Source organism: Carassius carassius, chromosome 4 (genome assembly GCF_963082965.1).
Source record: "Carassius carassius chromosome 4, fCarCar2.1, whole genome shotgun sequence".
NCBI lineage: Eukaryota > Metazoa > Chordata > Actinopteri > Cypriniformes > Cyprinidae > Carassius > Carassius carassius.
Window position 1 is genome coordinate 15,182,328 of NC_081758.1, and position 72,089 is coordinate 15,254,416.

The following is a 72,089-nucleotide window of genomic DNA, read 5'->3' on the forward strand; positions in this document are numbered from 1 at the left end:
AATTTGGATACATCAGGAAGATAACTTAAAAAGCAGTCTTTTGTGGTAGAAGTGATGGTTCTTCCATACTTGTAACAAGAAGTAGAATTTACAATTTTGGCTATATGAAGTTTGCACAAAACTAAATAATGATCTGATATATCATCACTTGGCTGAATAATTTCAACACTATCAACATCAATTCCATGTGACAGTATTAAATCGAGAGTATGATTTCGACAATGAGTAGGTCCTGAAACGTGTTGTCTAACACCAATAGAGTTCAGAATGTCTATAAATGCTGATCCCAATGCATCTTTTTCATTATCAACATGGATATTAAAATCACCAACTATTAAAACTTTATCTGCAGCCAGAACTAACTCAGATGTAAAATCACCGAACTCTTTAATAAAGTCTGTATGGTGCCCTGGTGGCCTGTATACAGTAGCCAGTACAAACATAACAGGGGATTTATCATTAACATTTGTTTCTCTGGATAATGTTAAATGAAGCACCATTACTTCAAATGAGTTATACTTAAAGCCTGCCCTCTGAGAAATCCTGTAAACGTTGTTATAAATTGAAGCAACACCTCCACCTTTGCCTTTTAGACGCGGCTCATGTTTATAACAGTGATCTTGGGGGGTGGACTTATTTAAAATAATGTAATCATCAGGTTTTAGCCAGGTTTCTGTCAAACAGAGTACATCTATATTATGATCAGTGATCATATTATTTACAAAAAGTGTTTTCGTAGAAAGGGATCTGATATTCAATAAGCCAAGCTTTATCATTTGTTTATCCATATTGCTTCTGTTTTTTATTTGTTGAACCTCAATTAAATTGTTAATCTTAACTTGGTTTGGACATTTTTTGTATTTTCTAGTTCGGGGAACAGACACAGTCTCTATAGTGTGATATCTAGGTGAAAAAGTCTCTATGTGCTGAGAATTAACTGACCTCTGTGACGGGAGGCAGCTAGCAGACGGTCGGTTTAGCCAGTCTGTCTGCTTCCTGACCTGGGCCCCAGTTAGTCAAGTATAAACACTAAGACTATTTGCCATATTTCTAGAGAGAAGAGTGGCGCCACCCCAGGAGGGATGAAGACCATCTCTTTTAAACAGGTCAGGTCTGCCCCAAAAGCTTGTCCAATTGTCTATGAAACCTATGTTATTCTGTGGGCATCACTTAGACATCCAGCCATTGAGTGATGACAATCTGCTATGCATCTCGTCACCACGGTAAGCAGGGAGGGGACCAGAGCATATTACAGTGTCTGACATCGTGCTTGCAAGTTCACACACCTCTTTAATGTTATTTTTAGTGATCTCTGACTGGCGAAGTCGAACATCATTAGCGCTGGCATGAATAACAATCTTACTGTATTTGCGTTTAGCATTAGCCAGCACTTTTAAATTTGCCAAGATGTCAGGCGCTCTGGCTCCCAGTAAACATTTGACTATGGTGGCTGGTGTCTCTATATTCACGTTCCGTACAATAGAATCACCAATAACTAGAGCACGGTCATCAGGTTTCTCAGTGGGTGCATCACTGACTGGGGAGAACCTGTTTAATGTTTTGATCGGAACAGAAGCGCGGTGTTTTGACCCACGACTACGCTGCCTCACCGTCACCCAGTTGCTGCAGGGGCTCTGTTGCCGGAACCGAACAATGTACAGGAATCCCTGAGCTAGATGCATCCAAAACCATATCTAGAGCCCTAACATTCTTACTGTCCTCAATTAAAGTTTGGATGCGTGTCTCTAATTCCGAAATCTTCTCTGTCAGCCTAACTATTTCCCTGCATTTATCACATGTGAATCCCTCATCAGCGACAGAGATAGATAAACAAATTAATTAGGTAAATAACTAGGTAAATAAATTAGTTGGGGAAAGTGCTTACATCTCTATAAAATCACAATTACATGTTGCCAAGAAAATAAATGTGAGTTTCTATGCACCACTTGTTCTCAAGGGTGATTAGCAGAGATGAATATTGCTGATTTGCATATAATGGATCTTCATAAGTTAGGTTGTTCTCATCCTGAAGAATCCCGCTCATTCATAACTCAGCAGCTACATCTAAGATGACTTGTTTCTTTGATGGATACTATTTCAGAATCAGGAAGGAAGAAATTATTTAAGAGCTTACATCACAAGGGGAAGAGATTCAGAGATTTCAAAGACATTCAAACACAGGGAAGCATGTGGAACAGTGTGCGTTCTGTCGAAGAGAGAAAGGTCATGAGAAATGAATCGTTCGGCTTATGCAGAACCTCTTTAATGGGAGATTTTGGACAGTAATGATGCCTTTTGAAATGCACTTTTCCAGGCACAATGATGACAAGATGAAAGTCTGAAAATGTTTATTACGGTCGAGTCTGTTGCAGAACAAAATGCATTTGTTTTAACTATAGATTACAGCAGTGGTCCCCAACCTTTTTCAACTCGAGACCCACACAACCAAACACATATGTTTGTGCGGCCCACTGCAAAAAAATTTACTGACCCCACTATTATTAAGTTAATAATTTAGTACTCAGAAGATAGATTGTTAACTGTTTTGGCACACACATATATGCTAAATGCATTCAGGATGAATTTGAAACAGGTATATTGTGGTAAATGCATGTGGTTGATCATGCAGAGACAACTAATGTATCTTTAATTTCACCAAACTGATTACTAAAAAACTCCCACATCATGTTTTCAAGCCTTTTCATGTTAGATTTTGATGTGACATAAAAGCAGTGATATCTAAGACTGTGAGTTACACACTTACTTTTTAATAAGTCTTCCAATTAACACCATTATTTATTAATTTAGACTGATTTGCAAATGCAGAATGTGCACAAAATCAGGCAGGATTTATGAACACTGTAATAGGCCAGTCATAGAGCAACAGAGCCATGGCCTCCACTGATATGACTTTTCCCCATTCATTTTCAATTACCCCCAACCAAAACCACTGGTCACTTTATAGGGTCTATTAAAACTCTGTGGCCTCAGGATAGGCAAGAGAGATGCTGCATTCCACTGTATCTTTAACCACTGATGTTGGACAGCCTCACTTTAAAAAAACAAGTGATTTATATCATATTTCAAAGCATTTGCATTGTTCACTTAAATATTTTGGTCCTCCTTGAGAAAACCCTCCTGATACACATGGATGAATCATTCATAATAAGACCTATAACATGCATTTAAGAGGAAGGTATGGTGAAGTTTCATTTTAACTTTAAGACATTGCATTTTTATTTGATTTTATTTGATTTTCTGCTACATTTCTCATCTCTTGCATGCAGTACCTGTTTTCCTGCACTGCCCTGAAAAAAAGCATTTTTAATCTATATTTTTTGCTTGTTTTCCAATAAAAGTTCCTAAACATCCTCAAAGCAAGATATATTTGCTTAAGAAGCAAACTTGTGAAAGATATTAAGATTTCAAAGGATAATTTTTCATTTTCTTACCCAACTGGACTTTTTTAAGCATCAACCACACAAATTATGTTAGATTTATGCTGAACGAGAAAGAAAAACAACATGGTGATATTTTTAGCAGAAAACCAAAGATGATTTTGTAGGTTATTGTGGACCATATAACAGTGATGCACCACTGAGCATTTAGCAACATTTTTCACCTGAGGGATCTTTTGTTCTGTTTTCTTCCCTCACCAATCAATACTGCACTTTCTCCTCAGGATAAAGATAGTTCAGGAGACTGAAATACATGTGATGTGTAATCAAATCGAGAGCTGATTCCGACTGCTATTTCTAGATGTGCAGTTTGAAAGAATATATGATATTTCAAACAGTATATGGTATTTCTGAGGGGCCTACGGAAAGGATGACGTCATAAATAAACTCTTTACTTGTTTTGCTATTTAAATCTTATTTTCTCTTCCATTTGTTTTTTGAAACCCAATTTTATCAAACTGCTGTTTAATAACCTTCCTAGAGCTCTCATGATCCCACCGCTAATCTATCTGACCTACAGCTGGCTTTGTGTTTTCCTCTTTTGAAAAAAAGAAAACTATTTGGAGATGAGGCATTTTGTCATTGGTGCAACCTCTCTGTGACATATACTTTGAGCTTGTTCTCTTGCTGAGAGAAGGGAGAAAATGTGAAAAGAAAGAATGACGAGAAATGAGGAGACATAGAAATAGTGTCAGAGAAGGAAAGAGAAAGCTGAACTGTCCAAAGGAATAATTCCTCTGTTATCCTTCAGCGTTCCGGTTAAGCTCTGAGTCTGATAGAGTATGTGGTTATGTCTCAGGACATCGCATCTGAACCAGTCCGACATGTCAGAAAGCCCCAAACAAATGTATTTATTCGGTTTTAAAACACCTTTTCTATTTAAAACGAAATTCAACAATGAACTTTGGCTTCTGATCAGGTTTGGTTTAATATTAATAACAGTCTTATATGTTAAACATTTTTGCAGATTTAGTCATTTGCAATTATCCATAGCAAATTGACTACTGAATTGGTCTCAGGGCATATAAATGTTTAATTATTTAGAGACTAGGAGGAATGAGAACTGTAGAAGCTAACTAATTAGTGCCTAATCAAACTGATTCTCTCTGTTTTTTGTAATGAAGCAATCTTGTTTCAACGACAATCAATTGAAAATACATAGTAATTAGAAATATTTCTGTGTAAACAACATATCTTGAGTCTTTTTTTATGTGTATTGCACATTTTCGTGGTTGTCTTGCCATGCTTGACAGACAGGGAACAGTGTGAGTAAATCTCATGCTGAGTTTCTATTTACGTGCTGAGTTTCTATCTACGTTTCTTCAGTTGGTTTGTCTGGGTGTTAGATGGAGTGCAGCATTTGTGCACACTGCTGCAATAAAGCAAGTGTCTGCATGAGGCTTCAGGGGCTCAACTGTGCATAGAGGACAAGCTGACAGTTCCATCTGCCTCACAATTTCTCCACAGATGTCCACACACACTCGTACACACACACACAGGCACGGCAGAGCTGTTTCGTTCAACCCATCACTCATTACAGTGCTGTCTTTGGCATCAATTTCTGGCAGTGTCATACAGGGCAGAAGCAAAAAGATAGACGGGTTTGAGAGAAAACTAAAGCCGCCCACCCGGTTGTTCTTCCCCATTAGTTTAACAAACTATTGAATGTGTGTAAAGGCTATGAGGATTGCAGCAGTTTTGTCATCATTTACTCACCCACATGTCATTCCAAAGTATGCTGTAATTAAGAGTTCATAGTGACCACTAGTGAAGATCAAAAAATGACAACTTCTATTTGCAGTGTGATGTTCCAAGAGGACAGTCCATCAACACTGGGGCTTACCATTGTTTATATCATTCCACCAGTCTGTGTTTGAGTGTTCTAGATAAACTGTGCATTGGTGGTGGGGACTTTTCAGTGACTCTTTCTGCAGACTACCGTTACATTCATATGGTAGTGACATGAGACTGTCTTTATTTATGAGCTATTGAATCATTCATTTACATTACATTTATTCATTTAGCTGACGCTTTTATCCAAAGCGACTTACAATTAATTGCTATATATGTCAGAGGTTGCATGCCTCTGGAGCAACTAGGGGTTACGTGTCTTGCTCATTGACACATTGGTGTCACACAGTGGATTTGAACCCGGGTCTCTCACGCCAAAGGCATGTGTCTTATCCACTGCGCCAACACCACCCCATTTAACCAATTAGGTCAAAGCATTAAATCCATTCAGAAACAAAATGTCATGGACATGTGTCATTGCATTATTCACTCAACTGATCGATTCAAAAGCATTTTTTTCAGTGACTGAGTCTGTAGGGAACCATTGAACCATTTTGAATCACTGAATCATTTACTCACCTGATTCACTGAAGCTCAAAGATCTATTACTCTGATTTCTGCTGCTGCTTTGTTTGGAACTATTTTATTGGCAAATCAAAAACAGACAAAGAAATTGGCAATATTGTGTCTAAATTATTAATTTTAATTATTAATAACACAGTATTCAACTGGGGGTTGTGGGATGATGTGATGTTTAATTAAATAAAACTTCTGATTAAAATCTAATTCTGCTTTTGTTTTGTTGACATACATATGTCTATTTTCTTCAGTCACATTGCGTCTTGGTATACATACATTGAGACAAGACGTGCTTAAAGAGATAGTTCACCCAAAAAAATAGCATTCTGTCATCATTTACTTACCCTCAAGTTGTTACCAAAATGCATGAATTTATTTTTTATGAACACAAATATTTAGACATAAGTGAACAATATTACATTTCTGGTCACCATTTGAACTGACAAGCATGAACTAAAGAGACCGGGTTTATAAAGACAAGGGAAGTAATCAGAAGAACAGAAACGGGTGGGGAGTAATCAATTAACAAAATAAAAAAAGTAAAATGACCAAATAAGGAAAACTCAAAAGGAACAGGAGAACGGAAGTCCATTACTGTGACACCATTGACTTCCACAGCATGGAAAAAAAATATGTGATCATCGACTTTTATTCTCTAGCTGTTTCTCGTGCAAAGCTCCATGTCTTTGGAAATAGTTCACACAATGTAGAGTCCCTTTATGGTGTGTTTTTGTCTAGAAACTAGAAATAAAACAACAAGTTAAAAAAATAAAGGTGAGAAAATAATGGCTACTTTCATTTTTGGATGCACTATGCTTTTAACAACATCCTACGAAGGACTGAGTTGCTGTCAGTTTAATGAGGACATTAGAATGAGGAAAAAGTCGAGGGAAGGGTGAAATGTCCTTCACTGGGTGAAGAGTATGAGAGTGGGTGTGTTGGGAGAGATGTCAAAGGAAACAAGGGCCACATGGCGCTCACGCTGCTTCACTATGCTACTGCACAGACCCCTTGACAGGTATTTCTATGCAAGGTTAACAAGATGCAAAATTATAAACATACAGAATGAGTCACTCTTGTCTTTCTGCATATCATGGGACCGAAGCAGAGCTCTCCTGAGATTTCAGACACCACAGCACTGCAGGCTTTGCAGAAACAGCATTCACACCGGCATCAAACATGAGTGGATGGCAGCGTCAGTTGGAGATTGCACTTGCAGAGGGATTTGTGTGAAAATGGAAAGGTGTGCTCGCAACTGAGAGGAGACAAATAGCAGAGCATTTCTCACTTGTTGTCTTTCACTTTCCATCATCACAGTAGCTGCTTCTCCCACTTGAAGGACAGAGCAAAGACAAATGAAGCATCTCCCCTGCCATCCAAGCCTAAAGTGATTTTAATACCATTGAAAAGCACAGAGTTATTACTTTAGGTTAAAATGTAAATGTCTTTTATTTCAATTTTCCATAATGTTCTCATAAAGTTAATAATCTGGGCCCGAGAAACACAGTTTCCGGTGCCATTTAAAATCTTTATCACGATATGCCATCAAAATGGATTTGATTTGTGTGTTCCTCCATCCATCTGGTTATTAATTTAATATTGAAACAGGAAATATGATTTTTGTCCCCTTTGGTCAGCTTCAAACAGCTATTGTATGCAATAACTCTAATGCTCTCGATCTCATTGTCATTTCCTATCAGCCCAAAGACCGGAATGTTGTAATTTACATCTCATTGTCCTGAGAAGGAAAAGAAAGGAAAAAGTCACGCTTTTCAATTTGAAAGCAAGCGTTTTTTTTTGCTCTGTAAATTAAAGAAAGGCGGCTCTACCAATGGCTTCAGCCCTTCAGGTGCCTGACAATCAATGATTCGGGAAAATTGCTCTGCCTCCCAAGAGTACCATGTACTCTCTAAAACAGCCAGAGACGTCATTATCCCACTCCTTTTCCCATCTGTAGGTTGACTAGATACATCACACCACAAAGAGCGAAAAAAGAAAAAAATAAACTGCAAATTGGCGAGAGTGGATGTGTGAAAGCAATGCATTACAGAGAAGCTCTCTTGTTGTGTGATTAGATAATTTATGCAAAATCATGCATAATGAAAATGATTCAGGGTGAATAATAACGAGGCCTTTGCGGAATAGGATCTAAAGATCAGCAGATGATTTAAAAATAAATCAATAAATATGTGAAAACACCTCTACTCCAGTGAGGTGCCTTTGTCAGTATGGCAAAGGGGAGAAAAAAAAAAAAAAACCTTAAAGCCCAGTTCAAGTAGAAGAAAATTAGAAAGGGGCAATTTAGCATCTTATATAACATTATCAATTCCCACTATGAGGACACATACCCATCATCGCTGTAGCTCAAGATTTCTTGATTTAGGTTCAATAGTATCCTAGCAACCACTATGATGAAAAAAATTATAAAGTTGAGCAAAACAAGATCTATTATGGCCTAGTTTTGTGCACTGTAAAAAATGCTTTTGTCATTGTGTCATATTTGTATCCATAAAATTTGTTTGTCATTTCTGTTATTTTACTTAAACTAACTTTATTTTCAGCATCAGTAATTCAATTGAAAGTTGTCAAAAGCAGTCCAATGAACTTATCACTACAAAACTTTTTTTATCATTTAAAAATTTAGTGGAGTTAGTTTTTTAAGAGACATTATTTCAAGAAGATGTGGTGGAATGGTTTCTTCCACTTATGATCCTTGATGAGATTAGTTGTTATAGCCAAATGTAAATGAGAAAAGCTAGGCCTGCTTTTCCTCATCCATTTTGTTGATTATACATCGAAATATTACGTAAAAAAAAAACCTTCACATTTAATAAACACCTAACAAAAGCTGCACAATAAACAATGACAAATCATGTTATACATTCTAGTCAACACAGGAAGCCATTTTTATGGACATTAGTCAGGGTTACCATTTTAATCAAACCATTGCAAACAGGTCCTACATTTATTCACAATTACTTCTACAAAGGAATGATTTTAATTAGCAGATGTTCAGTAGAAGCTTATTAGGCGTGTGTATTTGTATGGAATAAAAAATGAGCTAATCACATTTCTATTCAAGAACGACATTGAAAAATGAATGACAGTGCTGTTAGCGCTCCGTTCTGTTAAATTAGGACAGACACTTCATTACAAAAGTACAGAAACAGCATCCTCTACTGGCAGACTAGCAGAAGATCAAAACAACCACAAATAAAAAACCGTACTCGTGCACCAGCATGCACCAGCATGTTTGTAAAAATTTGATATACAACACATCTTTATTACAATTTTTATGTGTTAAAATGCACAGGAAATTAAGAATATGTGCTACATTATAGTTTCTTTGGAGAACCCAAAGTTGTTCTTCTATAGCTTCGCTGTGAACATCACATTTTGGAACCTGTGTTTTTAAAGCGTATGAAAGAAGAATGAAAAAGCTTTATTGATACCACATTATATATATATATATATATATATATATATATATATATATATATATATATATATATATATATATATATATAAACATAAAATAACATAAAAAGAACAGTATGTACAGTATATACATTTTGTCTCACAGAGCTCACTCCATTGATTCTCTATCACTCTCCTGAGAGTGACACTGACAGTGCTCTGAAGTATTAGTCATACTCTCCTCCAGACAGTGTCCCTCCTGGGCATAGTACTCAAACTCAGTCTCTTCCCTCCAGGACATCTCCTCACTCTGGTAGCCCTCCAGATTCTCAGCATTAGCGTGACTGAGAGCTAAGCTCAGGATTTCTTTCTTCTCCTTATAGAAACGGAGCTCCCTGCCGATTCTCCGGGCCTCCCCCAGCTCCTTCATGGCCAGCTGCAGCTCTTGGGAGAGCAGGCCGGGTGATTGCTGCTCCTTCTGTAACCAGTCCAGAGCCATGTGACTGCGCGTACGCTCATCCAGACGCTGCTGGGAGTAGTACAGGATCACCTCCTGTAAAAGATGCATTTGAACAAATTTGAAAAGGTGTGACATAAAATTGACAGAACTGGATCTATGGACAGTAGGGACTTGCTGATAGTCTCACAACTCTAACCTCAAACCAACATACTAATAAGTACTCAAAAAACTTTAACAAGTGCATAGCAACACTCAGGCAATCACCTACAACACCATGACAGTAAACACTGCACATAAACAATCACATTTGTTTTTTTCAGAAAAAAAATTTGAAATAAAATAGTTAATTCTTACCTGGCGGCTACATCTCATCTGCCGAAAAGCCTTCAGAGTGCCATTCCAGTGCAGAAGTTGAAAAACAGTCATAATTTCCTTTAAAAAAAAAAATAACAGACAAAAAGTTGTTATAATAACTAATATTATAACTAAAACACCTGTTTTTGTTGATACTGTATGTATAGTCAAAGTTCATTTAAAATAAAGACCATTTAAAAGTAAAAAAAAGTACTTTTAAATGGATTATATTTTTCAAAAAGGATAGTGCATTTACTTATTTATTTAGTTAAATATATCATTTTCGTATTCACCTATCAAAGTACGAGGACAAAACATTTTGGTACAATTACCAGAAACTAAGAGACCTGCACCATAATCGAATTCCTGAAGACATCATCACATGGTGTTATTTTTGAAGTATGCTGATCATATTTAACACTTTAGTGTCTAAACAGTTGGCGTATTGCTTTAGCATGTCTTCTTCACTTCAGACTGATAGCATACTGAGAACTACTGTAGACTTATGTGTGAAACAAAGCCTCATTCAGCGTACAGGATGTATATATGTATGTATGTATGTATGTATGTATGTATGTATGTATGTATGTATATGTATATATATATATATGTATATGTGTATATGTATATATCTATATGTGTATATGTATATATGTATATGTGTATATGTATATATGTATGTATATATATATATATATATATGTATATGTGTATATGTATATATCTATATGTGTATATGTATATATGTATATGTGTATATGTATATATGTATGTATATGATGTACTGATGCTCATCTATAGGAAAATCCATAAATAGAATTTGGTGCTGTGTTTGTAAGAGAAAATGGTATCCTGCCACACAAGTAGCCTTTTTTGCTATTAATTTGTCCTGTTTTCACACTTTTGACAGAATGTGTAGCATGAGTAAAGTTCTGACAGCTTAAACATTTTAAACATTTCCTTGCAGCTTTTTTTGAAAAATATGCATGTGAAACATCAGCCTAATTATTGAGTTTTTAATACTATTAAACCCATAATATATATGTACCAATTTATCACAGTGTAGCTGAAGCTTTCAAGCTTCAAAGAGGACACAAACCCCATAACCATAACATTAAAGTGTTTCAAGTGACCTGTGCACTGATAATTTTGAGTGAAAAACAGACTAGTATTTCCAACTTTACCTGCAATATATTATATAGCAAATCTGCACTCCATTTTATCATTGCAAAATGTAAACTACATTGGACTACTTTTATGATGCTTTTTTATGTTGCTTTTGTATCCATAGCTTGAATGGTCCAGTGCTGATTCACTGTCATTTCAATGAAAAGAGTAACCGAAACATCATCATGGATATCTTCTTTTATATTCTAGTAAACAGAAAGTCGCACAGATTTGAATGACATACATAATGACAGATTTATGGATGAGCTAATATTTCAATAACCAGCAAGATATCTTTTGGTCAACCTGCTTCAGCAAACGTTCCCGCTAGACCAGCACCCAACCAGCAAAAACCAGTCTGGACCAGCTGGAGTTTTCAGCAAGGTTACATAAAGGCTGTTTTTTTTTCCTAACCTGAAATTCCAGCATGGTTTTCCCAGTGTTCAGCTCCAGCATGAGACAGTACGCTCCTATGCTGGTACCGGGGTCAGATGCATCTGCAATGTTACCCTGTGAACAGTGGGACACAATGACTTACAGACGTCTCATCACTCAACCCGAGCAGACACAAATACAGAGGGAGGTCTGGGTTTCATTAGACACCCCTTTGCTTTGTTATTCAGCTGGAGCAACTTGTCTTTATTGTGGGAGAAAAAAAAGGCCAAGACTGCAGAGGATAAATGACATGAGAGTGAAGGGAGACCACACACACACACACAGTCCTACAGAATGTGAAAATCTTGGCAGCTACATTCAGGTTTGGGGTGAGGGAGGGTGACATGACTTTTTCTTTGTAGGAGGTTTTAAAAAAAAAAATTTTCTGGTACAAAGCCATTTTATCATTTGAATTGCATCTTGGCTCTTCATTATACGGCACAAGGTGGACACAGATCTATAACTATAGTGTGGGTGGCCTTCTGTACTTCCAAATTATACTGTTTCTACAGACTGGAAAGCTTTTAGAGCTGTATACACCAAACGTAATCTACATCTGAGCAGGAATGTACAGATGAGATTTCTTGCTACTGTTAATAATGTACTCGTCTGCCACAAAGGCCTAAACATCATGTAAATCTCATGATTTGTTGATAAGCAGCTTAATATTAATGAGACTCACGCTGGTGGTGCTGATGGCTTCCTTCACGCTGCGTGATATGAACTCGGAAGTGATGCGGCGACAGGGCAACTCGTTAAATGTGGAGTTCATCAGAGCAATGCGAGCTGCATCACGTCTGGCCTCTGCTTTACTGTAGCAATACTGTCAGAGAGAGAAAGGATTTCAATTCATCATCATCCTGAAATGCTGAAATATGATAATCTACACTGATTGGGCATTTTTTGAATGTCTTTTGTTCTTGATAACATAAACACTCTGATTGTGCTTCAAAGGAATAGTTCACCACACAATGTTCAGTGGTTAACAGGTGAAGGGGAAGGTTATCAGTGAATAATGACAAGTTTCACTATATTTCACTGCAAAATAAAAAGCTACCGTATTTCACAGTTACAAAGAAACAGCAATTAACAAATTTTAAAGTAGAAAACTTAAATGGATTTTTTTGCAATTTAAGTCATCTTTGGTTTAATTACAACTTTTTTTTACAGTGTATATTTCAACAACAACAGAAGTAACTGTGAAATAACATATAAAGATATACTTAAGTGGGTCAAATTCCATTCATTCTCATTTCTTTGTCTTCCTCACAATTATGAAATTCATACTGAGCTGGAACATGAGGGTGAGTAAATGACAGAATTTTCATTTTAGGGTGGACTAATCATTTAAGATAAACTAGTCCTAGCCTGTCTTGAACACAAAGCCACAGAATTCCTACTAACCACATCAAAAGATGTTTTAGATGATGTCTGTGGACCACAAAAACGATTAAAGACAGGTTTGAGGCTAGCACCGCTGAGATTAGTTTCTGGATTTGTTTTATAGCTGAAAACCCTTACATTGCAAAAAAAAATAAAAAATAATCAGGCCATTACATTTACAAGCAGTGCTGAAATAAAGATGAATATGTCTGGAGTTTTGAGAATAAAAAAGGAGAAAAGAAGAGCAAAATTATATGAGAGCAGTGTTTTGAGCATAGAAGATGTTGCAAAAACATTCTGGGCTGCATTTCCCAAAAGCATTTTATTGTAGAAACCCCTGGCACCAATGGTCTCTATCTACTTAGACTTAAAAAGCCTTTGGTAAATACAGCCTTGGTCTTTGATCTAAAAGGAAACTCCTCTATAGAATTGGGCTGCTCTTTGAATTAAATAATCAGTACAAAATGTAAGAGTATTTTCAATGTGCTCAATCACTGATCGAAGATTACAGTCCATTCAGACAGCAGTGTCACTGGAGTGGACATTCTCTGGTGTGCCGTGTGCTTCAGTCTTTTCAAACAGCAGCAGCTAGTCCTGAATTTTCCTCAAAAGTCATTTCAAATAGAAACCATATATATGTATATATATATATATATATATATATATATATATATATTAAATTAAAATTAAATTAAATTTATGCATTTAGCAGACGCTTTTATCCAAAGCGACTTACAGTGCATTCAGGCTATCAATTTTTACCTGTCATGTGTTCTCGGGGAATCGAACCACCAACCTTGCACTTGATAAGTGCTCTACCAATTGAGCTTAGCTACAGGAACACTATATATATATATATATATATATATATATAAATTCTAGTTCCTAGTTATTTTTTATTTTTATTTTTTATAAAAAATGACAAGATCTGTTTGTGGTCATGTTATGTGTTTCAGAAATGAATAAACAGACTCATTATTTTTTTGGAGATGAATTTCATAGAACATTCCATTTGAACTGAAGGAAAATGGCACATACTGATTTGCGGCTGGCAGGAGTAATTTAGCAAATAAGAACCACCTGTTGGCCCTCCTCATTTTCACACAAGAGCCTTTTTTATGGCTGAACTGAATAGTACTGATGAGATGCTGTTCATAAAGACACTAGATCTGATTTAGTAATGGAATAAGGCCAGAATTGCACCAAAATGAAGGGATTAAAGTACATTTTAAACAAAACCGTTGCTCATAAATAATAATAAATAAATATCATATTATAGTGGCAAGTATTGTCTTCATGAATGCATCCCTTATAGTACATGCAGACAGTGCCGATCCTGACCTCCCTGGGGCCCTAAGCAAAATTCTGCTAAGGGGCCCTCTAACTGACCCGTGACGCCGTGAGCTATGTAAACCATTTGCCATTGCCACACAGTCACACCTGACACTTCAGTGATCCCAATACAATCCTCCCTCCTTTAAACAAAACAGTCGACAATATAGAACAACAATATAGAACAGAATGAGGTTCAAACAAACAATATTTATTGAATAGAGTATTTCCTATAGAATATTAAGATAACAAGTGAATATTATTAAGTAAGTGAATATTAACGTAAACATAAATAAGAAAACTAAATTGGAAAAATCATATCTATATATATATCTATATATCTATATATATATCTATATATATCTATCTATCTATCTATCTATCTATCTATCTATAATTAATATTACTATTGTTGTGGTTGTTGATGATAATAATAACTATATAATAATAAAATACTCAAAATATATAAAGTCATTTATTATAAATTACATAATCTTACAGAAACAGGAGAGATAAAACTCAGTCCTCATAAAGTCTGTTAAGACGGGGGGCCAATCTGCTGGGTCATTTGGTGGAGCGGCAACTGTTCTATTTGGGTCTGAGCTGCTTGTATCTGCTGCTGGCTGTACACCTCTGGTTGTGCTAGTACTGACTGAGGCTGCCTGTACTTCACCTGGGTCTGTCACTGTGTTCGTACTTTCTGAAGACGGCTGTACTGTATTTGCTGAAGCTGGCTGTTCTGGGTCTGTGCTAGTACTGGCTGAGGCTGGATGTGTATCAACTGAGTCTGTGCTTGTACTGGCTGATGGTCCAGCATCTCCTCTACTGACAAACTTAAGCATAGCACCTGCAAATTATAGATAACTCGTTTTATAAGCTGCATCAGACCCATTCAAACTGGCTCCCAATTTTCTTTTATACATTTTCAAATATAAAATACTATTTATACTATGGCTTGGCTCTTGTAATATTTAACTAGTGAACTAGTTATGCAGATATCAATAATCCCTGTGAGTGATGACATCATTGATATCAAGAATGAACTTTTGTACAAGTTAACATGTAATTCCTGATATCAAAAATAGACATTGGTAGATAAAAATGTAACTAAGTATTACTATTAGCTATTAGTATTAATATTATTAGTATTAGCTATTATTGACTAACTATTAGTAAAAATAATCAAGAATTCACATTGCAAATAGTAAAAAAAATGTAATGCTTGATATCAAAAATGCATAAGCTGTGAATGAATAAAAGCTAAAATGGCTTGCCATAGCATGTTAAAGGTTTTTTTTATTTTTGTAATATGGTGAAGCAATTCTTGATTTATGGTTATTATTAACTGAGGGATGTGCATTCACACATTGACCAGTATGTCCAGCTAATCAACATTTTAAATTCAATATAGCCTATAAATCAAGTCAATCACTGTCAAATTATCAATACATTGCTTTCCATCTTGCATAATTAGTGCAGTGCAGTTGTATAGAGTTTTTAACTACACATTGACTGAGACTAGATAATCAGTGTCTTGTTTTAAAAGTATGTATGTATAATGTGCACTTTTGATGAGGAGTGAAATCATTCTCGCCCATATATTGTACAGTCTGTCTGGTCTCCACATATATTTCTGCTTGAAAAATGCGCATTTCATTTCGTGCATGCGCATATGAACGCATGATAACACGCGACGCGGTTATCTTTTCCGAGCTGCAGTAAACAAACACCGTTGCACTTTGTCGTTTATCAAAAACAAACGTAATAAATAATTGTATTTTACTCTCACTTTTGTCAGGCACAAAGTGATGCAAGAGATGCACTGCCTGCCTGCCCAGCTAGGTTAGGAAGACCGAAAAAACACAACAGAAATGCACATAAACCCAAGTATAAACTTTACTTTGCTGACCTCAAACTTAGAGAGGAGAGAAGACAAGTTTACCTGATTGTTGTTCCCGCAGTTAACTTTCATGGGTTTTTTTCCCCTCTTTTCGTGACCAGAGGATAGTTTCGCTTCATTTCGTCATGGATGTTGTAAACATTAATTGACGGTAACGTGACGCGCTATGACACGAGGAGGAGGCGGGGCCTTGAGTAATTTGCGGGGCCCTACGCAGCTTGCGTAGTGAGCGTATAGGGCTGATCGGCTCTGCATGCAGAGTTCACTTACCTTCAAATTTCCGAAGCAGCTGCCACCTGGTAAGCTGACATAGCATATGTACGGAGGGCCAGGTGAGGGAATGGACTCATAGACCACCAGATTCTCAGTCTCCATCATCATGCCTTTCATTTGCTTCTGCTCCCAAAACTGGTGAAGCATTCCCACAACATTCACTAGAAGCAGGAAAAGAAGGAGAATATTTTGAACCGTGATCACATTAAATATATTTATTTAATATTGATGTGCAAACTATGTATCACTACAGGTGAGGAACTATGATTTCTCTTACATACACATTTCCTAAGTCACCTTTTGTTTTTACTGAAAAAGAGTTTTAAGTTTCGAAGGGATAGTTCACCTAAAAATGGAAATGCTGTCATCATTTACTCACCCCGTGTTGTTCCAAACCAGAATTAATATATATATATATAATGACAGTCAGGGGGATCCAGTGCTCTTTGGACTAACCTTCTACAAAATATCTTGCAGAATAAATAATGTCATTGTGTCATTTGTCAGGTTTGGAACAACATGAGGGTGAGTAGATTTGAGTGAACTATCCCTTTAAGATGCTTTGTGATGATATTGTGTATTTTATTAAAATCTAGTCTGTTAGTATTCAATCTTTTACCCCACAGATCACTAATTTGCTACAGAGGCTCAGCTGTTTATAATGTCAAAGTGGTTACAGAAGAGGTTTTTCACTGCTGTGTTTATTAAAATTGTGCCTGTTTATCAAACAAAACCAGACAGTGTCACTGCCAAACCTTTGAGATGTAAGTTACCATTTTACACTGATCTATGTCTGTGATACACAGAGTCACCCGATGCATTAGTTATAATCATTGCAACAGGCAAATGAAAACGCATGTTAAAGTGCATGCTTCATCATTCTGCATTCACATTAAAATACTTTTCTATCTTCCCTGTATCATCAAAAAGCAAAATGGTAATTGGCTTGTCAGAGTAAAATTCAAACAAGGTTATATTTTGCAGCATTTAAAAGAAAATTATTCAATAATTCAATCATGATTATGCATTTCTAAACCTTGTAGTTCTGTCTTCTGTGGAGCACAAAAGAAGATATTTTAAAGAATGTTTGAAAAACATTTTGTCCATATAGTTAAAGTAAATGGGTCCAAAACATTTTGTTTCACAGAGGAAAGAGAGTCATACAGGTTTGGAACAGCATGACAGTGAATAAATGATGACATAACTTTTATTTTAATGTGAACTATGCCTTTAAGTGTATTTTTATGAGACGTGACAGTGTATTTTCCAATACAACATTTACATTCACACATTTGGAAGACACTTTTATCCAAAATTGATTTGCATTGCATTCAAGGTATATGTAGTTCTTCAGTTCATTTATTCAGCATTCTTGGGAATCAAACTCACAACTGTCTGAGCTACGGGAATGGTATTATTACACATTTTGTTCGCTCATTGTAATTTTACTAATTTACTAATTTAAGTCATTATAGCTAATTTATTAATTATGTTCTCATTTTTTAACACAATTGTAACTGTTTTCATCCACGTCTAACTTTCCACTTATACCAACATTCACTGTAACATCAGTGTGACGGCTGTCCGGCGTCAACACATGGAAACATTTTCCCAGCAAAACAAACAGGTGCCCATGAGCTCTGTGAGGTGGACAAGCATCACACATCAGGGAGTTTTGGTGTGATTTCAGAGTTTCACACCCACAGTAAGTGCAATATTTGTGCAGTCTTGCTTTAATCAGCTCAGGCATGGCATGTAAAACACACCCCCTCTAAAGGGGTCAGCAATAATATTGAGAAGGGGAACCAAAGGTATATTTTTGTAAAAAGCCCATGTATATGGGAACACAGGCTTGTTTTTACAGCATGAAAATTTCCAACTTTTTGTTTGTTTGAAAGAGTCAGCTGCTGCGAGCACCACCCAGTCTGTGTCTGTATGCTTCAAAACACACTTACGTGAGTGTTTCATTTCAGTCTGCTGGTATATGAGCTGCCATGTTTGTGTTTGTGAATGGACTTTGGTTCAATCAAAAGGCTGTCGTTCAAAAAAGCCCCTAAAACTTCTGAGGTTATTTCACTGACTAGCTTATAAAAATTATTATTAAATGTCATTCTTTCCCCTAGTGAATGGCAGCCAGTCATAGATTGTTCATCACAGAGTGTCTTGTCAACACACACATATTTCTCATCTGAATACTATTCATTCCAATAAAATCACACACACATACACACTTGTATATTTACAGGAACTCTCTGTTGCTGTAATGGTTTTTATATTGCACAAACCATATGTTTTATCCCCTTACCCTCACAAAAAAACTACTGGCATTTTTACTTTACCATTCAAAAGTTTGGAGTTGGTAACATAATGTTTTTGAAAAAAGTCTCTTAGTGTCACTTAGTCAAAAAATACAACAAAGACAGTAATATTGTGAAATTTTTCTACTTTAATATATTTTATAAACAGCAATTATTCCAGTCTTCAGTGTCACATGATCCTTCAGAAATCATGAAAACAGTTGAATACATTTGTGCTGCTTAATATTTTTGTGGAGATCATGATACACATTTTTTCAGGATTCTTTGATGAATGGAATGAAAATTGAACAAAGAACAGCATTTATTTTAAATATAACTATTTTGCGACATTATGACATTACTGCATTAAAAAACAAAAAAACATTTGAATGAGTCCTTGTTGAAACAAATAATTACTTTCTTAAAAAAAAAAAAAAATCAGAGGCAATTCTTAATTAGTTTTTTTTTAAAGTTGTCAATAGAGCAAGACTAAAACACATAACCTTCCACAATTAATGAATAAATACTCATCATCTCTTTACATTCATTTAATGGGCTGAACCACCCCTACTGAAATCTCACAATTTTAATCCAGAGCTATGCATATTATTTATTAAAAAAATACTAAAATTAGTCTTAGTCTTGTCAGTTTGTTCGTCAACAGGACACATAACTTCCCCCTATATAATTCGCATCCGGGATGCTGCATTTTTTCTTCAGACATTAAAGAATATGAAAAATTTCTAATATATTTGCTACGTCTTACTCACAGTCTTTGAAGGTTCTGTCATCATCTGAATCTGGTCCAGACATGATCTCCAACTGCTAGTCCCACACGTCCCGCAGCAATCCTCCTTCTTCGTCTCCAGCTCTCACATGCTCCGGAGAAGTTCGAAACATCAGTTAAGCTCCATCCCTATTAGCCTTCTCCTCTCTAGCCTCCAGAGCAGTCTGTGGAGCCCCCAGGGGTTCTCTTCACTGGCTGGCCCAACTTTTGTCAAGGGTTGAACTAATTAGCTATGAGGTTGGTTGTTGCACTGCACTCCCTTATATTCCCGCACACTCTCATCACATACACACTCTCTCAGCCTGTTGCACACTCCCACTCGACTGAGTCGACTAAGCCCCGGCCCAGGAATGCAGCCCCCTTTTCCATTCATTCACAGCATGCCCCTGCCTTCCCTCACAACTCGCTTTACATATGCAGTGCCCAACTCACTGAACAAACATCCAAGATGGACAGCAGACAACTTCTGACTGTTTTATTGACCACTTAAATAGCTATTTAACTTAACAAGACTGAAATTTGGTGAAAAAGAAATTGGTAAAAAAAAAAGACATTAAAACAGTAAATTGTTATTTTTTGGTGAACTATTCCCTTTAATATAAAAAGTAAATTGCAAAAATGTCTCAGAAAAGAGAAGTTAAAGCTTGTGGAGAACAGCTCTGGCATCATTTGTTTGTAAATGCTACTTGGTGTGGTGTTTTATATGTCTAATGTAATGACATGCAGAAATCCAAAAACCTTTTGTTTTTTATGCATTCCTTGTTCAACCCAATGTTAAGTTTTGTTTTGTTGTTTTTTTTAGACCATGATGTAATTTAAGTGATGATCCTGCTCAGAATGCACTGTGTAGTAATACTCTATGAGAAAACATTTCAATTTAGCAGCTCTGAATGCTTGAATGGCTATTGTTCTGAGAACAAATCCAAGCAGCGGAGGGCATTCTTCTGAATGGCTCACTCAGTCTGGTGAACTAAAAGCGCACTTTATTCCCTTTTCTCCACTTAGCATCCATGAGCCTACTTCCTCAATGTTTGAAGCTCAATTCACTTTACATCACTGCCTAAACCACATTTTTCACGAGTCCGATGCCCCTTTTTCAACTTTCTTGTGTTTTTCGTCTGGGGAATAAGGGCTCCATTCAGAGTCAGGCTCTATTATGAGACGCCTTGGGAAGAGAGAGAGGTGTTTAGCATAAATGACAATCACAGAATCACAGAAAGGGGGCTTCAACACTGAGACAAACACAGCTTTGAAGCTGAAATGACAAAAACAACAGGAGGATATATATCTTTTTGCAAGAATTCACAGAACTGATTAATTGGCTGGATGTTATTTTATGAAAAACCAACAACTGTATTAAAAGTTTTTTCTTTAACTATTCTCTGTCACTTTTGGTGATAAACAGCTGAAAGGAATTCAAGACCACCTGGTGTGGGGGACCACTGAGGTCACTGAAAGCTTCAAGTCTGCAGCTGTCAGATCAAAACCAACCGGGAACCTGAATGCCAATCAAAAAAAAAAAAAAATCCTGGGTGGGTTGTCAGGGTTGAGTGGCCTTTCAAAGTGTGAGTGTTCATTCTTTTATTTATGTAACTCCATTCCTCTTTGAAGGTCATGCTCTGTACAGAAAAAAAACAAATAAAACAAAAGCCCGTCACAATAAATGTTTAGTTCTATTCACTTTCATTCATACACATCTTGCTACATTCTAAAGTTCAAGTTTTGTGAACTCTGACTTGCAAAATCTGTAGATAATATAACATTTATACTTCACAGCATGACCTCTAAGCTGAACTAGAAGAACAAACTTTAAAGCTGCAACATTTCAAACTTCTAAAGTTTGCAGCATTGCAGCATTGCAGAAAAGTGGAGCAGATTATGTGTTATATTTTTCTTGTTGCTATTGGGTCTTGTGGCCTTGGCACAATACGTTAAACATCGCCTTTGTTTTTAATTCTCAAAGCAACTTTTTTTTTTTTACCATTTAATACTGTTTATTAATTATGATCATATAGTCTGTTGTTGATTAGTGCCCTTATAATGGCAAATGACAAAATAATAATAATAATGTTTCCATGTGTATACTGTTAAATTGTGAACAAAATCAATAATTAGACATAGCAAAAATCACACACACATACAATCCCAAAAAGACCATCTTCCTGTCCATATGCAGCTTTACTGCACTGTGATTCAAAAATGGACCCTGCACTGGTAGTTAGTGCAATGGATTACTGAAAAGCAAAATAATAAATACATACATACATAAATCTATTTTCTTTATGGAATACAACCATGTATTTGGTATATTTAAACATATGTAAGTAAGCAAGTAGGCCTATTTATTTACGTATTAGAAGGTAAATTAGTAAACTAATAATAATAATAATATGTATGTTTTCATTGTCATTTTTACTGAATAAAGCTGTCTGAGGTCAACATTGTATGCTTAAGCATGTTCCGGTTTAGAATTGGTTTCGAAGGCATGTTGCCTTATGAATGAATATTTGCTCACATCATACAAATAAATACTAAAACAATGTGTGATTCTTTATCATGGAAAAGAACCATAATACAAAATATTAATATGATAGGAATATGACAGATAAGCATACTTAGTGGCATTATTAATGTAAGGAAACAATACAGGTGAGGAATTGTTTTATCCACCTTCAGACAAAAGACTTATACAGTATAACTGATATTGCAGAGCTATGCACACCTAAATCATAATACATATGATAAATGAACCATTAAAGCATGAAATGGGTTTGTTGGGGTAACACGAGTGTTTAGATACGATTTAAAGTCCTTAGAAAAACAGTGTGTCCCGCTCCAGTCCAGTGTGTGGCGATAATGAGACGTAAAATGAAGCTGATGGCAAAATCTAAAACTCATTTCGCAGTGCCCTCTAGTGTAATGAACTGATTATGAAATACATCTGATCCCTGCAGCTGAGCTCGCACTTTGCGCTGTCCGTCTCGGTTCGGCCACTTTCCTTTCTGGCAATCCGAGCTCATCAATCAGTCCGGCGACAAGCTCATGCAGCAGAGGTGGCAGCACACAGCTGGGTGAGTCAGTTACATGATTACAGATTTCCTCGACGAGTAAAACAAAGACACTCTGCCCTTGTATACAAAGACAAGCAGCGTATTAATAATAACACATGCAGTCATTCATGTGCTGAGCGGCGGGTCTCCTTATAATTACACAGAACAGTACGGTGCCTGTTTGTTTGTTATTGTTTCCAATGCATAAACAATATTTTGACGATAACCTGTGGGAGACTCGCCATATCAAGCTGAGAGGATTCAGATATGAACTGGTTTAATCTAGTTGTCTAGCCTCTTAGTAGTCGGTCAGCATCTTTATTATTATCTTAATCATCTTCTTCATCTTCTTTGAAATTTAATATCCATCATCATAATATTGTCTTTCCAACCTTTGTCATTATGTGTCCGCTTAAGTCTGCGTCTTAAATAAGCACAAGTCAATTATATAATTTAACCTAAATGGTTAAATGTAAATAGAGAGGAAATAAGTTTTCAACCTGTCCTCCCCTCAAGGGAAAAATACGATTGAAACCGCGTAAGAAAATGCAGAGTGCACATATTAGACATTGTATTGTATGCTGTTTTATCACGACAGGATATCTGTGTCCCATCCTAACAAAAAGGACTGTGATGAGTGCCAGTTCCTGACTGGACATGTGGAGTATTAGGTAAGATCCAACTGAGGAGACACTGCTTCAGACACTGCCCTGCCTTAGACAAACAGGATTTGAACCCTGGGGTCACGGACTCTCCATACCCAGAGGAGACAATTCTTCAGTGTTATTATCGGAAATGGCTAATAATAGATGACAAGAAAACCAGAGCGTTCTTTTGGCGGAGTCTTCTTGTGGGTGCAGCCACAGCCGGAGAAGACAGACGTCCTCGACTTCGGTAAAATATGTTTCAGTGTTTGTGTTGGGAGATGATATAGAGTTAGTTTGCAACAGTTTTAAATATCTCCTTTTGTATTGTATTGACATTCAAGGCATGAACAGTATCGATGTTTTAAAGCCATGCCAATAATTTTGTTTCAGGTGAATTATGATTCCAATAACTGAGCTGCGCTACTTTGTGGATACGCAACCAACGTATCGCATCCTAAAGCCATGGTGGGACGTGTTCACAGACTATTTATCCGTTGTAATGCTGATGATCGCAGTATTTGGGGGAACGCTTCAGGTCACGCAGGACAAGATGATCTGCCTACCCTGCAAGTGGGTAGTTAACAAGACCTGTAGAAAGTATTTCAATGCAACTTTTTCTGTGCCCTTGACCCATGAGCAACAAGGAATCCAGTATGACCTTGATCGCCACCAGTACAACTATGTTGATGCTGTGTGCTATGAAAACAAGCTACACTGGTTTGCTAAGTATTTCCCATATTTGGTGCTGCTGCATACGCTCATCTTTCTGGCTTGCAGCAACTTCTGGTTCAAGTTCCCTTGGACGAGCTCTAAACTGGAACATTTTGTGTCTATCCTACTGAAGTGTTTTGACTCGCCTTGGACCACGAGAGCTCTGTCCGAAACCGTCGTGGAGGAAAGCGACCCCAAAGCTCTGGTGAAAATGAACGGTTCCTTCGATAAGAAGGCTTCGTATGTGAGCGAAGACGTCGAGGCGAGTGTTCCAATGCTGTCGACGACCAGATCTCGTTTTGAACAAGGAATCGTGGACCACTCTGAGACTGGTGTCCTGGACAAAAAGGAAGGTGAACAAGCGAAGGCATTGTTTGAGAAGGTGAAGAAGTTTCGAACTCATGTGGAAGAAGGCGATATAGTCTACCGACTCTACATCCGACAGACTATCATCAAAGTTGTTAAGTTTATTCTTATTATTTGCTATACCGGATACTATGTCCACAATATTCAGTTCAGTGTCGACTGCAATGTGGACATCGAGAGTCTCACCGGTTATCGCATGTACAACTGTGCCCATCCCCTGGCAACTCTCTTTAAGATCTTAGCCTGCTTCTACATTAGTCTAGTTATCGTGTACGGGATGATCTGCGTGTACACCCTCAGCTGGATGCTACGGCGCTCTCTCAAGAAGTACTCGTTTGAGTCAATCCGAGAGGAGAGCAGCTACAGCGACATCCCAGATGTGAAAAACGACTTTGCCTTCATGCTGCATATGATTGACCAGTACGACCCCCTCTACTCCAAACGGTTTGCGGTCTTCCTCTCGGAGGTGAGCGAAAACAAACTGCGCCAGCTGAACCTGAACAATGAATGGACTTTGGAAAAGCTTCGGCAGAGGATCACGAAAAACTCCCAAGAGAAGCTGGAGCTCCATCTGTTCATGCTCAGTGGGATTCCAGACACAGTCTTTGACTTGTTGGAGTTGGAGGTTCTGAAGCTTGAGCTCATCCCTGATGTCACCATCCCACCGATCATTGCCCAGCTCACGAACCTCCGAGAGATGTGGCTGTACCACACACCAGCCAAAATAGAGGCTCCAGCTCTTGCGTTTCTGAGAGAGCACCTGAAATCGTTGCACATCAAGTTCACTGACATAAAAGAGATTCCTCTGTGGATCTACAGCTTGAAGAACCTAAGCGAGTTGCACCTTACTGGGAACCTCAGTGCTGACAACAATCGCTACATCGTCATCGACGGTTTACGAGAGCTGAAGCGTCTGAAGGTTCTGAGACTGAAAAGTAACCTTACAAAGCTGCCTCAGGTGGTCACGGATGTTGGAATGCATCTCCAAAAGCTGTCCATCAACAACGAAGGCACCAAGTTGATGGTGCTCAACAGCTTAAAGAAGATGGTGAACCTGTCCGAGCTGGAGCTTGTCCGCTGTGATCTGGAGCGCATACCTCATTCCATCTTCAGCCTGCACAATGTACAGGAGATCGATCTTAAGGATAACAACCTGAAAACCATTGAGGAGATCATTAGTTTTCAGCATCTTCATCGACTTGTTTGTCTAAAGATGTGGTATAATCAGATTGCATACATACCTATACAGATAGGTACCTTGGTCAACCTGGAGCGCCTCTATTTAAACCGCAACAAGATCGAGAAGATCCCATACCAGCTCTTCTTCTGCCGGAAGCTGAGGTTTCTTGATCTGAGCCATAACAATCTGACTGACATCCCGTCAGAAATAGGAACTCTACAGAACCTTCAGTACCTTGCTGTAACTGCCAATAGGGTAAGTTGGGTTCAGGCTGTGAATATAGTTTTGAGATTTAATTTTGTTTTATTTCTTTGTTGCATTTTTCTTTCTATTTGTTTTTAATCTGTTATTGGTACTTTAATATTATTGCTTTTTTATCATTATTTGTTTATTAAATTTTTAGGGCTGCCAAAGTTAATGCTCTACCTGGTACAATTTAAACATGTTTAACAGCAGTGAATTTGTATCTAGTGTTTTTATGTTTGACAATATATTGTGCATCAAAAATATTTATTTTACTTTTGTTTTAGTTTTTATGAATGATAATACCACTGCTTAAAGCTTTTTATTTATTATATAGCTTGTGTAATTGCCACTGATGCAGATTTTGTTTAATCTTTCTTGCACGATGATCAAAATTTACTTTTTATTTAAACACAGTTTATTCCAAAAAATATCTACTAGATGGCAATTATACAACAGGTTCAAAGATGAAGAAAAAGTGCTACTGCTCTTATGATGAGATGCAAGTAGTACATTCTTTGCAAATCCCATTAAATTAATGAGATGTTGATTGTACTTTCACTCAGCTTAGGTTTTTTTTTTTTTTTTTCTGCTGTCATTTTTCCCCATAGATTGAGGTTCTCCCCCCTGAATTGTTTCAGTGTAAGAAATTGAGAACACTGAACCTCGGAAACAACTGCCTGCAGTCCCTACCCTCGCGGTTCGGGGAGCTCACCAGTCTGACACAGCTGGAGCTGAGGGGCAACAGGCTGGAGTGCCTTCCTGTAGAACTTGGGGAGTGCAGACTGCTGAAGAAGAGTGGCCTAATTGTGGAGGACAGTATTTTCAACACTTTACCTTCAGAGGTCAAGGCGCAGCTGTGGAGAACTGACAAAGAGGCTTCTTGAAGCAGATGCTTGAACCTGGGAGTATTTGCCTTTGATGTGAGGAGAGGAATTCAATTCAAATTTCGATGTATGTTAAATATTTCAGGGTTCATTCGAATGTTTCCTGAAAGACATAAGGGGTATTTCACATTACGGCATGTGATGTTTTATTATAACCGAAAGCCATGGCATTTCTTTTGACAGACACTGAGGAGTGAGCAGACCAAATATTACATCAGGATTAAGGTGCTGTTCATTTTTGCCTTAATTTACACTATTCAGATATTGTATTATAAACATTTTGACTCAATTTTATACCAGTGTTACTGTGTAAGTGTAAGTGTGTGTAAAATCACTCTTCTATTGCCTGTTCTCAAATCCATGTCTCTGTGCGGTTGAAGACTACAAACTTTATGGTTTACTGCTAAAATACTACTTGTTTATTTGAAATTGTTCAAATTGCTCCTCATTTATATGTGATTAACTGATTAATGTATTTTAAAACTTTGAGAGCACTGGATAACTGTTGAACATTTGTTTATACAAGCTCTACACGTTACCTGCTGTACAGTCTTTTTCACATACTGATAATGCAAGTCATCTCTGTTGCATGAATCATTTTACTTTTAAGAGTTTATGAACATGCATAATTCAATATTCATTAACTTTCACCCAATAGTAAGTTGCTATTATCTACAGTCAGTCCTTTGAGAGTTTAATAACCTGTGTTAACTGAGTATTTAAAATTGTACAAATAATTGTTGATGTGTGCATGCTTGCAGTATTTATTTAGTTGTTGCAAAACAAAAGGTAAGTACATTTATTAAATTAAGAAAGTGAGATGTGACTATCATTATCTCCATGCATTTTAATTTGTATAAATACATAATAGTATTGTAACTGTAGTAATATTATTAGTAACATTTTTCTAAGATTTGTATTATAACTTGCAAACATTGTACTGTACAAATACAGCACCTTATTTTTACCCGTTTGCTCACTTTGAAATGCCATGAGAACTATCTTTGAACATTAATTTCCAATGAACAGTTAATTCTTTGTAAAGGTAGATTATCTAATGTATTCAGCTAACAGACGTGAACATTCACGATGAAGCAGACTAGTACCCTCAACTTTGAACTAAATGTTTTTGGCTCCCTTTACACTCTTAAGAAGACAATCAGAAGTATTTAGTGAAGTGTCCGTTATGTGTGCAATGCAGTTTTGATGCAGGTTAATACTTTTGTTACTTATTTGCTTCCTGTAGGATTTACAGCTGTTTTGTCTCGCCATTGTAATAGCCATAGATGTTAACAAGTTTTGTTACTGTTGATCGATTATTGAACATAGATTGTTTCATGTTTACTATTTTACCTCATTTATGAAAAAGTGTAGGATTTTAGAAGAAAGCTTGTTTGTTTCTAGATATATATGGAAACTAAGCTAACAGAATTCCAGAAGTTGCTCAGGTAAATGCCAATCAACTTTCTAAAGCTTGTCACAGTTATTATTATTATTTTATTTTTTTGATTTCAGTGTTATTTTAAATAAAACCAGTTTTTCTATGGCTCCAGTGCTCACGTTTTTGTAACTATGATGTATATTGATATGTTTATGGTTGACGACTTTATTGGGGAGGACTTCATTGTATTCAATAAATCCAGTGTTTAATTTTTTCTTTATTTTTTTTTCTTTTTTTTCATTTAGTTTGTTTTGCAAAGTAAATGTACATTTTAATAGAAATTAAGTAAATCCCATAAAATATTTCAAGCGAACACTCGATTTTCTTTATATGTCAATAAAAACCCCTTTTTTATTTTATATATACTCATTATATATACATTATAAATATATATATAAATAAATATATATATATATATAAATAAATATATATATATATATATACATTATAAGTTATTATTCATTCAACTTTATTATAATTATTATTACTGTTGTTAAAACTATTCTTATTTATGTATAGAGTGCGATGGGATCGTTTTTTTTAAATTATAACGGTGATAAATGGGAACCAATGTTTTCAACGTCATTGAGTTGCGTCGGACGTTGTTCAGTGAAACGCTTACTGAAGGCGGCCTGTTTACAATGCTGGACTGTGTCTGTAAAGTGTCTATGCTCTAAACCCTTATCATTTCTGCCTTGCGTTTAAGAAGATGGTAAGATTGCGCTTTACTATGAATGCTGAACTTCACGACAAACAGTTTTTAATCCTTATATTTAAGCTTGTATAGAATACATTAGTTTAACGTTATCTGTTTTATGTTAGCATTGTGGTGGAGTATCTTACTCTGGCCAAATTACAGTTAACGTTAGTGAAATATTTCATATTCTGTGGTATGCTTACCTTTAAGCAGGGTGAATTAATTATTTGCATTCTAAATGAGTAATTAACTTTATATTAAGAATGTATCTACTGACTTATGTTGTAGTTGTAGTATATTAATGAGCTGAACTCGTTCATCTTCTCGCAGGCTGTTACTCTGCACACAGAGCTCGGGGATTTCAAAATAGAACTGTTTTGTGAGAAGGCCCCGAAAACCTGTGAAGTAAGACTCTTGTTTCCATCACACAGACACACATCTTGAGGCAATATAATTGTGTTGATGCGTTAATTTTCATTTTAATTTTCTCATAGAATTTTATTGCCCTGTGCGCTAGTGGGTTTTACAATGGATGCATTTTTCATCGAAACATCAAGGGCTTCATGGTCCAGACTGGAGACCCAACAGGTAACTGATCCTGGATTTCATTTCTTACCTCACAGCTTTAGTTTATAGCTTGTAAAGTTGTAAATTTAGTTAATGCTAGGTTCATGTTTTGAATAAAAAAAATGATTTTAATCATTTCATGTCGAGGTTTATTTGGTTGATTTATAAAAATGATGTTTTTCCCTCAGGTACAGGCAAAGGAGGGACCAGTATTTGGGGAAGAAAGTTTGAAGATGAATTCAGTGAACATCTGAAAGTATGCATTGACATTGAAGTATTATAATGTTATGTACATTATTATACTTAAAAAAAATTAACTCGAAAAATTGTATTTAAGTTAGACACGAGTTAGAATTTTAAGGCATGAATATTAATATCAAAGTTGCAAGAGTGAGGACTTGAGGATCAACTTTCACAGTTGCTTATGACTTGAATTGATGATTTAACTTGCTGCTTCTTTTTGATGCAGTGTTTTGTGCCTATGTTGCAAGAAAAATTCTTATAAAAAAATCTAGTTTGTGCAAAAATAATATTTAAAGGTCCCATGACATGACATTTTCACTTTCTAAGGTTTTTTAACATTAATATGAGTTCCCCTAGCCTGTATAATTATGGTCCCCAAGTTTCTAGAAATTTTAATTGGTGTAAATTGAGATTTTGCTATCTTTCTCTGCCTTTGAGAAAACGGAAGCTCAAACGGGCAGATCTGGAATCTCCTCCTTGTGACGTTATAAGGAGAAATGTTACCTCCCCTTTCTCTGGTTTGCCCACCCAAATATTTACACATAATTCAGTCGCAATGTCAGGACAGGCGTTACAAACAGACTTTTATGATATGGATTCGACAGCACTGCCACAAACAGTGAGTAACAGTGTTCATTAATGTCTGATCTGTGATCAGTGATTTCTGATGTGAAGCTAATTATTCAAGTTCACACAGACTTTCTTTCTAAATAGTTTAATACTGCTTATGCATGAGTGAATCAAGCCAGTGACTAAATGATCAACTTCACGTTGTTTCTCTTAGTAGCATGAAACAAATCTGTTATTTAAATTGTGATTTAACTACAGAGAGCGATCAAAGAACGCTCCCTTTATTTTTTCGGAGCTGTCACACATCGCGAGTATATCTACACTCTTGCCCAAACTGCCGTTACAATGAATGACGCTGTTATGCTGCACAACAAAGCTCTTACTGTATTCATGTGGTGTATTCATGTGTTTGCTGTTAGTTGTGGTGAAAGCATTTTGTGAGAGAAAACGTGTTGCAATAATGACGAGATCACTGCATTCACGCGATAAACAGACTCTACTCAATGCTCATCACTGCAGCCTTTCATGTGATAGGAAAAGATCGAAAAAATAATTATATCAACACTTCCATGATTCGATAATCTCGACAGCTGTAATATTAAAAAAAAAAAATATATATATATATATATATGTATTTGAGAGGGGTTCCACATGTAATATGCATTTCGTATGCAAAGATGTCAGCCAATCACAACAGTTGTCGTTTACTCGGAGTCTCACAGCAGACACGCCCCTTCAAACAGAGCATTCAAGCCAGAGGGCTATTATCAGGATATAAAAATGCTTTTTATTTCTAAATTTTAAATGTAAAAATCTTACTAACAATATAAGTACACCTAAGGAAACATTAAAAAAGCATTTAAACAAAGAAAATCATCCATGTCGTGGGACCTTTAACACCCAGTATCCAGCATTCAAGTTAATCATGTCTGGACCAAACTGACTTGCACAACAATTTAAAAATCTTTTTTATGAAAGTAGTTTAATGCCTAAAAGATTTGCATATGCAGGGCAAGAGTTGTGGAAACGTACATAAGACTGTAAGTGTAAATTAATTTTGCATGCGCACAAGAGGCTTTGTAAAGGTGTACATGGTGTTTCATTCTTAGGCATTAAATTACCTTCATACTTTTTAGTCCTATCTAACTTGATCTTTCTTTTAATGTCTGTGTAATGTAGCACAATGTCCGGGGCGTGGTGGCAATGGCAAATAATGGACCAAACACAAATGCATCACAGTTCTACTTTACATATGCAAAACAGCCTCACTTGGACATGAAGTACACAGTTTTTGGAAAGTATGTTTATTTATGTTTATTTATTGTTTTTTTTTTTTTTTTTTGCTAGTGTTTTATTTTCTGTTTTTTTTGTTTTGTTTTTTTTTTCTATTTTTATTTTATGGTATTGATGGTAATAAATTGTAACACAAGCTTATTCTTTGTTACAGAATTATAGATGGACTTGAAACTCTGGATGAACTAGAGAAACTCCCTGTGAATGAAAAGACTTTTCGTCCTCTTAATGATGTCCATATTAAAGATGTTACTATCCATGCCAACTCATTTGCTGGTTGATTGATTTAATTGTGAAATATTCATAATGCATAATGCCTTGTGTTGTAAATAAAAAAAAAAGTTTTTTTAAAAACATGCTGTTTCATGAATTTGTATGCACTGACTTGACTCGGTTTTCCCTGTAATCTCTTACATTGTGTTTTAAAGGTATGGTAATTTTTTTATTAAAATGATAATAGATAAACTATTGTACTTTGACAAATGAGTATTTTCAATAAATTGATAGATTTTCTCATTGTTTTCTGAAGTGGTTTCACTATAATTTGCATTTATTCTGCACGTTTTATATATGAACTACTATTTTGAAACGACAAAAAAATTAGGCTACAATTTTGAAATCATGAAGCTAGTGACCCGGAAATATAGGTAAACACATGTATTTTAAATAAAATAAATGAAATCTGCAACATTTAGTTAGAAAGAAATCTATACTCTGTCAGGAGAAAACTAAACAATGCAGTATAGAGACAACAGATATGGCCCAGTATGACAAGATCATGTCTGTTAATGTCAGGTAAAATATAATTTAAGTTAGGAAACGTGCACCGGATTCAACAGATCAGGGTTTTTTTTTTTTTTTTTTTTTTTTTTTATAAATCCAAATATGATCATCCTCATATTAGAGACTCCCATCCCACAACATAAAATGTAAAATTATATGTAGTTTCTTGTATGAAGACACAACTTACAGGCTACTGTAAAATAAATTTTATCTATAAATATTAAATATAATAAATACTGTTAATATTATACATGTCTAAACAAAAAAATATTATATATTTCCATAATTATAGTACCAAACTGGTAAAGGTATTATTTATCCATTCATTTATTTACTTATTTTAATCAAATTTTCATTTCTAAAATGTTGGTGGATATTTGTTTTTATAAGAACAGGAAAACAAGATTTGAAAGCGTTTCTCTTTAAATGAAGATCTCTCTTTTCTTTCAGAGCAGTACAGTATATCATCTCACCCATCTCTGTGTGCCACATCTCATCAAAACGAAAGGATCGCTTGTGAATGTGTCAGGGATCAGTGAGCTTGATGAGTTTCTACATCAGTAGCAAATGAGCCATGAAACAAATACTAAATAATTGTTCGTTGTTTTATTTTTGTAGATCCTGGTTGATCTTATACACATTTTTGTTGTTGTTGTTTTTTGTTCTGTTACAGTTTCCTGGTGTACTTACCTACTGTATGTCCAAATCAGCCATCAACCAGTTCACACGCTGGTGTTGCTCTTGGAGCCTCTCTTGTTATTTAGAGGAGACCAGAGCTATTTGTCACACAGGGAAGTTGTCTTGAATCGAAAGTCCAGTAGTTTTAGTCTATCGAATGAAGTTAGATTTTAACTATAATGCTGAACTGTATACCCAAGAAAAGGGTATTTGCATTATACATTTCCTTTTGGGCAAAGACTATAGATTTAAAAGGACTTTGCTGTTGGGCAAGATGTCACGTGTTTCACATTCAGTATTATGTCTCATAAAAGCAAATAAATAAACATAGTTGTAATCAGTCTGAATGTTGAAATCCTTAATGTATTAACATGTTGGTTTGATGTAGCATTTTGATGAACATTAACAAAAAGAAGTGCACATTTCATGCAGTATCTGCAGTTATTTATTAGTGAGCCAGCAATTTTCTCCAGATTCTGGCATATTTACACAGATGGAAGCATGGAAACATTTATTACAGACAAAGAGTTGCATAATAGTGTTCAAATACAGCTTTCTGCAACTGAGGAAGTTATACATTAGCATTCAAAACTGAAATATGGTCTGACCAGATATACTTAAATATATTTCAATCTTTACAAAAGATAAAACACAGCCAAATGATGCCACAGCAGCATTCAAAATCAACTCAATACATTTCCCTTGATCTGCAATATGCAAAAAGAAAATGATATTAAACCTGTCTTTGATTTTACATGTATCTACCAATCAGCGGACACTTCATTATTGTAATTTAGTGTATTCATTTACAGCAGTGGTTCACAATCTTTGTGTCTTATTTTATGTACCTGTGTTAATGATGTACCTCTGATCCTTTCTTAAAAATTAATATATAAAAAAATGCAACAAGTTAATCTTTGTTTTTGTTGGTTTTTAGAATTTTAACTAATATTATCTGTGATGTGTGCAATGCAGTCCTGCCTTTGGCTGCTTTAAATGTGTGCTTTTTTTAAAACTGAATTGATTCTGATTGGCTGTCAATGTTTTAATCGTATATCATTGGAAAAATTTTGTGAAAAAAAAAAATAGTGAAAGTGATTCCAACAATATTGTTCCAATGAGTCATCATTGTTATAGTACTGGTGTGCACTCAGTTATTATTATCGTCCTTACTGAGAACGGATCTCCTAGTTGAGAACCACTGTTATACAGAATTATGTCTGCATCATGTATATTAATATGATTTATTTAGACAATAATATGAATTTATATTCCTTCCAGCAAGCTGCCTTCATTGGCATTATCAAAACTGTTTTTTCCATGGATCTGCTTCAGGTGTTTACGGAGAACTGGTTTATGTGCAAACACCATGTCGCAGTAATTACAACGGTGTGGTTTGTCCCCACTGTGAAGGTTCAGGTGGTCTAGCAGCGAGCACTTCTGAGTAAAAGTCTTTCCACATATCTTACATTGGAAGGGTTTGATGCCGGCGTGGACACGCATGTGCCGGTGCAGGTTTCCTTTCTGGGTAAATGTTTTTCCACACAGGAGGCACATGAACAACTTGTGCATCTTCAGATGGTTGGCGTAGTTCTCCAGCTGACGGAACACGCGAGCACATTTCGGGCACTGGTGGCACCACTGCATACTCTTATCGACATTCCTTAAGCATCCCCAAAGATTCGCTTTCCCCGAGCCACTGGGTCCAGGTGGGGACAGCGAATATTCAGCTGTGGGCTTGACAGAGATTTCGGCGGGCCGGGTTTCCACTGTGGAGTTTATTAGGGAGTGTTGTGGCTCAGGTGAGCGCAGTGTTGGCGAGTGACTTGCGCGACTCTGAAAGTTATCAGGCATTCGCTCATCTATTGACTCCACCTTAACGATGCTAATGGGACTCTCCTCTCCTCTGCTGTTGCTTTCAGAGTTTCTAAATACAGCTGGAGACTTGGGCTGTATTATCACATCATCATCATCATCATCATCATCATCAAAGTCATCTTCTCCATCATTGTCCGCCTCATCCTCTTCATCACATGCTGTCTCCACAGCTGGTCGGCCACGCTGTGAGCTGAAGTTCGATGGCTGTCGAGATGATGCACGCTCGTCTTTGACCTCGTGTGGTTTTATGAATTTATTGAGAGCTTCGGTGCACTGCTCTACAATATGACCCATCTGTAGGAAACTAGCAACTGTTAAATAGTGTACTAATTCAAGCTCCGGGAACTCCAGTGTCCCTGTGTAGCAGGACAGGAGAAGCCTCTGTCCAACCTCTGCGTCCTGTTGTGTAGATATTTGCACTTCACGAGAGTCCTGAAGGACAAACTGGTCTCTAAGGAAAGGGGAGCCAGCGGCAAAGACCACTTTGTGTCCAGGCACTTCCAAGTCATTGATGCGGACAACAACATCGCAGAAGCGTTTGTCTCGACGAAGAGCATCCATCTTTTGAAGCATAGAGTCCCCGAATGTGGGAAAGTTGAATTGCAGTATCACCCCATCCTGGGCCATGGTGCGCTATTAAATATACACAAAATATATTGCTAAAACATTTAAAATGCACATAAATGTCATGATAGCACAATGTTTAAAGTGTACACGATGATGTTAGTGTGGTTAGTACAGGCCTGGAAACTGTAACGTTACAGAGCTAAACCAGAAACATTGGATGGACGTCTGCAAAGAATGGAGGAAAACTGACGACGAAGACACATCGTCACGGGAATGAGGTGAATATAAGTGTTTATTTAAAATATGAATACCTGCAGCAATTTGTTTTTGGTTATTTTTGTTTCTGTCTGGGTGTTTTGTTGTCCTGGGGATGAGCATACAGCGCCTGTGTGTTTCGTGTGTGGCTTGAGACGGAAAAGGATGTGTCGACGTTCTCGATTGGTCGGCGAAATTTAAAGGGGCAGGACACAAATACATGTGGCTAAATTTTGTATCGTCTGTATTAAGATTAATTTGACTTTTCTTAACTAACAGACAGAAAGAAAGATTTATTTTCAATCCCGTACAATAAAAAAAATGTCAAGCCATGCCAACCACAAATTAACCACGGTTTTGCTACACTAACCATAGTTTAATCATGGTATTTGTAGTAAAACTGTGATTATACAAATGTTAATTAATGCGCCAAAATCATGGTTACTACACTTTTACTACAGTAAAACCATGGTTAATCCGTTCATGCTTTTTTGGAAGCCTCTTGAATAATGCATACATCTAGTAATAATAAATGTACTATTACTTTAGTAGAAGTAGTAATAGCCTAGTAGTATTTCTAGATTTCTAGAGAAGGCTTTCAATGTTATTACGTATGTCCACATTTCCATTCATGCTGTCTCTGTGGAAACCACTTGTATATTACAATAGTTTTATTATTATTATTAGAGTAAAAATAAAACTGTCAATATTCTAAACTTGTTGTGTGTTTTTTTTTTTTTTTTTTGATCCCACATGAATATTAAAAAAGTCAATTTGGATGATGATGATGATGATTTCTTGAGTACAATTAATTATTTAAAAGTGCGCTCCACTCTTAAACAAAGCACGTTTTGTGCTTCTTGCCACAAGGAGGCAATGTTGTAAAATGGAAGCGGATCTATCTATCTATCTATCTATCTATCTATCTATCTATCTATCTATCTATCTATCTATCTATCTATCTATCTATCTATCTATCTATCTATCTATCTATCTATCTATCTATCTATCTATCTATCTATCAATCAATCAATCAATCAATCATCTATCTATCGAGCCTTGTCACTTTTATTGTCAGTAATATAGCCCGACAGGCAGCAGCTTGTAATGGCATTTGCTACAATAATAATGTCTGTGGTTCATAAACAATGGTAAAGCAGAAAAAACATAATCTGATGTTTCATAAGTCACTCATGAATAACAGAAACCAAATAAGAGTCTGAGGCTGATCAGTCTAAAGTTTATTTTAGAAGCTTAATTTTATGTATCAGTATTTTTACTCATCTGCACAATAGATGAGATAATATACACCAGGTGCAAGAGCCTCACTCTGAGCAGTTCACACAACTTAATTTGCCAGATGTGCACTCCACATCCATAAACATAAAAAAGAAGATGACAAAAAGAAATGTCAAAGTGTTGTGAATTATGAGCCCCGTATTGAACAAATGCATAACTGAATGTGGCTTTCGGGCCTCCTGTCCTAACATAAGTGTTACATTTTCATTATATGAGCTAACTGCCTATATATTTATGCATAGTAGATTAAATTCTACAAATAAAAATTATACAGACTTTTCATTCAGTATTTTGGATATAGCATAATGTTTCATTCAGCACTGAAAATGAATAATAAATTCAGATTTTCAAGTAATAGATATATGAGTCTGACCTGTGTAAGATTGCCAGAATTAAATTATTTTATATCTGGCAATGATAGTGGAGCAAACCAAAGTAAAGACTCTTGTTTACAAGGACTATGATGGGCTGGGACTACAATAGTTGTTTCACCCAAAAAGCCTCACAAAAGCAAGACATTTGACACTACAGAGGTTTGGTGTCAGGGCTTTTTCAGTCATCATTATCAAAGTGAGGCTGTCTTGATTTCGTCCTTTAGCTCGGTTTCTCACACTGTGAATAGACAGGTTCAAATCCCCATCCACAGCTACATATCATTTTTCTACCACTGTCTCTAAAACTAGTAGTATTCATTCAGGAAATCAGCTAGTATCATATGTATTTAGTTTCACTGTGTGACTTTCGGTCTGTGCTACTTTTAAATGACCCGCTCTACTGCGACTCGCCTTACAGAATCAGACCTAAAGAAAGTGAAGAAGAAATAACATCAGTGAAAAGAAATGCAAGACATTCAAATGATTATAAGAGAATGTGAAGAAGTATGTCTTGTAGCTTATAGTCGTATAAATTATTGCAATCTCTACCATGATGAAAAAGAGGTTGTAGAAAAAATAAAGACAGCTGACACATCACTACTGTATAATATCTGAAATGTTTATTAAGGTTTTTTTTTTTTTTGGTGGAGTGATGAACAAATCCCTGAGAATAGCCTTGTGATATCTTGTGTTAAGAGTATCCACTGGTAAAGCACAAGAATCTAGGTGACACTTGTGAGCCAGACTCACTTTTTTCGTTCTTCAATCTGTTCAACTTCGCTGGATTCATCCACCACCTTTCCATTTACCATTGTCTGGGTGACCACCTTCACAATCTTCCTTGTTCTCACTTCAGGCTCTTCTACAAAAGGCAGAAAGACAATGCTAAAACTATGAGCAAATTAATTAAAATAGAGAATTTATTCAAGCTCAGTGCTTCAAATGTAGTATTATGCTACTGCAGGTAACTTAAATGCTCTTTTTAGGCAGATCACTTCACTATAACTAATTTATTGTGCCGAGATACACTATCAAACATCTGTTGACAACTACAATATAAGCAAACTTAAAGGGGTCATATGATGCGATTTCAGTTTTTCCTTTCTCTTTGGAGTATTACCAGCCCTTGGTCCATAAAGATGATCTGTAAAGTTGCAAAGACTAAAGTCTGAAATCCAAAGAGATATTATTTTAAAAAAGTTAAGAGTCAACTACGCCCTCCTAAAACTGCCCGTTGTAACACGTCCCCGCATGTCTACATCACTGTGTGGGAAGATTTGCATAACTCCGCCCAAATGTTCACAAAACGAAAGAAGGCATAACTTTGATTCTTTGTTTGGCCTTCCAAAAGAGGACACAACTAGAAATCAGTGGTTAAGTTGTATTTACAACACTGTTCCAGAACAGTTCAACCCAAATATTCAGATGTGTGCAGCACATTTTACAGAGGACAAGGACTGTTTCCTGAACCAGTAGCCTACAATGCTTCTGTGCACAAAGTCTGTTTCTATAAAGTGGGGCAATTCCAACTTTGCAAGGACAGTCTGACGGTTCTAATTCACAGCTTGTAAGTACATTGACATATTTAAAGAATTTGCCACTGATGATTCAAACACAAGTTCTAAACAGTGTAGGGCAGCACTTGTGGCATTCAGTCAATCACAATGCACTGGATAGCTGGCCAATCAGAGAACACCTCGCTTTTCAAAACAATGAGCTTTGTATAAACCAATGCGCTTCAGAAAGGCAGGGCATAGAGGAGCAACAATAATGTACATAATTTACACAACTAAATGTAATGTACGATATCTTAAACCATCGTTTTGGTCAAAATAAGTTACTAATAAAAAACTATTGTATTTAAACATATAACACATGGAAAAATGCTCCAGTTTCTAACATAACCTCTGTACCCTGAGATAAGGGATTGAGCATTGTGTAATAACATGCTAAGGGGGAAACTCCTGTTTACGCTGATATTGAAGCCTGATTTGTTCATGTTTGTGTAACTGCTCGAATAAATGGTGCCTCAACCGGCTAAAAGCGCTCCCTATTGAACGATTTCTCCCATTGCATTTAACACGCTTATGGAGAATGCATCCAATAGCGCCATGCTATAAGCAAATGCAGAACTAAGCCAGAGCACCCGTAATGAGGGCTTCTAAAACCATAAGCTAATTATGAGACCCAAGCCATTTGGATGGGGACTACATAGCAGAACCCTTCCACTCAAAGAGAGGATTAGGTGAATTAAGCAGACATGTGCCTCGAGTGTAGGGAAGTTGTAAAACTTAGTAAAGGTTGATGACGATGACCCTCCAATGGCCTCACAGATATCATACATAGAAATCATGCTAAACCATGCCCGTGAGGAGGCCATCCCTCTGGTGGACTGGGCCCTACTTGCTTGATCGACGCTAGCGCCAAAAGTAGGGTGGTCTTGAGCGATAGGTGCCGCAAGTCAGCTGACTGGAGCAGCTCAAAGGGAGTTCCCTGTAGTGCCCTGAGGACTATGGATAAGTACCAGTTCGGTACAGTATGAGAAAGAGGCGTATTCAGTTTCTGAGCTCCCCTCAGAAACTTAACGACGAGGTAATTTATGTAGACTGACTGGCCTGCCACGAAAGCATGATTTGCAATGATGACTGCCACATATACTTTGAGCATGGAAGGGGTGCGCCCCTTGTCCAGCAGCTCTTGCAGAAAGGTTCACACATCACAAGAGGATGGGATTGTACACTGTACACAGGTTAGAAAAGACCCACCATTTAAGGGTGTAGAGGTGTTTTATAGACGGGGCACTAGCATCCAAAAATGTATTACTTACACTCAGATGGAGCTGTAAAGGTTCCCGTCAAGTGGCCAAACATGAAAGCTCCACAGCTCGTGGCCAGGGATGAAAAATCATGCCTTTTGTGGTATGTCCTCAGTGGTATCAGCCAAGGGGCTGCAGATAGCGGCTGAATCAACTTCGAGAACCACGTCTGATTCCTCCAGAGTGCCATCATCTCAAGGCAGTTGATGTGCAAGTGTTGCTTCAGTTTTGACTAGGATCCGTATGGTGGTCTGCCCTCGTACAGTGCTCCCCAAATTGAGTTGGATGCATCCAAATTACTGCAGTAATTTTGTTGGGCCAGCCCTGATGGGAAGGTCCCATTTAAAGAGAACTTCCATCGCCCACTAATGGCACTCTAAGTCGACTTGTATAGCAGTTGGCTCCTCCCCTTTTGGCAGGTTGAACATGAAAAAAATCAGGCTTCAGTACCAGAGTAAGCAGGAGTTTCCCCATAAGCATGTTAAATGCAACAGTAGAGACCATTCGATAAGTAACTTGTCTCATTTGGATGTTTAGTTACAATTGCATGGTGACGCTTTCCTGAATATATGTCAGTGTTTTATTGTGTTCGCTTATTTAAAATCTGTGACAAAAATATGATTTTAGGTTTGTAATTTTAGTTTTAATAATAGGACATTCCAGTTTAAGATGGTTTTGTACTAGATGTTTGAAAGCAACATACAAATTCCCTGCTAAAGAAACCAGCATTTTATGCAAATAAACCCCTAGTCTCCCCTATTAGTATCAGTATTATATAGCATTTTAATGTATTCAAGAAACTGAATACATCTTTAGTTCTATAATAGAACTATCCATTCAAAACAGACTTACTTTTAAGAGTGGGTGTTTCTTTTATCCTGAAAAACAAAAAGGAAACAAATGTCATCAGTGTCATCAGAGACGTTTCCTTCAGCATTATCTGCATTTCCTATCAGCATTATCTGTGTATACTGTGTATACTTGGGGAAGTCGTGGCCTAGTGGTTAGAGAGTTTGACTCCTAACCCTAGGGTAGTGGGTTCGAATCTTGGGCTGGCAATACCATGACTTAGGTGCCCTTGAGCAAGGCACTGAACCCCCAACTGCTCCCTGGGCACCGCAGCATAAATGGCTGCCCACTGCTCCGGGTGTGTGTTCACAGTGTGTGTGTGTGTTCACTGCTCTCTGTGTGTGTGCACTTTGGATGGGTTAAATGCAGAGCACAAATTCTGGGTATGGGTCACCACACTTGGATAAATTTCACTTCACTTAAGGAACTTCAATATATAAAAAAAAAAACATATCAAAAAGCATTGTTCGGCTTTGAAAAACCTCTCTCAGTTCTTACACTTCCTCTCCATCCAGCAGCCTCCGGTAGGTGGCGATCTCCAACTCCAGATTCTGTTTGATCCGCAGTAACTGCTCGTAATCAGTTTTGATTCTCTGCATATCCAGGCGCAGCTGTGAGAGTTCGTCCTCCAGCTGTGTGAGTGAGCCCTGAAGATGCTCGATCTCAAGCGTGTACTTCTGATTTGTCTCTCCGAGGTTCCCCTCCAGAACACCAACCTGAGGTGTATCATAACATTAACATTTTCAATGAGAGCCCAAAATACTGTATGTATGACTGTAGTATGATTAGTTTAAATCCAAAATTAGAGAAGGAAGAATGAACTTCCTTAAATCTGATCTAAATCCAGTATGTGTGAACTAGTAGCTGAACAACCTGCTGAAAAGTCTTTATCACCTGTCCAGGCCATGAGGATGCAATGTGTTTTTAGACTGTCGTCACATGTATTACATTTTTTTATACAGGAGTAAACATATATGGTTGTTGTTTGCATGAAGATGAACAGCAGATGGAGAGGACTGTGGTTTCCTGTGCTGAAGAGCTAACCTTGACACGTTCTCTGGTTATTTGTTGACAAACAATAGGCTAAATTAGGTTAAAAAAAAGGTAAAAAGAAAAAACTCTATGATGCTTCAAACAGCTCACTGACATATTAATTCACCTTTAACCACATGATAGAGGATTTGATTGTTTGACGAATGTTTATCCAAACAGATTTACAAATGAGTATATTAACATAAGCAAATGATCATAAGAAGGTTGGAAAGAGGTATTTTTTACATTCGCTCTTGACTTCATGCAATTCAATCTTGTCATTTGGATTTTTCTTAAGTAGAAAAGAAAAGTAGGTAAGCAATTTGCCTTTACTATCTTGTACATAAACCTCCCAAAAATACTTTAGAACATTTTAAAGGCAAGACACTGTTTTTCCCTCTTTTCAGGTGAAAAAAGTCTGGTGCATCAGAAGAACATATGAGATGTATAATTTTCAAACTGGGGTGCAGCATTTGAGGATCTATAAAGAGTCTATGAATATATTTAAATATGTGATATATATATCATTTATTTATCTTACTCGTGCATAAAGACTTGTGTAAAGTGTTAATATCAGATGCAGTTGCACTGTAAATCTAAAATAATAATAATAATAATAATTTCCAGATAATATTTTTACAATTTGGTTTAGTATCAAGTCAATGATCTCATTATTAAACATAAATATCATCAATAATAGTTTAAATTTTTGTCAATTAAAAATATGAACAATAACATACCATAAAAGCTTTCTTATTTTAGGAAGGTGATAATCATATTTGTGGTTCCTTGGCATCATAAAGTTTGAAATCCCTGTCATACTTCATGAACATGCACCAGAAATACAGTAGAATTTCAACATGTAAGCTCAGTTCAGGTTTAGATAGAAAGTTTGTGAAAGATCTAAATTTGTCCTGTTTTTTTTTTTATCTTATTTGTTGATTGGACTCCGTTCTGATTTCCATTACAGTGAAAATATTTTTTTATAATAATTTTCTATTTTTTCAGCATGTTCGTTACAATCTAAACAATTGGAAAACTTCAGAAGACACATCTAGTGGACATTTCATAGACAAACTGCAGCGATTTTAGGATAAACGTTCATTCGTCTTTCACCTGTTTGCGCAGATTGTCCAGTTCCACCTCTAACGCCTGCAGAAAGCGTCGTCTTTCATTGAGTTCACTCTGAGCACATCTCAAAGCCTCGTTACTCTCCTTCACCTCCGACTGCAAAGTCTCCAGCTGTCACATAGACACACATCACACAGTACACATATTAGTTCAAACACACCTGTGTTTGCAGTGAAATCATCAGTCTATAAATAGCTGATTCTGGTGTGTTGGCAGTGGAGTCTGTGTTGGATTGTAATCTGACCTTCTTCAGGTACCACATTTCAGTGTCCTCTTTATTCTTGCGTGCAATGCTCTCGTACTGCACCCTTAGCTCTGCCATGATGGCTCCCAGGTCTGGGCCCTGGGCTGCATCCACCTCCACATTCACTTGCTCATTGGCTAGACGGGACTTCATTGTGTTCTTCTCCTTCATGGAGACAATCGTTTACAATCTCACCAAAAACCACAATAAAGCACTTAAAATGTGTGAATTGCATTAGATTGCAAAATATCAAATGATACTACTAGCTGAATGATACTCAGTTAATGATAGTCAGAAATACTAACCTTTAGTATTTAGTAAATCATCAGTGTATCTATTATTTAAAATTGAGCAACAATATTTTTGCATAGTGTTTTATTTAAAGTGTGTATTTGTGTTATCTTTCTCTAAGGCAAGACAGGCACAAACATTGTTTTTTCATTCACTCCTCAATTTTTTACATTAGGCTTTTAATAAAAATTTGTAGACTAGTGGAAAGACAAATACACATTTTTTTATCACACTTATCTATTTGCATCTGTATATTTAATTTTCTCAAAATGACTTTTTATTCTCCAACACTGAACAAGAAATCTAGACCAAACTACAATTTTTTTTTTCATGTATATTGTAAAGATTTTTAGATTGGCATTTGTTCATAACTCGTTTGCCTGATTTTATACATTTTATATCTAAAATGTTATACCTGTTGATAGTTCTCCCTAATTTATATTGCTTTATTAAGTGATAAAAAGATATCCAATTTAGTTAGATAATGACTCATTTTCATATTTACCCATAACCTTTCTTAAGACAACAGTTTGAAAAGGATGTTTCTATATTGTGCAGCACTCAAAGGACCTGTATAACATATCTGTATATAAATTATATACAGGATTCCCAAATTTGTGCAATGTAAATACTTTTTAGTTGCAGTTAATATTTCCACATTGTTCATTACATTCAGTATATAAATATGCAAAAATGTATGTTGTGCAAACTTTTCAAATACCTGTGAATATTAATGAGTTCAAGCTGAATAATGAATGTTATTTGAAAAAAAATATAACAATTATATTTTACATTAATATTATTAATGTTATGATTTTGTGTCAGTTATGTGTTTAACCTCATCATGATTCTTCCTGAGGAAATAGAGCTCCTCTTTCAGACTGTCCAGATCTCCTCGAAGGGTTGCGATGATCTGATCATGATCAGATTTTGCTCGTCTCAGAGCATGACAGTCTCTCTCAACCGACTGACAAAGAGTAGCTTCTGCCTCCCATCTGTTTATGAGCAAATAATACAATAAACCTTTCAACCTAGAAATTAGTACTAAATAGCACAATACATTTCGCAATGGATCTTCTCAGGGATTAGAGGAAGGAACAAAAAAAGCTAAACTCACTTGACCCTAAAGTCATCGGCTGCAAGCTTGGCATTGTCAATCTCCAGCATTATACGAGCATTCTCCAATGTCTTTTTCCTCACCTAGAGAGCAGAAGTGTGATGTTAACTAATAAAGGATCTCATGCAATGACTTCACTGAACATTCCTTCTGCTTTCTTATCTATGAAACAACTAAAACCAAAGAAAAAAACAGAACTCTTAGTTCCACTAGATCATCAAACCTCTTGTCCAATCGCTTGTGCTTGAGCCATCAGTCCCTCGATGTCGTGACCCTTGGGTGCTCGCTCCAACATCAGCTGTTTAATCTTCAGCTCCAGGTCAGCGTTGGACTTCTCCAGAGAACGCACCTTTCCCAGATAGCTGGCAAGTCGGTCATTTAGACCTTGCATGGTCTCCTTGCCACTGGCACCAACTCCTAGACCATTCAGTGAGAGGTTGCTTAGGATGTTTAAGCCATTTCCCAGAGAAGTGGACCGAGACAGGGACAGAGTACTGGCTGAAGAGAGGGACACTGGGATTTTAGAACGTCCCCGAAGCCCAAAGTCACGCATAGACATGCTTGAAAAAGACGGCTGCCGTCCCAGAGAGTGGCTGTGCACAGAGAAGCTGGAGGTCATGGTGCTCGCAGAACCAGAGAGTATGCGCACTGGTGGTGAAAAAAATATTCATTGGTTGTTAATCTGAATGCAGATTGTTGTTTCCTTATGCCATATGAAAAGAACTATGAAAACACAGAATACCAATAGCTCTCCTTCACGCTCTTCATCAGACAGATATTTAATGTTTAAGGAACAATTTAATGATATTTAATATTATACTGCAGTGGAGAATTAAATTTGGAAAAATGATCCTGTTAATTTTTGGCTTTTATTAAAAAAAAGAAAGAAAAGAAGGTAATTTGGTTGCAAACCAAGAAGACTTTGTGAATAAGAAATGTAATACTTACATGGATTGTGTCCAAATGTAGTGCAGCACCTGAGTGTGGTTTTGTCCGGGGAAGAACTGGTGGCTTTTATATGTACTTGTTCAGGTGAGTCAGAGTATTTATGCTTAGACTCCTCCTGAAGAGCTGTTGACTATGGAAGTCAACATCCAATCACATCCCTCCACAGGTGAAAGGATATTTCCTGACTGAAACCGATAAAACACGATAAAAATGTTCCCAAAGCACCATCCACATATTATATTGCACATTTGTCTTTGAAAAAATTCAGTAACAAATTATGTGATGCTTAACTTTTATTTGATGAAGCATTGCTAAAAGGCATAGTAAGACTTACAGTTTTTCTATGATTTAAAGTTAATACAACAAAATTCAATAGTGTCCATTGTGGTTTTGACCCCAAAAAAATCTTCTTTTATATTCCACATAAGGTTTGCAATGACATGATGGTGAGTAAATGATGAGAGAATTGTCACTTTTGGGAGAACAATCACTTTAAGATAAATAACACTACTGACAATTTGTTTATAAAAGAAGTGACTTCATATCCACTGTGGGACAGGGTGTACTGTGATAACCATAACCCCATTTTTATTTTCTGAACCGGGTGTAACCTGATATGCTTTAGGGAGGGGGGAAAGTCCATTTCTATACACTGACACTATTCAGAGAGCGTACAATGACCTGTAATGAGAGAACTGTGCTTCACACGGAGACAGTCATCCAAAGCCTCACTAGCCAGCAAGAGGGTAAAACAATGCAGAGACCTAGAAAGAGCAGGAAAGCAAAACCTATGAGAAATATTTGGTTGACCTAATCAGCTGAATGAATTCTAAATGAATTCTTGAATTAAGGTTATACTTAATTTAAGTTCAGTTTTTCACTTTGTTAAAACTTTCATGATGCTTGAAGTTTATACAATATCACTAACAAAAAGAACCTTTACCATGTTTTTAGGACACTGTACCATGGTGTACCATGTATTTTCAAGTACAATATAATAACAATAAGATGGTGATGCCATGCTACTTTGATGTGAACCACGATACCCTAATTTATTGCAACATTCATGTACCATGGTAGAAATCAAATTAGCACCATGGCACCATGGACTAAATAGAAGTATAAACTAAATATCAGCAAAGGCAACCCCTCCATCATAAATAACAGTTACTATTATAAATAAAGTCTGCACCCTCATGTGGGCACAACAGAAATTGCACATTGTATCAAAGCTGCAACACAAATGAATTTACCCTGGTGAACAATAAAGGTGAATATATGATGACTGTTACTGCCAAACTAGATCTACATTGAAAAATACATGTATTTATGTGCACTTCCATTCAAAAGTTTGTGATCGATAATGTATTTTCAAGACATTAATAGTTTTATTCAGCAAGGATGCATTAAAACTGATCAAAAGTGACATTAAAGATGATTATAATGATACAATAGAGTTTTTTTAATTAGTGGTGTCAAATTGATTAATCTCATTCATAACAAAAGTTTGTGTTTTTATAATATATATATATATATATATATATATATATATATATATATATATATATGTATATATGTATGTATGTGTGTGTGTGTGTGTGTGTGTGTGTGTGTGTGTGTGTACGGTGTATATTTATATGTATATAAATACACACTGTGGCGGGTTGGAAGGAACACGCAAGAGCAAACTCAAGAGCAAAGCCCCAGAGGGTGGATTTTATTATAAAGTGTGGGGATACGGGGGTGATGGCGGTGATTTGGCGTGCGTTGGTGCTCTCACTCAAGTCCAGGTGCAGGTGAATCCGTGGAGTGCTCGTGGCAGTATCTTCCGGTCACAGGCTGCTTTCTGGAAGAGATAGGAGAGAGCAGTATCAGTGGGGTTGCTCGTGGAGAGGCTTCTCACCCTTTTCCTGAGCGCACGCTGTTTATATGAATCCCAGCTGATGAGAGTCAACTTCGGGGTCAACTTCCTGCTGATGTATAGGAAGGGATGCTCCTCACCTTCTTGAACTTGAGACAGGACGGCCCCCAGTCCTGTGTCGAAGGCATCCGTCTGCAGCAGGAAGGGGCAGCTGAAGTCTGGGGCACACAGGACCGGCTCCGAGATGAGGGCCATCTTCACCTTTTTGAACACCTCCTCCGCTTCAGGTGTCCAGCACACTTTTTTCGGCTGCCCCTTCCTGGTCAGGTCTGTCAGGGGGGCGGCTAAGGAGGAGAAGTTAGGGATGAAACTGTGGTAGTACCCTGCCAACCCCAAAAACGCTTGTACCTGGGTCTTTGTGCTGGGCTTCGGTGCAGACCATATCGCCTTGACCTTCTTCTCCTGTGGTCGGATGAGTCCCCTTCCGACTTGGAAGCCCAGGTACTTCGCCTCGGTCAGACCCAAGTGACACTTCCGGGGGGTTGGCAGTGAACCCAGCCCTACGTAGCTCCATCAGCACGCTCCGCAGACAGTCCAGGTGGTCTTCCCAGTGCTCGGAGTGGATGACCACGTCGTCCAGGTATGACGCGGCGTAGGCCTGGTGAGGCCTCAGCAAGATGTCCATCATGCGCTGGAACGTGGCTGGAGCTTTGTGTAGGCCAAACGGGAGGGTCCGGTACTGCCAGTGCCCACCGGGGGTACTGAAGGCGATCTTGGGCTTGGCGGTCTCGGATATGGGGACTTGCCAGTATCCCTTAGTGAGGTCCAGGGTGGAAATATAGCGGGCCCTTCCTAGGCGGTTGAGGAGTTCATTCACCCGAGGCATAGGGTATCTGTCAAACGCCGAGACCTCGTTCAGGCGGCGGAAGTCATTGCAGAAGCAGAGGGTGCCGTCGGGCTTGGGGACCATGATGATAGGGCTGGACCAAGGGCTGTTCGATGGCTCAATTACCCCTAACTTCAGCATTTGTTGAATTTCCTCTTCAATAGCCTGCCGATGAGCCTCTGGGACTCGGTAGGGCCGTTGCTGGATGAAGACTCCGGCTTGTGAGTGGATTTTGGATTGGACCACATGGGTCCGCCCAGGGTCCAATGAAAACTGACCGACCAGGTGCTGCAGCTCTGTCTTTTGGGCCGCCGACAGCTCCGAGTTGATGTCCACTACGACCGGGTCCCTGGTGGTGAGGGCCGCTAGATGGTCTCTTGTCCCAATCCATTTTTTGAGCAGGTTGATGTGGTAGAGTTGATCTGGTTTCCGCTGCCCCAGCTGGCGGACTCGGTATGTGACGGGCCCGATTCTTTCAGTGACGGTGTACGGGCCCTGCCAGCTGGCCAGGAACTTGCAGGCGAAGTTGGGGATAAGGACCATTACCCGGTCTCCAGGCTGGAATTCGCGGGGCTGGGCAGCCCAGTCGTAGTGCCGTTGCTGCGCTTTCTGTGGCCTGGCGAGGTGTTCCCGGACTAATGGCATGACCCGGTTGATTCGGACCTCCCGAATGCCGCACAACACGTAGGGGAGCATGAGATCCCAGTCGCGCCTGTCTTCGGCCACGACCCGCCATAGCATTTGCTTGAAGGTTTGGTTGAATCGTTCCACAAGGCCGTCAGTCTGGGGGTGGTAAACAGAGGTTTTCAACTGCTTTACCTTGAGGAGGTTGCAAAGGTCAGCCATTAGCCGGGACATGAAGGGGGTCCCCTGGTCAGTCAGTATTTCCGCAGGAATGCTCACCCGGCTGAAGAGCAGGAAGAGCTTGCGGGTGATGGTCTTGGCAGTAGCCTTACAGAGGGGCACTGCTTCGGGGTACTGGGTGGCATAGTCCACAATCACCAAGATGTGTTTGTGGCCCCGGGCAGACTTAGGCAGCGGCCCTACAAGGTCCATCCCGATGCACTCGAAGGGCACCCCAATGATGGGCAGTGGAATCAGTGGGCTGGGGAAGGTTTCCGAGGGGACGTCTTCTGGCAGGTTGCGCAAGCCTGGCAGAAACGTTTGACTTCAGCCTCCAGCCCGGGCCAGTGGAAGCGATCCCTTACCCAGTGAGTGGTATTTTCGGCCCCATGGTGGCCCGCCAGGGGGTGAGAGTAGGGCTGGGTACCGAACTTCGATGCCTTTATGGTATCGAATGAAAAACTTCGATACTATGAGTATCGAAAAATTATTTATCTTTCGGTGCCAAATTTCAGTTCCAAAAGCCAAGCAGCCGTTGTTGTTGTTGTTTTTTTTGCCAAGCGGCTGTGTCTGTGTGAGCTTGTAGCATATGTGCATGTAAGGACCTAAATTTGCCGTGATTGGCTGTCCACCACCACGTGACGTGACGGGGAGGATTTCTGAAGATACTAGCAGTCACACAACACAAGTGTAGTTGTTTTTTTCTCAAAACGTTTCCGTTTTACAATGCCAAAGAGGTCTAAAATGTGGCTACACATTTTATAAAAGTGGATGCCGAGTCAGCAATGTGCAACATATGCGATAAGAGTATTGCAACCAAAGCCACCAACACCACCAATTTAATGAAGCATTTGTTTGGATGAGTGTTTTGCCCTCCCTCCCTATTTAGTTTGGTCTACTCCATTGCGTATCTTGAAACACGCCCCCTTTCACGTTGTCTAAAAGATTTATCCGGTACAGCGAATTTCTCTAAGCAGCAGGCCACTGTATACGTTCACTTAAAACATAACCGACTTGGTTTACGAGAATACTTGCAGAGACAATTATTTTGAGATAATTGTGTGTATGTGCTCATTCAGAAGTTACGATACGCGAAAGATGAATTCATTCTCTGTACGCGCATTGTCTGAAATGCTGCTTGCAGTGCGTGCTTTGAACGAGTGCGCGCAAGCTCCGAACCCGCGCAAATTGTTTAAAACGCTTGAATCAGCAAGATTTAGAAACGAGTGCAAACGATCAACTACGTTTGAAACTATCCGTCTCACCCCTTCAAGCGAGTGAACAACGCGAATCAAGTTAGGAATTTTACATCACTATTCACGATAGCCCATTGGACTGGAAAACACAATAGCCCCGGGACGTGGGGCTACCCAGCTAACACAAATACGTAACTGTTACGTAACTACAACGTAATCTGGTGACCAAACTTTCGTCGTGGCGACGTAATTAGTTACGCCGTGGCAACCGGAAAAGTGAAATTCCCAGATTTTTTATTTTTTTTTTAAAGTGAAATTCCCAGATACGTCGCCACAACGTAACTTTGTGACGTTGCCAGTAAGTAACTGCGACGTCGTGGCAATGTCGCGGATCGGTGGTCGTGTGCTGGTAATCAGTTGGTCATTTTTCATAATTATTCTATGGGCGGACATGCAGTACCTAATTTATGTCCTCATATGCCCAAACTAATTTAAAGGCTGTTTCAGCAGCTGTGAATGATGAATACATACTCAAAATGAATTCAGTTAATTTATTAACAAGTAAATATGAACAGGAATACACCCAGATTATTAATAAAAACATAGGATATACAGCGAAATATGATTGAAAGCATTCAGCCTATACAGAAGCACATAGATTGAGATATATTAATAATAAATACATTTCCATATATTTAAATATCTATACCCTTCTGTAAGCATCCAGGGTCAAAACATTATGCACCAACATGCAAGTCTTAGTAGGCACTCAGTACATTGCATTTAAATATTAGCATTAACAATGCACACATTCATCAACTAATCACAAGCTCCCACAAATAATACGTCAGCTAATCATACCCTTAACCAAACCACTACAAATAATTCATTGAAAATAATATGCAATAGCTTATGAACAGATGTATTATAGCAAATCAAGTTTAATGAATCTCACACCTATCATACAGCATTATGGCCAGTTCACACTGCCACAAAAAATATATCTAAAAAAAATATATATATGTATATATGTTTAAGCAATTAACATTAAATTCTAAAATCTTAAGTAATTCTTACTTTCTCTATTCTTGCAATATTCAAGTGTTCATGTCCCTGAGTAGTATCTGCATCCCCCGAAGTCTGAAGAGAACACAATATGGTAGTAGACAGCAATCCTCGTGAGAGAGAGGTCTGGTGTGGAAGGTGGATCTGGAACTGACTTCTCTTGATTATCTGTCTTCACAAACTGCCCTGAAATACAATTCAAACATTAACAATGATTGTTATAAATGTAATGTAAGGCTCTTACATTCATAATGCTCATTTTGGAAATATAGTTAATATCAGTAATATGCAGCATGCACGATACAAGGAAGTGGTCAGTAACAACACTTTGAGGTATGATATCTATATCAGTAAGGCTACCTTTAAGAAAAAATAAAATGAATAAATTAAGTTGTGTTATGCATTCAAATAGATAGACATGCTAAAATACAGAATTTGCTAACAATAATAATAAAAAATAATATGCTGGGGGAAAAATGAAACATTTCATAGGGCCCTAAACATGTTTTTTTTTTTTTACTTTTAATAAATTGATGTGAAAATGTATGTACTACGAAAAAGGAGATGAATGAAATGTTGAAATGAAAAATATTTATTTTATCATTCAAAGTCAAAGTCACCTTTATTTATATATCGCTTTAAACAAAATACATTGTGTCAAAGCAACTGAACAACATTCATTAGGAAAACAGTGTCAATAATTTAAAAAAAAAATCATTGAGGATTTCTTTAAAAAAAAAAAAAAAATCTCGTCTCGCTCTCATGAACCCAGTCTCGTGTCTCATCTCGTCTTGTGGGATAAGTGTCTCGTCACACCCCTAGTAGCCAGAGCAAGAGATACATTAGATTTCTTTTGCATGTCTGACAGTGTAACATTAAGCAGAAGTATTTCGAATGAGTTAAACCTGTATCCTGTTTTCTAGGTAACATTGAGAATATCACTATATATTGTTGCAACACCTCAGCCACTACCAGTCTGACGGGGTTCATGCTTATAACAGTAGTTTGGTGGAGTTTAGACTAATGCTAAATCAAAAATGCCTGTCAAAATTAACACTGGAACAAACACAATCTTTATTGATTGGACAGCACAAGTACTTCTATTTGAGCGTGTAGAACAAAACTCATCATAATAGTTATTTGAGAATTGTCTTACTAGTCACATGGAGCGAAGTGTCCTGGAGATGTTGTCAGAGAGCAGCTCCGCTCCGACTCTGCTGGGTTGCAGGCCATCAGCGCGAAACAGCCTAGGACGGTCCCAGAAAAGATTCCAGTAATTAACAAATAGCAGTTTCTGTTCTTTACACCATGACAACAACCATTCATTTAAAGCAACAAGTCTACTGAACCTTTCGTGTCCTCGTTGATACGTGGGCAGTGGTCCTGACATGATGATCGTCACCGCGGGTGTCGTGCTGCGAACCGTCTCGATCAGGCTCCTGAAGTCCCTCTTCAGCGTCTCCGTCTGCCGCAGCGTGGTGTCGTTAACCCTCTCAGATGATAACAGTGTCGTGTTCTGTCTCGCGAAGTGGAGCTCCTGCAGGTGGAGATCCTGAAGACCGGAGGCGTTGGAAGGAGAGAGGTCATCGCCCAGGTCCTGGCTCATGTCTTACGCTGTGGACATCTGGGAAGATTGCGTCCTGGGTGCACCAAGCTTGTGCTGAGAACCACACAGAGTAGAGGTGGTAGTAGGGTTAGCTGTTTACTTACCCTGGACTTATGAGCGTCAACCCCTGAATGTTTCCAGCACAGCTCTCCACTCTCTCAGCTGGGCCTGCTTCTCCACGAGGTCACGGATCTGCTTCTCCACAGCCTCCAGCTCCTTATTAGAAATAAACAAACTAGAGAATAGGGGAAATGCAGAAAAAAAAATAGCAAAATGGAAAACATACATATAAATCTTAAAATACCAGTATTCACATTTTTGGATGTTACAGATGCATAATGATATGTTGTGTAAAATAAATATTAAGTTATTTAATAAGCTTCCTCGGATCACCTGTGTTTTCTATCTCTGTCAGCAGCTCCCATTAGAAATTTTCTTGGAACTTCCCCTCTGTTTTAGAGGGTTTTTAAGACACTCCTGAAATCACAGTACAATTTTAATCAATATTTGTTTACAATGAAAAATCAAAACGTGTTTGAAACACTGGTTTGAAATAGTGTCAGCCAAATTTAGACCGTGAGTGACGTCACTGATAGACTCTACAGTGCAGACTTTTAGTTTTAATTAATAAGCTTACTTCCATTTATCTTTTGACATATTATCATCAAAAACGTTTACAAAGCTATCAAAACCGCTCCTTTACACATAAGATATGATTAAAAGCCCAAACGTTCATTAATAAGAGCTCAAATCTATTATGTTATACTTATGCTTCTAAGCTAGCATAATATTTGCTAGCAGACATATCAGATAATTAAGATGCCATAATCACAGAGGTATAAATGTTAACAAAAGTACTTAAAGTAGACTGTGGATAATATTAACATATGTTACTTAACCAATCTGTCGCAGTTGTTGAACTTTTCTTTGGTATAACTGACGAGAAACAGAGAAACTGTCAGATGAGTCCTCTCCTCTCCAGCAGCTTATGTGTCCGCGGTTGCCATGGTAACTCTCAACAGCTAGTAGGCTAATAAAAACAATAATATTAAAAAAGGGTTTTAGCGTCTTTACGGAGATCAAGACTTTTGTTTTATACATTTTATCAACCTCTTTATTTATTATAAATTGTAAGACTCACCTCAGAAAAGCCAATTCTCCTGTCAGACACAGTTGAAGTGAAAAGTACTTCAAACAAACGTGCTGTCCTCCTGATAACGTTACTGTATCTGCGGCAGATGAGATGGTGTAGCCAGTCTGTCATTATTTCACGTTCACAACTCCTTACGAAATAGAAAGTTTCACAACTCCGAAAAATGTATTTCCTTTCTTGTCAATATTGTGCGCGTGGGTGCGTCAGTTGTGGAACCGCGCGCGCGCTGTATGCCACGTCACTATATATTAAAAGCATGTCCATATTCTGACTTGGTGAAAAGAAACACATTTTATCTTTAAGGAACGTTTAATCGTGTGTCTGAAGTTTAATTACACTTTATAAATAGCACTATACTCAGGGAGCATATAAAGAATGTACAAAAATTATGGTAATTAAAATTACGTGCATACGACGTTGTAGTTATGTTGCCAGTAAGTCATGAAGTTACCAATATATTACGAATAGAGGACCTATCTGGGACGTTCTTGGTTATCTTGTTACGTTGGAAGGACGTACTGACGACGTTGTGAGTTGGTAATGTGATGGTAATACAATTACGTGCATGCGACGTCGTAGTTACGTTGTCAATTATGGAAGGCCAAAAGGGCCAAAACGTGTGAAACTGTCGCGTTAACACGTATTTACGTGTTAACACGCAATTTACGCGTTAACACGTCATTACGCGTTAACGCGTATTTACGTGTTAACGCGTAAATTGCGTGTTAACGCGTAAATGGCGTGTTTAACGCGTACCTAAATTTGGGACATTAGCACCACCTACTGGTTTGGTGCTGCTCTTGCTCAAACACAGAGAACCTAAATTAAGCTTGTAAATAGCAGTTTTTAAGGTGAAAATACATGTTCAACAATGACTTTTCAGAATAATTACAGCATATTTTAAATGGGCATATTTAGACAGTTAACTATAACTGTTCAAGCCCTAAAAGTCATGACCATTTTCACAATCACAATAGAAATTGTGTAATATATTTACACATTTCTCCAAACAGTATTTACATGTATACTTATACTGTAGCATATTTCTAAAGTATCTTTTTATAATTGAACCACTATGCATTATTTGTTAGAGAACCCCTTCTGTTAACACCATTAAGCCTTGAATCTGAGAATTTAGAAGAATCTGAGATTTGAGATGCATTGTTTTGCAGTATTTTTCGAAGATAACAAGCTCAATAAAATATAACAAATAATATATATATATATATATAGGCTATAAAGGTGGTTATAAATTAGAATGTCTTGGAAAAGTTAATTTTTTCAGGAATTCAACTTAACAGGTGAAACTGTCTATAAGCAAAAGTGGCCCAAACCAAGTATTGAGTACATATGCATTATACTTTTCAGAGAACCAACATTTCTGTATTTAAAATCCTTTTTTTGTTGATTTCATGTAATATTCAAATTTTCTGAGATTTTGAATTTGGGGGTTTCAAAAGCTGTAAGCCATAATCATCAAAATTATAACAAATAAAGGCTTGAAATATCTCACTTTGCATGTAAAAAGTGTATATTAGTTTCACCTGTAAAGTTGAATTCCTGAAATAAATGAACTTTTCCACGACATTCGAATTTATTGAGAAGCGCCTGTATGTATATGTATATATATATATATATATATATATATATATATATATATATATATTACAAAGTTATATTACAACACACACTACACACAAACACAAACACACACACACATGCGTAATAATAATAATCTAAAGTGATTGGCTTGAATTTTTAATAAATGAAATGAAACAGAACTTCTGCTTTTCTTTTTTTACAATGGATATTACATTGTGAAATCATGAATATAGGACCAAAAGTAATAATATTTTATTAATACTACACAGAACAAGAGATTAATCTATATTCTCGCCAAAATGTTGGATAGATTTGGAGTGCTAATACACTCGTGATCTATCTATTCAGTTTCCTGGAAGTTACCCTTCCATCAGTGTCGTTGCTCATGATGGCTCATGAGGTATGTTCAGCGTATGCTTGAGTCACTCTATCATGAATAATTCAAATAAAATAAAGGTGTTGTGTCACGGTGACACCGCCTGTCGTTACTGTTTGTAATCATTCTCATGACTATTAATTTGGTGACGCACACCTTCGTTTTATTGTATTTATTCATGAGATTGCGAAAAAGCGCTTACCTCATGGATACGATGAGCCTACGTCACCTGGCATCTTCCGTTCCGTGAGCGCCCGTGATGAGAATCGTATAGAGAGACGGGAATCCATACATCGTTTTTCCAAATTATATATTACACTTCTTTACAGGTAACTTTGAACAAACTAGCTTTCGGTTATAATAAACACTGTTAAACATATTACGGTGGGTTGAAAATAGTTTTTTTTTTTAAACTTTATTTAAGTTTGTCATGAGATTGTTGCTTCGCAATTAGCGCGACAGCCTGCCATTATATGCAATACATCAAAAATACCGTTGCATGGAATCCATAAGAGTTGATGTTTCAGAGTTATGCATTTTCTTCGACTCACATATTTGGTCATTTAACCCCCTGTGATATGTCTATTAACAGCGAGTAATAGTACTAGAATAGGCTAGCCTATGTCTTAACACATTTAATCATTTTTTCCCCCAGAGTTTCCCCACATTTGTATGGTATTTACAAGATAATTAAATAATCGATATCAATTATATATAAAAAAAATAAATACTTTAAGGCTTTTACTTTTATGGCACAACTAATCAAATAAAATGATGACACAAAAAATCTAGAAATTGGATGCAGTTATTATAAACTTTATTATAAACTGAATAACACAACAAATAAGTAAAGATAGATAGATAGATAGATAGATAGATAGATAGATAGATACATGGTTTTACTACAGTTCTATTGTATCAATACAGTAAAACCATAGTAACCATCACTGTAGTAACCATGGTTTTACTAAATTATCTAGAATTACATTCAAGCCATTTTGTTACAACAAACATCTACAAAATAACAACAGAAAGAAAAGTTACCATTCTATGATACAGAGTTGATGACAGACAGACATAACTAGGCTACATAGATATCTATCATAGATAGATAGATGAAACCATCACATCAGCATTATTTCCTAAATATATTCCTAACTATATTACACTTATTTTATTCCTAAGTAACTATATTACACTATAATACACTTCTTTTCAGGAGGATTACAATGGCGCTGGGACAGTTTCTGTCAGATTGCAATAGAGCATTTCGGGAGTGCACCCGATTGGCACAAACAGACGACCAGGACTCTATTGAAACAATAATTACAAGGTAAGTTAACCTAAAAGGCAACTGATTATTAAGAAATATCTGTTCCAGCTCCTCTATTTTTGTATTTGACTTAAATTAAGGTAAGGCTATCCATTGATTGCCCTGTTTCTTGTTAAATTCTGTCTAGAATGGAAACGATGGCACGGAGTCTTCAATGGGCAAGAGGGAGACTTTGTGAATCCCAACTAGCTGACGGACTCTTAAATTTAATTGACGAGTTTGTGGCAGATGTTCGGCAGCAACGACAACCTGGTGGTATTGTTGTTTTTCACTATGAGAAACTAGTGGATGGGCTGGACTATATCGGAACTCTGATGGATAAAGAAATATACTTTCACATTAGAGGTTTTAATGTTCAATGTACCCACACTATAATGGAAAACATAAATCATGCAGTTGGATAAAGTGTAAAGTAAAGCATACTTGGATAAAGTGTAAAAAAAAACAAAAAAAAAAAACAGTCAAAGTAAGGTGGATGTTAAAGCACTAATCATTGTTATATCTAATTCAATGTTTTCTATTGCAGCTTTCCTTGGTTATCAAGTTCCACGCGTTAGGGGACATACTGGGCGTCCAAAGTGCCACATCACATCTGAACAACTGCAGTTTTTACTGTCTTTACAGTTCACCATACCCCAGATTGCAGAAATACTGGGCACTTCAAGTCGCACTGTGAAACGACGTCTTGGGTAAACATAGATCTTACTTATGAACCCAATGGTATTGTCATAATTTTGTTTAATTGCATAATGATAATTGTCAGCTTGACTTCACTACTTACAAACTTAAAATCATATAGATTTATTTAAAATTAAGTAAAATAAATCAATGTTACACTCAGAATTATCTTTAAATGTTTGATCCTAAACAGATCATTCAATCTATCTCTGCGTGGCCGTTTCACAAACATCTCTGATGCGGAGTTGGATGAAAGAGTCAAACAGGTGGTCAACGGCAATGACTTACTGGGTCCAGAAGCTGTACGAGCAAGACTTTTTGGAGAAGGTCTGCTGGTGCAACGGAGGCGTGTTCACCAAAGTATGCTCCGGACCAACCCAGAAGGGGCTGCACGCAGAGCCATGTCTTCCAGACTACGCAGGCGGACATACCGAGTTGCAGGGCCAAATTCTTTATGGCATCTGGATGGCAACCACAAGCTAATTAGGTAACTTCCTCTTATATATATATATATATATATATAAAATACTTCAGGTCAGGACAATGTTTTTTTAACAAGTGTATTAATATTGCATTTCATTTTCAGGTGGAGAATTGTTATTCATGGGGCTATTGATGGTTTTAGCAGACTTGTTACATTTTTGGAAGCTTCAAACAACAACCGAAGCAGCACTGTGATGGAGAAGTTTGTTGAGGCTGTCGACCAGTATGGTGTGCCATCAAGAGTTCGCTGTGACCAAGGTGGAGAGAACAACGCCGTTTGTCTTTTCATGGAGGTTTTTCGAGGTTCTGACAGGGGGAGTGCTTTGAGGGGAAGGAGCACCCACAATCAGCGGATTGAGAGACTGTGGGGAGATGTTTGGAGAGGTGTTGTTAATGTGTACCATTCACTTTTCACCCTTTTAGAAGACGATGGAGTAGTAGACTGCAACAATGAGAAGCACCTTTGGGCACTCCATTACATCTACCTTCCCCGAATTAACCAGGACTTACATCTTTTTGTCAATCAGTGGAACCATCACCACCTGAGAACTGCAAGGTACATGTCGCCATATCAGATCTTTGTGCGTGGCTGTCTTCGCTTACAGGCTCAAAATCTGACTGGGATTCAAGGAGTGTTTGGTGCTGATGAGCAGCCTGCTCAACTGGATGCAGAAGTGCCTCACTCACCTCAGGTACCCACTTTTAACTGGCCAGACAGCGTTGAGGTCCCCTTGACTGAATATACCCTGGACAATGACCGCTTGGGTGAACTTCAGCAACTTGTTGATCCCTTGGGAGGACCAAGAGACAACCTTGGAGTGGACCTCTTGAGAGAGGCCATTAGGTTCCTTGACTCTCTGTAATAACCTTTTTATTGTTCTTTGTACTGTTTTTACATTGTATTTATGTACAGTACATCTCTCTTTCCCCATTTTAAGCACTGATTCATCTCGCTAAGGTTTGGTTTTGCTTTGTCTAATACATTCAGATTTTCCTTGAAATGTTCATAATATTTCTGCTTCAGAATCCTAGTTATTATCCAGTCAATTTAGTTTAGATGTTTCATTTTACATGCAGTTTACTTGATATCTGCAACATTCATAAGACAATTCTTTCATGTGTTAAAGTCAATAAAACTATAACAATATAAAATATTTCAGCCTATTTATTGTGTGAAATGGTGAACAGGGAAACAGTTCAGTAAAAACATCCAAACACGTTAAACAGGAATAAAAAAACATGAATTTGTTACAAAGGAACAAATGTAAGTAATATCTACTGAAGGCAAGTTTGAAGAACCCAAGTGAAGTATTTATTCAGAACAAGATCAAATATAAAAAAAAGGCATGCCGTGGCCTGGATCTCAAAAAAAAAAAAGTGAACATAGACTTACAAACAGTGAATACAGGAACAATACTTGACAAAGACACACGGCTAACATGAGGGCTTAGATACACAAGACTAATTACTAGACAAGGGTCACCTGTAGACATAATCAAGACAATCAATCAAGGACAACATGACACATTCACATGAGGAACACATGGCAGGATCACATGACTATAACAGGACTGTAACAGACATGAAACAAAACCAAAACATGACAGGAACTCAGATAAAATACAAAACTTGTCTACAAAAAAATAAAACATTTACTGGAAACCAAACTGGTCTGAACAGCCAATCCCTGTTTCCATTGCACTTTTAAACTCCCTATAGGTATTCTTGACTGGAATTCTTAAAATAAGTAAACATGTGTTTGCAGTGGGGTACATTGCCAGTCGTTCATCACCCTCATGGAGGAAGGACAGCTCTGGCTGGGGTTGAAACCCCATTGCTGGAACCCTCTCCAATCCTGTGGCAAATATTAAAATATCAGGTAGAGAAATTGGAGCTGCATCTCCACCTGTCAAGTGATGAGAAATATGTATGATTATAAACTCTTTCGTTTAAGTACTTAGTAGAGCTGCACGATTCTGAAATCACGTTTTTTTTTCTTTTAAATAGATCACAATTCTCACACAATTCTGAAAAGACAAAAAAATAAAAAAATAAAAGTAATTTACTCAAGGTTCTGACAAACTGTTTATTGCTGCAGTCAATTTAATAAAGTTTAAAAATTAAAAAAGAAAAAGTTTGAATGAATGATTCAATGACTCTCTTATTAAGACTTCACTTGTTTAATCACTGGATGAATCATCATTTTTGAACAATCTCTTGCATTAATGATACAATGACAAATACATTAAAGGTGCTATCAGTGATGTCACGCGTTTTTTAGGCTAAAACATTTTTTTCACATACCGCAAACATCTCATCACTATCCGCTAGCTGCCTGTCCTCTGAACACACTGTAAAGAAACGTGGTCTCTGTAGACAGCCCAGGCTCCACAAACACAGCTCAAACAAACTGAGCAACAAACAGTTCACGAAACATAACAGACTGTTCCAGCCAATAACCGACAAGAATGATGTGGGGTGGGGTTTAGGGGGTTATTGCACGGATGAGGAGGAGGGAGGGTCTAGCTAGCTTATGTTTGATAATAATTCAAACATCAACAAGAGGTTATGCCAACCGAGATCACTGATAGCACCTTTAAACAGTTGCTTGTCTGCTGATGTAACAACGTAATTGATACAATCTTTATTTGAAGCACTTTTATTTGAAGTTACTTTCAAAAAGTGATTTACTCTATTATTTTTATCACTGTTATCCAAACTAAAAACTTGTATCGCAGTTCTTCGATTATCTATGATCATTTGAATTATTTTAACAAAAATAATTATACGGTGTGGTTGAAAAATACAATTTGTGAATTTCTGAGTTTGAAAACGGTCTTACCCTCCACCTCTAGAAGCCAGTCCCGCCAGAATGCAATGGTCCTGGTCTCTTGTCTCCTTTTATGGGAGCCTCTTGTTGAGCTGAATTGTGGCTTGAACAGCTCCACAATGTCAGCAGCAGTAATTTGGGCATCAGTTTTCAGAAATTGTTCTTGAAAAACTGTTGGGTGAGCCACAAGCTCATCTAGGAGCCCAAGGGCATTTAGACCTTCTTTGAACCTAAAGTAAAGATGGTAGTAGGAAAAATATTTTGTGTAAATACTAAATATATCACAGAGTAAACATTTTTAAACCTATTTGACCACTCAATGACATCTGGGTTCCAGAAAGTACAATGTGCAATTCTTTGAGAATAATTTAATATTAACACAATTGAAGAAATTTTCATGTATTTTCATAGAATTGCATGTACTATAAAAACAGTTAGTCCATTTCACAAGCACTACACTTATTAAAATCACACTACTGCTGTACGAAATTAAGAAATCTTATCATGGTAAAAACAAGCTCCACACACCCTGAATCTGAATGCTTTACAAGCTTCATTACGTCTCTTAGTTGGAATAAAGACTTATTGATGCATCTGCCACACAAAAGAATTCCTCTTCATCATTTTTCTTCATTCCTTAAACCATAACTTACTGCTGGAGTGCGGCATGAATACGGCCCTCTGTGTAAAACTCCAGGATTGCTGTCATCAGTTCGTCTCTCTGGGCCATGGAGTTTAGGTAGCATAAAGCTCCCATAAGAGACAGCTCATCTGTGGCTCCAGTGATTGCCTCTCTGGCCTCCTCTAATGTACCAGCACTTGCTATCTAGTATGAGAAGGAAGGAAGGAAAGGAATGTAAAGCACAACTGGAAGGCAGATATCTACATTTTCTGGAGAAAATGTGAGTGGTGCTTGCTGTGGCAAAACTCAGCAATCGTTTGTTAGGGTGCTTTACATGATTGCATACGAGCCAACAACCATGTCTGTACGATATTGTAGGGCTGAAATATGTTGCAATATGGTTTCTAGGTGGCTCTAAACGGTTGCTGGGGGGTGCTAGACAGTTTGTAGTTGACACAAATGGTTATTATGGAGTTTTTATAGACTTCTTAATATGTTATTAACATGTTAACAATAGAGGAGAATTTGATGCTTCACTAATGGGAAATTTCTGAAGTTATAACAAACTCTCAAATCCATTTGTCCTTTATAGACAATGGATATATATCTATTAAAACTACATATTTAATTAGTAATTACTACTATTAAAATAAATGCATGGAAACACTTTAACCTCTTTACATGTGTGATGTGAGAGTTACAGGTCCAGTTCATAAAAAGAGTCATATCTACAAACCAGTACATTGCCGCTTGACTGTTCTAACATTCTAATGATATTACAGTATAAAGTAATTTACAAACTTGCCTTGCGCAATTTGTCCTTCAACTCTGGGTCTGCCACCTCTTCTATGGAAGGGGCAAGCGGTGGAAGGCCACAGACTTGCCTGAAGAGCCGATCGGAGAAGAAGTGTGGAGAAACCCCTCCCTGAATTAGGCAAACTGCTACCATTTGGCCCACAAGCCTATATATCCCGTTGTGCAGAGCTATAGAGGAAAATTGTTTAAAATGTAAGGTCTTGATGCATTACCATTTATTAGTGTTTAGTGTAGGATACCCAGTGACTAATGTTATAATATAATAATATTAATATATTAATATAATAGTATTAAAGTGACATTTAAGATGATTGTGTGGAAAGCAAACATACCAACACTGTCTAGAGCCAAAGCTCGTGATTCGGAAGGCCCTTCAAAAATATGGTGCTCCTGGAGCTGGACCATGAGGAGACGACAGAACTCCCTTGTTGGCCCACCTTCATCAACAGCCCCTTCACCCACTCCACTCTCATCCACAAACACCACATCCAGCCTGGACTGAGGATCAAATGTGGACCGACTGAAAGCTCTCACCGCACAATCAAATTCCTCCCCACGGAGGACATTAACTTGATTGGCAGTGATAGCCCTCTGCCTCACCCTCGACCGCAGGCAAAGCATAATGTGAGTAATGTCCAAATGTCTGTATTGTAGATAAAAAATACATTGACATAAAGAAGGAATTAAATTACATATCTTTAAAATGCTCATATTCTGATACACAAGCTTAAACATGTTGTATAACACTTGGATGCTACTTTTCACCAGAATAAAGACTGGTAGATCTACAAAACAAGAGAATTTCACTTCATTGTTTTTTTCTTTTCTTGCAAGTTAGTTACTTGGCAGAATAAATATTGACCTACAAATGCAAGCATGTTGTGTTTTTAATTGCTTAAGAGCAGTATTGTCTGTGAAAGCATTAGAATTAGTAAGCATTCACTACTCACTCTTCAGGTATGCCAGGTGACAAGAGAGACATGTCGGAGCTCGGGGGTGAAATGGCGGGCCGTGGAGGTGAAATGACGTATAGTGGGGGAGAAATGGCGGGCCGTGGAGGTGAAATGACGTATAGTGGGGGAGAAATGGCGGGGCGTGGAGGTGAAATGGTGGGGCGTGGGGGTGAAATGGTGGGGCGTGGGGGTGAAATGACGTATAGTGGAGGAGAAATGGCGGGGCGTGGAGGTGAAATGGCGGGGCGTGGGGGTGAAATGATGTACCGTGGAGGTGAAATGGCGGGGCGTGGAGGTGAAATGGCGGGGCGTGGGGGTGAAATGATGTACCGTGGAGGTGAAATGGCGGGGCGTGGAGGTGAAATGGCGGGGCGTGGGGGTGAAATGATGTACCGTGGAGGTGAAATGGCGGGGCGTGGAGGTGAAATGGTGGGGCGTGGGGGTGAAATGATGTACCGTGGAGGTGAAATGGCGGGTCGTGGGGTTGAAATGATGGACTGTGGGGTTGAAATGGTGGGGCGTGGGGTTGAAATGGCGGACTGTGGGGTTGAAATGGTGGGGCGTGGGGTTGAAATGGCGGACTGTGGGGTTGAAATGGTGGGACATGGGGTTGAAATGGCGGACTGTGGGGTTGAAATGGCGGACCGTGGAGGTGAAATGGTGGGGCGTGGGGTTGAAATGGTGGACTGTGGGGTTGAAATGGCGGGCCGTGGAGGTGAAATGGTGGGGCGTGGGGTTGAAATGGTGGGGCGTGGGGTTGAAATGGCGGACCGTGGGGGTGAAATGGCGGGTGAAAATCCAGTCGATGAGATGTCTGTATTTGTAAGCAATTCCTGAAATGATAACACATTCATCACATATATTGTACACTTATACATATATATACTTATACAATATTATATATATATATATAGTTGAGGGAGTGAAACCTGCCAATGAATGAAAAATATCTGTAGTTATTCAATAAAGAAAATAATAATGATAATGCACAGATAATTACTATTTGTAGTAATCACATAATAACACACATGTATCACATGTTCTTACCTGTACCTCATCCGAAGATAACCACAACACATAAAGAGTGGAAGGCCCATCTATGCCATGATCTTCTAGGGTACCTACTAGATTGCTATATAACGGAGTTGGTGAGAGTGGCAACTGCACTGAGAACACTTCACTTGCCATGTCATCAACACCAGCAAATGCAACCAGGTCCTGTCAGAAGCAAAATAAATTATCAGTAATTGAAACAACTTTCTTCAACAAATTAAAAAGTAGATAATAAAATAGCAATTAACCTGAAATGACTGAGAGACATTGAATCTCCTCTTCAGGATTCTCCCATCTGGGTATTTAAATTGTATCATAAGACCATCGGCCGGCTCAGGAATTGCTGATATATGCCTCCGGCGATCATCTATTGCCTTTTTAAAAAGTTAAACATTTTTAGTTACATACACAGAAAAAAATATTGTGGCCAAATTTTTGACGACATCATATTTGAATATACCTTTCTGCGTCGCCTTTCACACTCTTCCATCTGTCTCCTTCTTATCTCCTGTTACATTTGAAAATGTACAAACACAAAATAACATATTTTGAAGAACAGTTTCTTGTCGACATTGACTTCCATAGTATTTATTTTCCACTGTGGAAGTCAATAGCTACAACCAAGTGTCTGGTCACCAACATTCACAAAATATCTTATTTTGTGTTCAACAGATTTTTTTTATTTTTTTTTTATCATACAGGCACCAAACAACTAGTATTATTTGTATTATTATAGGCCTACTTACCCTTGCTCTGTCAATTTCCAGGGAGTTTTTGTACTCTATATCTTGTTGTTGCCTTAGGGCCCTCCATGCCCTTAAATCCTGCACAGATCCATATAAACACATGCTTATTTAAGAAAAAATAATATAAATGTTGATTTTGAGGTAGTAGTGCAGCATATAACACAATAAGAAATACTACTCAATTCTGTTTGTAAATAGAATGAATCCATGAATAATGAATGGAACTGATCTAGCGAACAACAGCTTGGTGTAACTCTGGTCTATTAACCTACTAATTGTAGTGAAACACTTTTTCATTTACATTTTTCCCCAATCACATTTTCAATCATAAAAAATTAGGTCACTCAAAAGCTTAAACACTCAAATTTCATCCTGTGAAAATCGCCAGAAGCTGTTCTTAGAAAAGAGTTTACAGTACACAAATATTACTTGCTGAACAAAAGTTTCCTTTTAATATCTTAAACAAATTGTTACATTGTCATCTTGCACTATAGCTTCATCCTCAGCTGGCTCCAAAACCTGAAAAAGATCAAAAAGCTGTTCTTAGAAAAAAACATATCCCTTGCTGTAAACTGCCACACATGTTAATCATGTATTGCTTTCAATATCTTAAAATTAAAAAATTGTTACATTGTCATCTTGCACTATAGCTTCATCCTCAGCTGGCTCCAAAACCTGAAAAAGATCAAAAAGCTGTTCTTAGAAAAAACCCATATCCCTTGCTGTAAACTGTCACACATGTTAATCATGGATTGCTTTACATTTTAACAATTGATAAATTTACATTGTCATCTTGCACTAAATCTTCATCTCCAGCTCGCTCCAGAACCTAAAAAAAAAAATATATATTCTATCAAAACAAATTACTTGCTGAAGAAGTGTCATTTAATCACATAAATGATCTACTACAGTTTTTCTTCACTGCTTTTGAGCATTTCTCAGATCAGATAGGAAATTCTCAAAACTGATTGGTCAGATGCCACATCACGTTGACACTTGTGCAAAATGCACATAAAAGGAGCTGAGCTGAAAAAACATTTAGATAGAATCATACCCTTGGTCTAATGTACACAGCAGAACGTGAGTTCCTGAGTTCTTGGCAGGACTTTATGGTAGCAGGGCAAACTGTGGGGAGGATTAATGGGATAATCTGCCTGTGCCGATTTAATCGGCAGAGTGTGAATTCACACTGCTGCACTTCAGGAAATTCCTCCCTTATTTTTGCCACAAATTCCCTCTCAGACATGGAATGTGGGACAACCAATAGTTTTTGTGTTGTTCCAGCTGTAAAGAGGGGTAAAAAAAGGTTTAGGCAGAGCATGAGAAAGAACAATTTGATTGGTTACAAGATCCACTTTTAACAGCTGTTTTCAGAAATAGCTTACTGCACATTTAAAGGCCCCATATTGTTCACCTTTCTAAAGTTTTATTTTAGGTTTTGATGTCCTTAAGAATATATATTTGCTGTATAAGCACCAAAAAGCATCTCAATATTTATTTTACAGCTCCTTTCTCAGGAGCTCTGCCAAGAACAAGTCGATTTTGGTCTGTCTACTTAATATTCATGAGCCTCTCTTCTGATTGGCCCGTTGTTTTCTGAGTGAGCCACCATTGGTAGGGGTGGAGACTGAAGGCGGAGACTGAGTAGTTCTGACATCACATTTATACAGAAGTCACAATGGCTCCTGAAATGGCACAGCTATTTTAAAACAGTCGTCTGTGGATCGACTGTTTTGAAACTTATATTATAGTTTTACAGACCCTAGAGCTCTGTTATCATGAAGAAAGCCAAGGGATTTCAGTTTTGACAATATGGGACCTTTAAAATAATCTTGTCATGTACAAGTTATGTGAAATTTTACTTTACACTGTAAAAAATTTGTAACCCTCCCAAATCAAAAATTTCAATTGACCGATAACATCTAAATTTTTCAATTGGCCCAAGTGAAAATCTGTACATTTAATTTTAGAATTTACAGAATTTCACTTGGTCCAATTGAAAAATTTAGATGTTATCGGTCAATTGAAATTTTTGATTTGGGAGGGTTACAAATTTTTTACAGTGTAATAGTTACATATTTTAGCATAAAATATGCACTTACGCCTTGGCATATATATTGTGTCATTCCCATTTTGAATCAAACCCATTCTTATTCTTGCCAGGCGCACTCTCGGTGGTCGTTGTGTCGCAGATGTTCCCTGTCCCCTTTGGAACATCCTCAGTCTTATTCAACACAAAATACAGAACACATTACTTAAAAAATGAACAGGTATAACTTATCAAGAGCCCAACTAAAGCAGTCACTAATCACCATCATGGTAACTAAAACAATAAATCAACAACATCTAAACCTCTGTTAATTCTCAAACAGAACTGTAGCAGAACAGAAGTTAAGTCAGTCTGGTTAGTAATAAGTGAAGCTGGTAATGCTGTTTGTGAGTGTTGTTTAATCCTCCTTTGCTGAGATCTTGAGGGATTTTATGTTTTTTATGTTAATTTGATTTCATCAAGGCTGTGTCTGAAGTAAGATGTAGTTATTGTGTTTCTGCTCGTCGCTTCTCTCTTCTTTCTGTTCTTGTTATTTCTCTAAATTGACATTCCCAAAATTCCCTGCGTGAGACTTCACATTTAATGTTATTTCATTTAAATAATTATGTTTCTTCTTAGTTTTTGTTTTCAGTTATGTACATTTGGGGTTTATATTACATATAATTTGTTTAATTAATGTCTATGGCATTATTTGGAGTCATGCGTGTCACTATGATGTTGTTTTGCATTTGTAGACTGTACACCATCTTTACATTATCATGTACAATCAACTTATGGAAAACGAATGGTGGTGATCTTTGAATCATCACAATCTATTAAAGTTACTGCATTGTTATAGGCAGAGAAAGTTTGGGGGTTTTTTCTTGGAGTGTGCGGGTTTTAAGTATAGCAGAGGTTTTAAGGTGGAAATCATCAATATAGACTAGGCCTATTTATTAGCCTATTTAAATTATTGTTCATCCATAGGTAATTTTGATCAACGGCAAAGGTTTTACTGCAAATAATGTGGTAAAACCATGGTTAATTTTCATAAGGGTACAAATTACTAGTCACATTGGATAAAAGAATCTGATAAATGCAATGCAAATGTATCTGGGTCATTATACGAAAACGTGCCATTTCCCACTTTTAATGTTTGATTTTCAAAGTACTGTTTTGAAAATCTTTAAGCCCCTTTTTGGATGGAGTAGATCCTGCTTTTCTGATGTATCAAATACTTATGTCATGCAATAAAATGCAAATTAATTACTTAAAAAATCATACAATGTTATTTTCTGGATTTTTGTTTTAGATTCCGTCACTCACAGTTGAAGAGTACCTATGATAAAAATGACAGACTTCTACATGCTTTGTAAGTGGGAAAACCTGCAAAATCGGCAGTGTATCAAATACTTTTTCTCCCCACTGTATATTATGTAAATACTATTAGTAAGAAAAGTACGTCTGTGAAAATTCTCAGTCACCCAGGTCATAGTTATCCAAGAAGGGTTGGCTCAGGGGTGACAACCCCACAGAGGTTAAATACCTGGCACTCCCCGACTAAATTGTGTTTTTTTTCTAAATTTGACACATGTTAAGAATAAAATCCATTCATGACTAATGAACTGACATTTAATGCTTTTTACAAGTATATGGTTTTTTATGATATTTTGACTTTTTTGGCCTCAATAGCAAGTAGAAGTAGAAAAATCATACTGAGGGACAGGCCATTTTCAACATTTCTGCAAGATGCTTTGCACAAAAATGTGATTAAAATCCTTTAAAAACAAAAGAAACAGAAATTAATTTATTCTTATATTATGAGACATATTATGGAAACTAAATTATAAAATATTTTATTTGTTTTATGGTTTATTAAGATTTACAGAGCTTTTTTTTCTGAGGGACACAAAATGGCACGTTTTCGTATAATGACCCATCTATTTCATCTGTTAACTGAAAATTAATGTAATAAAAATAAATTTGCAACTGCCATTGAGATTGGTGTACATTGCTTTTTTTTTAATCCATTATAGTGAATTTTGGTTAGCATGAGTAACTGATTATAAATCGTGGACCGACCGTGGTCCGCCAGAAAACACTTATTATAAACCAGCGGCACGATAGCGGACCACCGTCGGGAAAGCGTCGGTGATCCGCCGGTGGGCCGCCACTGGCCCGCTGGACTCATGTTAGCTGGGTAGGCTTTTTAGAACGTATGCATAATAATAATAACAACAATAATAATAATACCGTAATAAGAAAAAGAAGAATAAGAACCCATTCTACCATGCGAACCTACAAGTTAAGCAAGCATTACTAGGCTTACCTGTCGATTAGTCCTTCTCCTGCAGAATTTTCTCCGTCTTCTGCCAGTCTGTTTTGAATCAAAGAACTGAACCTATCTGCCAGAGAATTCAGCCTTCTGTGTCGCTCCATCAGCTCTCAAAGTCTCAATATCTTGATTGTCGAAAACGAAGACCTCAAATCACAAAATGGAGTTTAAATAATGCGCGGGCAGATTCCTAACCAATGGACGGCGGCGGCGTTTCTTAGTGCGAAATTTTGAATTCGAATTCTACCCATAATTCTTCTCAACGGGGCTATATGGCCTATTATTATTAATAATATTAATACTAATTGTTATTAATAATAATATTAATACTAATTGTTATTAATAATAATATTAATACTAATTGTTATTAATAATAATAATAATAATACAGGGCTTTTCTTGGGTCAAATTATAGTCTTCGGTGGTGGTCTTTTTTTAAGATGTGATTTTACCACTGGATTTCATAGCTTTTCATAGCTTTTCTATTTTGTTGACCTGATAATTATGTTGGTATATAATCATTAATATTAAAAAAGTAGATGGAAAAGAAGCAATGAAAAAGTTTATTTTGTAATTTAACTTTTTTTATTGTTCAACAGTCAAAACTTGGAGTCCTCACCATTATTCAGTAATCATCTTTGCAATTACACATTCAGCCAGTAGGCTAGCCACCATCAGTCAAACAAAACAAAAGCACATAAGAAATAGCCTAGTTAAGGGACCCGCACTTCACAATTAAATTTTCAGAGCCTAATGCAAATGCAAAAATTAAAAATTAAAACCAGACATACTTTTTCTTGTTTTTCCAGTATCAATGGATAGTTGCCTTTTCTCCCCCTTTTTAAATTAATTGTGCTAAATTGTGACTTCAGAAACAAACATTTGAATAAATGAAATATAACAGATTTTCTATTTTTTCGTATTAAATTTGCGCCGTGCACTAACTTTATCATTTCATTGATGCAACGGCTTTATTTACACTGCATGCACGTTGAGAAGTTTGAAAGACGGAACACAGGACGACATTTTTTACCCAAAGTAGCAGTTTTTATTGTTAATAACTGCACTGTTAAGTGTTAACCCTTGCGGTAGCCTAAATAAAGGCCATATTCTGACAATATCATTTTCCATTAAAACAGTGTTGCCAGTATTTTACTGTAAAAAAAAAAAATGGTAAGGTCTAACAGTCTGTGCTAACAAAACATTGAATAAGCTTGGTTGAGATAATCTAACATAGCCAACAACAACTAGGCTATGCGGAAAAATAATTCGTATTCGTAAAGCATAACAAAACAAACATAACATAGAACAAAGACGCTGCTTCTCTGTCTGGAACGCATCTCTCTCTCGTTTCTTCTCCTCATTGCCGTCAACCTATGAGAAAGAGAGCTGCGCGCTCATAGAGGCAGAGCGACACAGAAGGGAAACAGAAAGAAACATAACATAAGACATGGACTATAACCACCGACCGTAATAGCCTATATCATAACCTATAACAAGAATATCGTTGTATGGGTCTAAAGACAAAACCTCAATAGCTAATAGCCTATATGACATAACAAAAATGACATTTACAGTCTAATGATCAGATGCCGTTCATAATTCCGGTAGTTAGTGTAGTTAGATGTTCCAAACATATTTTCATACATAGCCTATTATCCTTTCCACTCAATTGCCAAAATGGGGACATGCAGAAAATGCTTCTTTTTTTTCTTTTTTTGTAGTTTTTATTATCCTAATGTTTTTAATTATATATTTAAAATTTGTAGTTAGCTTAATGGACATTAGGCTTAATAATAAAATGTATTTTAGAGTTATTTTTTCATGCAATTTT

At 37.3% G+C, this 72,089-nt stretch overlaps 5 protein-coding genes and 1 long non-coding RNA gene across 8 annotated transcripts; 2 read left to right on the forward strand and 4 right to left on the reverse strand.

The window, feature by feature from the left end:
- Positions 1 to 9,376: 9,376 nt before the first annotated feature.
- LOC132129767 (protein limb expression 1-like) lies at positions 9,377 to 19,963 on the reverse strand. 2 transcript variants are annotated; one of them, XM_059541512.1, is made up of 6 exons: positions 19,617 to 19,963; positions 16,547 to 16,710; positions 12,344 to 12,484; positions 11,641 to 11,736; positions 10,060 to 10,137; positions 9,377 to 9,798 (listed from the first exon to the last, which is right to left on the reverse strand). In XM_059541512.1, the coding sequence occupies exons 1-6, from the start codon at positions 19,657 to 19,659 to the stop codon at positions 9,415 to 9,417; spliced, it is 906 nt and encodes a 301-aa protein (XP_059397495.1). In that variant the 5' UTR covers positions 19,660 to 19,963; the 3' UTR covers positions 9,377 to 9,414. The 2 variants fall into 2 exon arrangements, with proteins under 2 accessions (XP_059397495.1, XP_059397506.1); XM_059541523.1 differs by lacking the exon at positions 11,641 to 11,736.
- Positions 19,964 to 22,544: 2,581 nt separating this feature from the next.
- On the forward strand, positions 22,545 to 27,084 carry LOC132137479 (volume-regulated anion channel subunit LRRC8A-like). Its single transcript, XM_059547500.1, has 4 exons — positions 22,545 to 22,704; positions 23,282 to 23,577; positions 23,721 to 25,842; positions 26,442 to 27,084. The coding sequence occupies exons 3-4, from the start codon at positions 23,728 to 23,730 to the stop codon at positions 26,715 to 26,717; spliced, it is 2,391 nt and encodes a 796-aa protein (XP_059403483.1). The 5' UTR covers positions 22,545 to 22,704; positions 23,282 to 23,577; positions 23,721 to 23,727; the 3' UTR covers positions 26,718 to 27,084.
- Positions 27,085 to 28,734: 1,650 nt separating this feature from the next.
- Positions 28,735 to 31,882, forward strand: LOC132129776 (peptidyl-prolyl cis-trans isomerase-like 3). Its single transcript, XM_059541535.1, has 6 exons — positions 28,735 to 28,870; positions 29,186 to 29,260; positions 29,350 to 29,443; positions 29,611 to 29,678; positions 31,415 to 31,533; positions 31,683 to 31,882. Exons 1-6 carry the CDS (start codon positions 28,868 to 28,870, stop codon positions 31,807 to 31,809), a joined length of 486 nt encoding a protein of 161 aa, XP_059397518.1. The 5' UTR covers positions 28,735 to 28,867; the 3' UTR covers positions 31,810 to 31,882.
- A 2,266-nt stretch (positions 31,883 to 34,148) lies between these two features.
- Positions 34,149 to 35,840, reverse strand: LOC132137489 (zinc finger and BTB domain-containing protein 26-like). Its single transcript, XM_059547512.1, has 2 exons — positions 35,746 to 35,840; positions 34,149 to 35,500 (listed from the first exon to the last, which is right to left on the reverse strand). Exon 2 carries the CDS (start codon positions 35,492 to 35,494, stop codon positions 34,256 to 34,258), a length of 1,239 nt encoding a protein of 412 aa, XP_059403495.1. The 5' UTR covers positions 35,495 to 35,500; positions 35,746 to 35,840; the 3' UTR covers positions 34,149 to 34,255.
- A 1,085-nt stretch (positions 35,841 to 36,925) lies between these two features.
- On the reverse strand, positions 36,926 to 45,967 carry LOC132129784 (keratin, type I cytoskeletal 18-like). The gene is made up of 10 exons (XM_059541547.1): positions 45,790 to 45,967; positions 45,065 to 45,489; positions 44,842 to 44,924; positions 44,563 to 44,719; positions 43,434 to 43,598; positions 43,175 to 43,300; positions 41,525 to 41,742; positions 41,030 to 41,055; positions 38,113 to 38,224; positions 36,926 to 37,788 (listed from the first exon to the last, which is right to left on the reverse strand). Exons 2-10 carry the CDS (start codon positions 45,458 to 45,460, stop codon positions 37,746 to 37,748), a joined length of 1,326 nt encoding a protein of 441 aa, XP_059397530.1. The 5' UTR covers positions 45,461 to 45,489; positions 45,790 to 45,967; the 3' UTR covers positions 36,926 to 37,745.
- Positions 45,968 to 51,185: 5,218 nt separating this feature from the next.
- On the reverse strand, positions 51,186 to 53,828 carry LOC132129790 (uncharacterized). Of its 2 annotated transcripts, none has more exons than XR_009428580.1 (3): positions 53,640 to 53,828; positions 53,351 to 53,481; positions 51,186 to 51,826 (listed from the first exon to the last, which is right to left on the reverse strand). It is a non-coding gene; the product is annotated as an uncharacterized LOC132129790 (long non-coding RNA). The 2 variants fall into 2 exon arrangements; XR_009428579.1 differs by lacking the exon at positions 51,186 to 51,826 and adding an exon at positions 53,165 to 53,254.
- Between the last annotated feature and the right edge of the window lie 18,261 nt (positions 53,829 to 72,089).

Excerpts from the sequence above, each read along its gene's own strand:
- LOC132129767 (XM_059541512.1), bottom strand. The coding sequence starts at position 19,659 with ATGTCTGGACCAGATTCAGATGATGACAGAACCTTCAAAGACT. Across the intron at positions 12,485-16,546 it reads GCTGCTTCGGAAATTTGAAG|TATTGCTACAGTAAAGCAGA; the intron begins GTAAGTGAACTC and ends TCTCTCTGACAG. Across the intron at positions 11,737-12,343 it reads AAGCCATCAGCACCACCAGC|GGTAACATTGCAGATGCATC; the intron begins GTGAGTCTCATT and ends CACTGTTCACAG.
- LOC132137479 (XM_059547500.1), top strand. The coding sequence starts at position 23,728 with ATGATTCCAATAACTGAGCTGCGCTACTTTGTGGATACGCAACCAACG. Across the intron at positions 25,843-26,441 it reads TTGCTGTAACTGCCAATAGG|ATTGAGGTTCTCCCCCCTGA; the intron begins GTAAGTTGGGTT and ends TTTTCCCCATAG.
- LOC132129776 (XM_059541535.1), top strand. Across the intron at positions 29,679-31,414 it reads AATTCAGTGAACATCTGAAA|CACAATGTCCGGGGCGTGGT; the intron begins GTATGCATTGAC and ends TGTGTAATGTAG. Across the intron at positions 31,534-31,682 it reads AAGTACACAGTTTTTGGAAA|AATTATAGATGGACTTGAAA; the intron begins GTATGTTTATTT and ends TCTTTGTTACAG.
- LOC132137489 (XM_059547512.1), bottom strand. The coding sequence starts at position 35,494 with ATGGCCCAGGATGGGGTGATACTGCAATTCAACTTTCCCACATTCGGG.
- LOC132129784 (XM_059541547.1), bottom strand. The coding sequence starts at position 45,460 with ATGACCTCCAGCTTCTCTGTGCACAGCCACTCTCTGGGACGGCAGCCG. Across the intron at positions 43,301-43,433 it reads AAATGTGGTACCTGAAGAAG|CTGGAGACTTTGCAGTCGGA; the intron begins GTCAGATTACAA and ends TCTATGTGACAG. Across the intron at positions 41,743-43,174 it reads TGGACAATCTGCGCAAACAG|GTTGGTGTTCTGGAGGGGAA; the intron begins GTGAAAGACGAA and ends GATACACCTCAG.